We start from the raw sequence: 72,089 nt of genomic DNA, 5'->3' as shown, positions 1-72,089 counted from the left end.
TTAGTTTTTAAATAAATGATAATTACCCTTGATTTTTTTACTTTAGGAGAATTAACTATTTTCTTAATTCTAGTGTAAAAATTTTAAATAATTTATATTTTGAAATAGAGATAGTATTTCTAAAATAGCAGGTTAAATGATGAATAAAATAATAAATTTTAAATATTATTTACTCATAAAATAAAATTATAACAATAATCTGAGATACATTAAAAGGAAAATAGGATAAAAATTATGTAACCGAGTGAGGGCGTACGAATGGAAGAAAATGACCTGCTATGATATACAAATACAAAGTGACAAAAGCCTCATCTGTCGCTTACCTAGGAGGGAAAGACTTCGTAAGGTCTTTGGAGTAGACTTCCAAGTCCAATTGTCTATCAATAATCATACCAATTAACTATCATTTTCTTTTCATTTAAGTAATATTTTTTTTATTCATATTATTTTTAAAAATAATATTAATAATTATATTAATTTGTAAAGATGAAATCAGGTAAACAACGCGGAGTTTACCGTTGAATTGACAAACTTGGAAGGATCCATTATTAATCATGGACATTTTGGAATTTAAAGAAATTGACTTAATTTTTTTTTCTTCTTAATTATTAAAATATGGCAATAAATTTTAAACTTAAATAATTATGTGGGAGTGAGAGACTCTCTATCACAAATGAATAAAAAAATAGAGGATAAAAATGAACTATGTTTAGTAAAATATATAACAAATAAGATAATTGTGCTTTATCCTTGTGATAAAGACAAGTCTAATTTTTTTTAAAAAAAAAAAAAAAAACTCTTTTCAATATTTAAAAACATAAATTTAAAAAATAAAGGGACTAAATCAAAATTCATAATTCCTCTCTAAAATATATCTAGTTTTATCTATAGTCGTTAAACTTGTCCGTTCTGTTGAGTCAATCAAGAGAAACGTTAAACCAAATTTAAAAATCAACCGATCTTGGTTTTATGTCATTTAATCAACAGAATCGGATTGAATTTGGTAACTTATAGCTAAACCGATCAATCCGCATAAATCTAGTTGACTCAAACTGATATTTTGATATTTCTAATTATTTTTTATTATATTATAATTATTTACAATTTAACTATTTAATTAATATATATTATTACTATTTTTATTACCAATCAATTAAACAATTGACCTACCAATTCATTGAATGATTCATCTTTTCAGTTCTTCAACTAAGTCAATGTCGTAGCAGAGTTAATAACAACCGTTTTATCGTTGGACAAAGACTTCTTTAACTCGTCACTAATTTAGGGCACGTGGCAAGCGTATCAAATACTCATTCTTTTCTATTTTGTTTATTTATTATTTTTTTTGTGTATGTCCAAAACATTTATAAAATTTTTAAATTCATATATTTAAACAATATTTTTTTTCATAATAATATTTATAATTGTTTATTAATGAATGTCTTTTATTAATATCTTAATGAGTTAAGGGTAAAAAGAGTCAAAATAAATTTTATTGACTAATTTCTTAATATGCATGTTTTATCAAACCATGTAAACAAAATAGAACAGATAAAGTATTAAAATGAGAGTCGATTATTATATTACATTATATTATATTATTATATTTATAACTACAAAATTTTTGAAGTACTTTTTACTATTTCTTATATATTTAATTATAATAAATAAATAATATACCTTACTATATGAATATGTTAAAATATACTGGACCATTAATTTAATATTTCAGTTTTTCAATATGTTATTTATTATTTTTATGATTTTGAATTAGTGTGTATTTAACTGTATGAAATTTTATACTTTTTATTTTATTATTAGAGTAACGAAACATTTTTTACAAAAATTAGTTTTTAATCTAACCTTCAACCTTTGAACTATATTTAATTTTATTAGATTAAGTTTCGTTATCTTACATTTCATCAAACATAACCTTATAAAAGGTCTTTTAAGAAAAATGGTACCTCTTGTTATTTATTTGTTTATTTCTTAAATTTGTTTCTGTTTTATTTATTATAATATTTTTTTTAATTAGACCATATATCTTTCCACTATTATTTGTATCTTTATTAAAAATTTTAATATTAATGTTGAAGTAAATTATATTAATGGACATTTAATTATATACTTAGTTTCATTAAAGTCATACAATTTCAATTTTTCCTTTTTTAGTTATTAAAGTTTAATTGTTGTTTCACTCGGAAGTCACTCACCGAAATATGGTTATCAAAAACACTAACATAAGGCTAAAAATAAAATAAAAAATAAAAAATTCATTTGGAAAAAAAATTTCACTCTATCGTGCAATCATTTTCTAGTATAACCTTTCGCTATTAAGTATAAATGTTTTTGGCTCTTCTAATAAAGTGCATTTTTTGAGAATCGAACTTGTATTCTCATCCTTATACGAATTGAAGTCGCTAATCACCTAAACCAACACCTTATTAGTTCTCTGCAATCATTTTAATATGTGATTTTTAGATTTTACTATTTCGGTCAACATATTTCAATAAATAATCTCTCACTGAAGCAAAATCAAAATTTATTCATTAAAAAAATGATAAATTGAAGTTATGTGACATTGATGAAACTAAGTGAAAAATTAGGTGAGGATAAGTATAATTTATCAATCAACAGTATTTCAAGTTAAAGTTAAAAGAGCTTTTTTTTTTTTTTTTTTTCTTGTTAACTAACCCTTTGTTTGGAATAGTGAATTCCCATGAAATTTTGTGACCAAATTTTTGTGTTTGGTATGGAAAAAAAATGAAAAATGCAATTGTATGTATTCAATTATATATATATTTGAATATGTCTAAACTAAATTCTAAAAAAAAAAAAAGGAATTTTCAAATTAATTTTACAAACTTAAACAATCTAAAATTTTATGATAAAATTTTAAATCCTCTTGCCTTTTAAAATTATTATGCCAAAAAGAAAAACAAATGAATTTTTAATTTTTGAATTTATTAAAAATATGAAAAATTCATTTACAAATAAATTCTACATAAATTTTATTTATATATGATTTCCATATTTTGACTTTATTTATACCAGACAAAGCTTAAAATAACAAAAAGGTCAAGCTGATATCATTAGGCTTCTTATTTTGTAGTATTGGCTCTCTCATCCTATAGGCTTGGCGGTTTTAGTTCTAAGAACCCAGGAAACAAAACTAAAAGATATGTTTACTTACAGAAACTAATTTTTGTCTTCTACGAAAATAATTTTCTTAAAAAATAAAATTAAAAAAATTAAAAATGCATTCACTTGATAATAATAAAAAATTATATTTTAATTTAAAAACTTCACAAACATTATTCATAACTTTTATAATTAGAAGAAATAAAATATTACAAAATAAATTTACAAAATTATTAAAAGAAATAAATATATTGTAATGTTTTTAAATATTTTATAAAAAAAATGGCTATGGTTTGTAAAGTTAATGGATTACAAAAGAATAACTCTAATTGCGAATATTTTGCAATAATTTTTAATAATTTTGTAAAACTTTTTTTTTTTTAATTTTTGGATTAAAAAATAATAGCTCCGACTGCTAATATTTTGTAATACTTTCTAATAATTTATAAAAAGTAGTTAAAATAATAAGTCAAATTACTATAATATTTTATAATACTTTCTTATTCTTTCTAAAAAGTAATTTTTTCTTTAATAAAATTGTTTGATTATAAAATAATAATTTCAATTCTCAATATCTTCAAATACTTTCTAATATATTGTAAAAGATCGCCAATATTTTGTCATAATTCTAAGGAAATTTGTGAAACAATGTTCTTTTTTTAAAAATTTCCGGATTACACAATAACAATTTCGGTGACTTTTATTTTATAATATTTACTAATATTTTATAAAAAACAGTTGTTTCTTACAAAAGTGGGTGAATTATAAAATTATAGCTTTTCTTATCAATATTTTGTAACAACTGTTTTTTTTTTTTAAAATTACTAAATTATAAAATAATAAACTCAAATTTCAATATTTTGGCCAATTAGGTGTGGTCTATTTGATCTTTCTACCGACTATAAAAGTATCACCAATTTAGTGAATATTATTTAAAGGGAAATGTTGCTTCCTGTTGTGTAGTCTACAAAGTTATTTTTATCCATCACGCATCTTGTACATCCAAAAATTTCAATATTTTGTCAAAAGTAGTATTTCTTTTTAAACTCAAAGACGATACAGCAAGCCCCTTATAATATATCCCACCAATTCTTTTTCCTTTGATTTTGACCGTGAATTCTTTTTTCTTTTTTAATTTTAATTTTACTAAATCAAAACTGATTAATTTTTTGATTTAGAGTCAGTTGGGCGTGATATAATTAATCTTTTCATTTTCTATAATAATATGGAGAGTATGAGGTTTCAGGTAAGTACTTTAAACTATAAGAGTTTTCACTAATTTAATGAATTAAAAAGAAGGACTACTCTTATTTTGTAGCCTATTATATTATTTCAACCCATTGAGCTTCACTATAAAATAAAAGAAAAAACAGCTTTCGCGAGATATATATATATGTGTGTGTGTGTACCGCGTGAGAATATGAGAAAATAATGAGATTTTTGACGGCGTCCTCGATGAAGTTTAGAATATCCTAAAATAACATCAGTGATAGCCAATTGAAAAAATTACATTTTATTATTTGATTGGATATAATTTATAAAAATTATTTTCTAAATAAATACATATAGATAATTCAGGATTTCAAAATTTTAAGTTTTATTTTTTAAATTTTATTTTTTAATAAATATAGATGATAATGAGACATTTGAAAATTTTCATATTTTATTTTTTAAATTTATTTGATTCTATTTTGATTATACTTTAAAATATTTTATTTAGGGGAGAGATTAAAAACACATTATTTTTATTAATATCTTTTTCTTTATGTTTTTATGTTTGTAGTATTTTTTTTCTTTATTAATTTTTATTTAGGAGAGAAATAAAAAATATATTATTTTTATTAATTTTTTTTCTTTATATTTATATGATTTGATGGAATATATTATTTTAAAAATAAATTTTCATATAGAATATACATCATTTCTCTAATTCCTAAATAAATTAAAGCAAATTCTTCACGTCAAACACTTAGAATAAACCTTCCTACCAACAAATTTTTAATTAATGCCGATTACTAATCACTCATGTACAAGTGAAATTCAATATTCAATATGATAATAACTAATAACAATGTGAAATAAGTAAAAATCAAATGGGAATATTTTTTAATTAATTTATTTATTTATTTTAAATTTGCAACTTAGGAAAATTGAGAAATAAAACTAGATCCTAGCATGATTTGTTTTGTGATTTTATTAAATTACAACCTTTTCAATTAAAAATGGATTGATTTTTGAAATTTAAATATCCAGTTTTTGAAATTTAAATAAGTAATTTTTTAATATAATTTATTTGTTGTTATATGTTGAGTTCTGAAAAAAAATTCTATTTTTAATAACAATTTTAGGCTTCATTTGTTTTCGTAAAATAAATTGCAGAAAAATATTTTCCACAATTTTCTGTTGTTTGGGGCGTTCAGGAAAATAAGTCAATGGAAATTATTTTCCTATCAAAGGAAAATTAAGTCATTTTTTAAGAAAAACAACTTTCCATTTTCGAGAGAGTAAAACATTTTTCGAACATTAGCAAACCTTTTGATTTATTAATCATAGTCACTACCACCAGTCACTATTTGCCACCGACCACCACCACCGTCTACCACCACCGGCCACCGGCGGCTTTCATAATTTATAGGAGATATTTCAGTCACAGTCTGTCCATATTAAATATCACAGCACCATTGTCCAATAATCATCACAGCCCAGTATTCTTAGCCAAACCCATAGTTAGTTACTTGTACAATAGATCTTATATACTCTCTTGTACAGCAGATATTTGGAATAACAGAGAATTACAGTTTTAAGATGCAATAGAGAATCATAGATCTCTCTACTACTTCCATTCATTCTTTCTTTTATTTATTGATATTGTTCATTGTTCTCTCAAGCTTGCTTAATCCTGCTCATGGTATTAGAGCAGGTTAACTGATCTACTTCTTGGATTTCTGTAATTCAAGAGTAAAATTTGTTTTAGATCTAGTTGAACATCAAGATGATGACTCCAGAAGATGTGGCAAGGCTTATCGCCGCAGTTACTAGCAAAAATCATGATAATGATCCTTTACATGTGAATAACTCAAAATCTCCTGGATTTTGGTTGGTAAATTCTTCATTAAAAGGACCAGAGAACTATCTCTCATGGAGCAGATCTGTAATGGTAGCGCTCAGGGCGAAGAACAAGTTAGGGTTTATTAATGGAACCATAGCTCAACCTGAATCACAGTCAGAGGAATATGAGAGGTGGTTACAAGCAGATAGCATGGTAGCTTCGTGGATCATTAATGTTGTGTCCAAGGAGATATCAGATGCCTTTGTATTTTGCAAAACTGCAAAAATACTTTGGGATGAGCTAAAACAGAGGTATGGAGAGTGTAATAACCTAATGATTTATAAGATTGAGAGAGAAATTGCAAGTTACAAGCAAGGAAACGAGTCTGTCACAAGTTTTTATACAAATCTCAAAAGAAAATGGGATGAATTACTGTGTTTGGCACCTTTGCCTACATGTTGTGGTCAAAAAAACACAATTACGAAATATGACAACAATAGAAGGCTAACGCAGTTTCTAATGGGACTAGGTGATGAATATGACAATGTAAAGAATCAGATCCTTTTAATGGATACATTTCCTTCAATCAACAAAGCTTATTCCATGATTTTGAGTGTTGAGAAGTGAAACAACCCGAATTTTTATTTTCAAAGATTTTTCAATTAAATTTAATAAACCGACAGCCTAGAAATTTATTTCAATATTTTAATGCGAACACTGTGAGCAATTGAACCGAAAACCGATTGAAAAAGCCGAAAACCAATTGAAAATCAAAGATTTGGGTCGAATCGAACCGAATCGAATCGGTTCGACCCAAACCATCTAGAAAATTCCCTTTCTTTTTTTATCTCCAGCACTGCACCTCTACTCCTCACCCTCACCAGCGCCTCACCTCTACTCCACCGACACAGCCACCGCGCCTCCTCCTTCCTCTTCTTCTTCTTCTTCTTCTTCTTCTTCTTTCTTTCTTTCTTTCTTTCTTTCCCTTTTCTTCTTCCTCTCTTCTTCTTTCTTGCTGTGACTGCGCCTGCGTCGACCTCAGCCAGCAACAGCAGGGACGCGAACCACCGACACCTGCGCCACGCCGGTCGCAGCCGCACGCAGCACCAGCTCGAGTGGATCTCCATCACAGCAGCGCCTCCTCCATCTTGTCGCGCCATCGCCGGCCTGCAGCAGCTCCAGCAAGCCTCTGACCACCGGATCACGCCTCTGCCGCCGCTCCAGCGTGCCTCCGACCACCAACAGCTACTGCTCTCCGATCCGGCACGCGTGGAAATTTCCGATCTAGCAGAAATTCGACAAAAAAATTATATTGGGGTATAAATTAATTTAAATACATTTTAGTTAATTAATTTAATTTTATTAATGATAGTTAATTAAATTTAGTCATTTTAGTTAGTTTAATTTTAATAATTTTAGTTGATTAATTTAATTTTAGTAATATAAGTTAATGAACTTAATTGTATTATTTGTAGTTAATTAGTTTAGTTAAGTTAATGTTAGTAATGTAGTTAATTTAATTTGGTAAATATGAGTAGTTAATAGCTTTATAATTTTAGTGTTGATTTAATTAAGGTAGTTTAGATATAATGTTATTGTAATGTATAATTTGGATTATGTGGTGATGTTGAGATTGAAGGAGGATGGGAAAAATGTTGTTTGATTAATTGCCCGACGGATGGGCCGTATGGATTGAATATTTGTGAAATTGTTGATATTTTAACAGGTAGATAGTCCAATTTTTAGGGGAGATGCTGCCGAAATTTCGGTAGAAAAATAAAATAAATCTTGGTAGAAACTAAAATAAGAAATAAAATATATTTCAGACGAAAACAAATAAAATAGAGTTGGATAGAAAAATAAAAATTTTAGTACAGAAAAGAAATTAAATATCGAGATTTATTTACGTAGAAAAAAATGTAGAATATAAAATAAAATTCTTAGAGTGGTAAAGAAATATTGTCTGATAGAATTATTTTTTTTTGTGTCGTTCTAACTTTGCGTAGATCGCCCGGGTCCATCTAGTGCTCCTTCAGGACAGAATCAAAGCTAGAACTTCACTCTCCACCACTGTGAGTAATAATAAATAATGCATATCAACATTGCATTTGCATAACATTATATTTTTACATATTTATAACATAATTTAAATATTTTCTCACATATGATGTTATGATCACTATAATTATACTTATGCATAATTGTGCATTTGGATGAAATTGGTGTATTATGGTAAATGAATTGTTTGATTATTTGTGCTGTGTATATACTGCGCTCTGTTTGTGTGGAGTTGGGATGAAGTGGGTCACCATGGGTTTGTGAGGACGGTCGATAAATAAGGATCCTGATGAACTGATGAAATTGGACCGTCGGCCGGGTAAATGGGAAATCGACACCCCCGTGTGCACCTGATGAATTGATGAAATGATGTTGATGATATGGAAAAGAAAAGACAGAATGTAAAATAAAATATTGAGAGGACTGGTCAAGTGAGGATTAGACCGGTCGGCCAGATATGGGGGATTGGCTCTCCAAGTGCACATGTTTGAGAGGATGGGCTGTTTGAGAGGACGGCTCGTCGGGGGTTTAGGTGACGCCACTGACTAATTTCCACGTGATGTGATTATTGGAAGGTGATATTGTTTGTGGGTGCTGATGTAATGTCATATGATTGACTGTTGTGTGTTCATTAAGTATACTAGGGTGCATTTTGCTTGACTGTATGTGGTGTGTATTATTTATTATTATTCACTGAGTTGCAAAACTCACCCCCCCAACAAACCTCCCAGGTACTAGGAAGCAGCTGATTCGACTGAAGCTCTGCAATCTTCTCCGCAGAGTTACAAATGTAAACTTTATATTCATGTTATTTAATTTTGGATGTATAAATTATTCTGTTATCAGATTATTTTTGGACTCCGCAGTTATAGGGTTGTGTATTAATATTGGACTTATTGTTAGCACTACACTATAAATTAAATATTATGTAATTAGCTGCAGGTGAACCAGTAAGCCCATAACGTGATTATAATTTATTGTGAATAGGCCCTGGTTATACATTATGTGTTATTTGAGTTTGGGCCAGATGTTTGTATATGGGTTTACTGTTTTGATGAAATTGGAAAAGATAGGTAGACATATTGGATAATTTAGGCTTACTACGGGCTTCGGGGGCCTTAAGCTTACCTGGGCCCTAGTGCCGGTCCGGCCCATGGAAACGGGTCGTGACAAGAAGCAAAGAGAGGTAAATACATTGAATGTGGAATCTAGTGAAACTTCAACAGTACTGTAACATTGAATGAAATATCAATGCTTATATTCTAGGTAAATACATTGAATGCTTATATTTTTTTTCCATTCTTTTCATATTTAAGAATAAAATTTTTAAATTAGAAATTTTCTATTATTATTAATATTTCTCATAGTCTTATGAGATAAAGACTTTAATATTTTTTTAATTAATTTTCAATATTATAACCAAACAACGGAAAATAAGTCATTTGAAAAATATTTTTTAAGGAAAATGTTTTCCGTGAAAATATTTTTCGGCAAGTTATTTTTCTGTAAGTTGTTTTACGGAACAAATAGAGCCTTTTTTATTTTATTTTTCGTTAATGAATTAATTTGCAACCACTATCACTTTAATTTAGTAAGAGATTTATATATCCCTGGCAATAAATAGATGGCTTCTTAATGATTAAATATTTCTAATTTTCTTGATATTTTTTCTATTATATTCTAAATCTGTTTGACTTGAAAGAAAATAGTGTTTATGAAACTTGAAAAAAACTAGAACTGTATATTTCTGTTTGAGTCATTTTTTGGGGTTTCAAGAATTTGTGTACTTGCATATATTCTTTTTTCTAATGCACTAGGTAAGCAATATTGTCATTATAGCTAAAATAATTACCATTATTAATTTAGATCATCTTCTCATTTATTTTCTTTACCTAGAAGTAAAAAATAATTTATTATTATTTTTCATTATAGTTGCATATGGATATTAATTTGGGTTGAGGGCAGGAATTGAAGATTGAGTGATAACTTGATTTCTCTTTGGCTACTTATTAAGGTTTTAAGAATCTGCATTTATAAATTAGGAACTTAAGGATTAGATCTAGGGATTGGGTTAAATTTTATTTTGAGACAACTTCATTATAAACTAAAATAGAATTAAGTACATCAAAAGAGCATTATAAGTAGTTTATACAGCAAACTCTAATACAAATTAAACAATTGTACTTATTTTAATCTAAATAAAAACTTATATTTCAATATTATGTAGATAAAAAAAATAAAAGAGTACAAGTATATAACGAGAATAGTCAAGGTGCAAGGCACGTCATAAAAAAGACTAGTATACATAAAATGTGTTGATAATATTATTTATTTGTGTTGATTTGAATTTTATAAGATGAATATATATAAAAAAAAACTCATAGAAAAAAGATTTAAAAAAAATTAAAGAAAATAAAAAGGAGAAAACATAAAATGGTAAAAGATGGGCACTAAAATAATAAAAGATCATGCTGCTGTCATTAGGCTTCTGAATTTTGTATTATCCTTTAGCCTCTGAATTCTATTTCATTTTCCATTCCTACGATTTCCAGTTAGATTGTGACCGGTTTGGATGATACTTCTATTTTTCCAAAAATCTGATTCAAATCCATGGTTCTAGGCCTTCTGGTTCTGGCCACTTCGACTTGTTTCAAATCTGTCCAAAATCGAATTTTGACCAAGTCTATATAGTTCTAATGAATTTTTCTTAATCATTTTTTGCCTTTTGTTTTTAATTGGTTGGATAAAAATCTCACAACATATTCCGATTAGGGATAAAACATATTAATCATAATCTATGCAAATACTTCTTCAAAATCAATGTGGAATTCCGAAGGGTTAACCCACTGATTAGAAACTTTTTCTTTTTTGTTTTTTTTTCCCTCCCCAATAGTAATCTAATTTTAAAAATTTTAATTATATGAAAAATCAAAATTGAATTACTATTATTATTTTTGAGTATTGGGGAGTCGGGATCTGATTTTATTGTCATATCGCATATGTATTTACCATTAGGCTAATGCCATGGAGCCAAAATATCAATTTAACAATTTTAGTTTTTGAAAGTTGAATTCCAACTTTTAGTTGATACTTTTTCAAGAAGACTAAATTTCTGAATGTAAGCCGTACATACTTTCCATGTACATCTCTTTTTTCAAATAGTGGGAAAATCAGATTTCTATACAAAATAAGATTTTTTAAATTCTATAATAAAAAAAATTACTATTTGATTCTTGTATTTTATCAAAGTACATGGCTTCGCCCTTGCATTTTCGGAAATATATAGTTTTGTCTCTAATGTTTTACCTTCATTACATTGTTATACCTATGGATGATAGTTTTACTCAATCCCAGAATACCCAATTCGATTTTGGCGGATTCGAATAGTGACTAAACGAGTTTAAAACGAGTTCGAATGTATTTTTATTATCTGTATTGGATTTGGATTCAAGCACCAGGTATCCGCTATCCATCACCCATTTATTAATATTTCAAAAATATTTAAAATTAATTTTTTTGAAAAGACAATTGTGTATGTCTTTTTAATTATAATTAATGCTATACATATATTTAATATTTATATATATTATTTATTAAGTCAAAATAATAATTTTATAATTTTTACTTACTCTTTACTCGTGAAAATAAAATTAAAAAAATATTTTTAATGCTAAACAGATTTTTAAACCAGTTCAAATATTTAAATAGATAATTATAATCGTGTTTGGGATGAGTCCGAGTACTAAAGTTGAATTTCTAAACGGATTCAGGTCCCTAATTTATAATCAGGTTTAGATTTGGATAGTGCATTTTAAGCGGGTTCTGACCCATTGCATCCCTAGTTACACCATTCCGTTAATTTTTTTTTATACTTTTTACCGTTAAGTACAAGGACAAATTAGTTAATTTTGGCAAAATATAACAAAAAATAGTAAATAAATACATGGATAGATTAGTTAATTTTGAAAATATAGGAACAAAATAATAATTTATTCACAAAAAAAAGTATAAAAATTTGACATAGAGATGGAAAAACTTGTCTAGACTCGATCTATGCTCTTACTTCTGAACCAAAAAATGAAATTAAAGATTTTTTAAAAAGTTTTCCGACTTTATCCCTTTTTTTCTTAGTGTAGAGTCAGAAATATCCTCATTTCAATAAGAATACTGAATTTCATTGGTTTAGTCCATAGGTCGGGATATGGATCAAGTCTAGGTAAGTTTTTCCTATTGTAATATAAGAAAAAAAAAACATGGGGACAAAACTATGTATGTCTGAAGATATAAGGGGCAACGTTATATATTATGGTAAAATACAGGGATAAAATCATAATTTTTCCTAGAATTCATTAAGTTTTGAAATTATGTGTATGACTAAGACAATTAAGCATAATGATATCAGAAAAAGCAACCTTCAGTCAGGGATAAGTAGAAATTAGTTAATCTAAGGCTTAATACATAAGCTCACCCCTATACTTTATGTAAAAAATCTTGTGACACCCTAAACTTTTATATGATCTATTAAATGCTTCAATTTATAAAATTTTACCTATTATATACTTCATCTTGGAAACGTTATTCCGTTAAATATTCAACTTATAAAATTAGATCGATTAAACCAACTGATTTAGATAAATTTAATTGGGTTTTAAAAATATTTATTTCAGTTTTAGATTTAATTAAAAATAGGATAGAAAAATTTTCTATTCGATTCAATTTTCAATAAAGTTGGAAACAAAAGTAATTTTATTCAATTTGCTTTAGTTATATAAAGCAATTAGTATGGTTTGGTTAATTTTGACTGAATCGACAATTTACAAACCACTAACTCATCCCATGAGTTGTATAATTGGATCACATTGGGATGCAAGTTTTGTTTCCAATGCAACTCCTGGCATAGATAACGATGAACACAATCACTGGCGGGATATCATAGTAAGAGAGAGACAATAAGGTTCATCCAATAGTAGAAAAGTTTGTTTCAAGATCTAATATTCTGATGGGATTGCTTGAGTTTTAATTGGCAAAATTGAAAAGAAAGAAATAGGTAAGGACCAAAAGGTCCCTTATTTCTAGATTAATTTTATTCGCATGAAGTGCTAAAAACAACATTATTAGAATTTGGAAATGGGTGGATAGGTTTTCAACAACTCAACTAAGTAGATTTATATTTTTGTATTTCTATATTATAAGTCAAAGTTCATATCCTAATGATTCCAAAATTAATTTTAGATTAAATTGGATATCTAGTGAAAACTTGAGGACTATATTGCAGGGGTGTACAAAACTATCGAACCGAAAACCGAATCGATACATTTCAATTCGATCAGCTATTTAAAAGAGGCTCGATTTATCGGTTCATTCGGTTTGAACTAAATTTATATTCGATTTGAGTTGATCTCGCAGAAATTCATCGCCTGGATTTAAACTACACCGACATGGTAAAAATCGACAAAACTGACTGGTTCGGTTTGAATCGATTTAGTCTGTTGTCAGAAAAATTCAGTTTATATTATTTATCTTAACCGAACCGAACCAACGGTTTGCACCCGTACTATATTTTGTATTTTATCCTTTGTACTATAATCAAATAGTATCACAAACGAGCTATTATGCACTTAATGATTTCTTTAACCTTGATAAGATAGTAGTGTTGAGATAGTTTCCATTACTAGAATAAGGCTTTGTAAGTGGACAACTAAAAATTATTTTTAAACGTGTTATATCACTTTGGTATGCGCACACAGTATCCTCATTTAATGCTTTAAGAGTTTAGGGCTAATTTTCATCAGCCGTACTTCAAATGAGTACTAATATACCTTGTTGTTACTAAACTATGCTTTGCAACATAAAAATTGCCCAACGTCAATCTATATAATGCTAAAATTATCATATTTTTTAAAAAATCTCATGATCTACTAGAATGATATACAGTATTCTTAAATTTTTCACTTTTTGAATTTTTATAAGAATTAAAAGATGATTGATTTACCACAATTATATTTAAAAAAAAGTATAAATTAAACTTTTATTATTTAAGAGTAAAGAGATAGTTTCAGTATCAGATATAAATATTTCAATTAAAATTCTATTTAAACTTTATTATTATATTAATTTTTTTATTTTAGTTATGAATATCGAAGAATCTATGTTATTTTATATATAAAATTTTATTTTTAAATATAATTTGAGTTAAATATGTTAAAACTTAAAAATAATCATAAGCAAGTTAAGTGGGTCGTATATAGGTGGACAAGACCCACTTACCATGCTTATGATATTAAGCGGATTGCACGGATCGTATACGGGGTCAATATGACTCATTTAATCTGCTTATAATATTAGATGGGTTATACATATTGTCAAATTTCACATGATTATTAAATTGATTATGTTCGTATTGACCATTATCGTATCACGTGTTAGGTGAATTCGTGTCGAACTCGATATGCCAATCTGTTTTGACACCCCTAAATTTCATAGACAAATAAGTTGAAGAGTTCTCGAATATAATATAATTACTGAAGATAGAAATATATTTTCATATCTAATGTGTCATATTTGTTATTTTTTGGTAAAATTAAATCGGTGTTAGATATCTTTTACATCAAGTTTAGAAATAATAAAATGAATTAATGTTAACTCAAAACATTCAAAAACTGTTGTGGAATAAGGCCATAGTATAAAATTTAATAAGCACAAATCATTTAGTATATGATAGGAAAAAAAAATTCTAAAAGGCAGTTGATTAAGTATTTTATTTAAACCTGATTATTGGGTGCAAATCAATTACCAGATGCATGCATGATAATTAGTGAATCAAAAACTACGAAAAAAGAAACCTACGAGCTGTGACTCAGTTGACAATATAGGTTGTGACTAAATCTCATTAAATCTCGGGTTCAATCTCATTATATGCATTTGTGGGGAAGGGCGAAAAGTCTTAACTGTGATTAAATCCCTAGCTGAATTAGACGGTTCTAGTAATAGGGCTCGGATACCAGTGGTTTGCAAAAAAAAAAAAAAAAAAAAAAAAAAATACTACGAAGAAGAATAGAAAATTTCACAATAAGAAAGATAGCGTATATGTTTTTTCTCTTTTGATTTGAGAAAATAAAATTCAAATTTTATTATTCATCTAAATTAAGATAAGCATTTCTCGTTAAGATAACTTACATAATGCCTTATCAACGAATAACTCTTATGATAAATAAACCTAGTACCAGGAAGAGAAATAAAACAAATAACTCTAGGACAGTCATACATTCCCAAAGCAACACATAAATAATATTTTAATTTGCTTGGAACTTCAACACCAACAATCTAATAATAAGAAAGAAAGTTGAATTCAGATTAGAAGGAAATTACCTAAAATTTTCAACCTTAGAATCCTTCATTGAGAAGGGGAAAAACAGTTAGCATGACCAATTCAATATATATGTATAAAGAAGCATCAAGAAAGACCAGCTGACCGCAAATTGATATTTGAAACTCTAATTACTAATAATTAGACCAAAAATCAAAATCACAGCTAGATAAAGCTTGAATTGGAAAATTCTCCATATGCATGTAAATTTCCAAGTAAAAGTCCAAAATCAATAGAAAATAAAAACAAAAAAAAAGAAAAAGAAAAAAGGAGGTCACGTAAAGATTCCAAAAGACCTGTCAATGTCCATATGAGAAGTTAGTCTCTTGTGACTTTATGATAAACCGCGTGGGTTCCACCCATTCGATCGAGAGATATCTGAGCAGCGATTCTTTTCCAGGCCCCACCACAATTTTTAAGGGTGGTGACCAAGTCTTCCCTTCTGTTTTCTTCTTACATATCGTCAAGAAATCGAAGACACATATTATCCTCCTTAATTATAAATATCATTCTAAGAGTGTATGCAACTGCAAGGGCAATATTTTTATTTTCTTCATCAAAACATAAAATATCATAGCATTAACTTTCACACACACTAACTAGCTAGTTAGTGTATCCAAATATATATGGAGGAAATGGCATCAGAAATGGATCTTCCCGGATTTCGATTCCATCCCACTGAAGAAGAATTGCTCGATTTCTACCTCAAGAACATGATTTTTGGGAAAAAATTATGTTTCGACGTAATTGGATATCTCAACATTTATCATCATGATCCTTGGGAATTACCAGGTATAGCTGATCTCATTGAATTATACAATGAGATCAGAATTCATTTACTTCTGTGCCTAAAAATTCAATCTATTATCAAATTTCTGAAAGTTATTCCAATATAAATGAATCAGAATTCATTATTTATCTTATGTTTTATGTATAGGGTTGGCTAGGAATGGAGAGAGAGAATGGTACTTTTTTGTGCCAAGAGACAGGAGACATGGTAGCGGAGGAAGGCCTAACAGGACTACAGTAAACGGGTTTTGGAAAGCTACTGGTTCTGACCGGAAAATTGTGAGCTTATCGGACCCGAAAAGGATTATCGGTTTGAGAAAGACTCTTGTTTTCTATAAGGGAAGAGCACCAAGAGGCTCCAAGACTGATTGGGTCATGAATGAATATCGCCTGCCTGATTCTTGCCCTTCACCCAAGGTACTATATATTTATAATATATGGGCAATGTGTATATATTTATGCATGGAAATTATTAATAGCTATTTTAAAAAATATATATATTATTAACTGCAAGAAGATTTATAACTTAATAACCATAATTGAAACCATCAATTATTAACCTATAAATATTCAGACTAGATGTTAATGAGATGGTGCTCTGATTAGTCTTTTCACTTATGTGAAGAGTGAGTGGTCTCAAGTTCTAGTCTTTTCAATTACAGTTGATTTCACCAATTTAGTGAGCCAAGGGGAGGGCTACTCTCTATTGTATAGCCTATAATATTATTTCGGCTTATAAAAATCTATAATGAATTAAAAAAAAAAATTCAGTATAGATACATATTTATTTTTCACAAAAGAAAATTGTAGCTGAGGCGACGACTTTGGTTATGGAGTCAACTTTTGTCATATTTGGGAAACTGCCACGTAAAGAGTATTAATTAATTAGTATCTTTAATATTTTAATGCAGGACATAGTGCTTTGTAAAATATATAGAAAGGCAACTTCCTTGAAAGTGCTAGAGCAAAGGGCAGCAATGGAGGAAGAGATAAAAACAACGATCAATACATCTTCATCATCTTCATCACCATTATCCTCATTGGACATGGACACTATGTCCTTCTATAGTCAACAAGAAGATCCAATCTCTATGCAGCTTCTGGTTTTCAAGAAAGAAGAAGGAGAACATGTGGTTATGGTTGAAGATAGAAAAATTAGTGATAATGATAATTATAATAATGACAAAAACAATAGAGATGAAAAGCCTAATAAGGAGATAAAAGGGTCTTCTTCTTCTTCTTCTTCTCTACAATTACCAATGGGCAAGGACAAGCTACCAGAGCTGGAAGTGCCAAAATTAGGCATTGACTGGAGCCAAGACAACTTTTTGTTCAATAGTCCTTGGTTGCAAAGTCTAGCCCAAAATCTGACCCCTTATGCCAACATTTTGAATTTTTAGATCTAATTTATAATTATGTCTAAGTAATAAGCAAATATTTATATATTCTGATTTTTGTAGATATGATTTTCATTTACATCCCAAATATTAGGACTGAAGAAGAATCTTGAAGTTAAATGTGTTTAAGGTCAGAAGGGGTGTGGTGATAATTGCCAATGTATGGAAGCATTTTGTTTATCTTGTTAATTAATGAACAAGTTTTAATCTACTTTTACAACTTAATAACCAGTGTTTATAATGTGAAAGTGAGATGCCTTTTTGAGTTTTGACAGAATGCTTGTGTGATCACAGCCTATTCCTTTGATAATCATGGATTTGTAGACTGCTTTTGAGCAAACTTCAACCTCATATATGACTTAATTAAACACCTTGTTTTGTATAAACAAAGTTAGAATTTTACAAAGCTTAATCATCAAGGAAAAAAAAAAAACCAAACTTTAGAGTTTTTTTTTTTTTTTTTAAATTTGGCCAATACTTTTAATTTTGTAAATTAATACTATATATTTTTTTTTTTTTAGTCAACTATGGCTTCTCTCTACAGTTCAATTAGCTGTGGTTGAGTAATATAGTTCTCGAAGCGAATAAACCTATTATTTAGCGGACCTTGGAGTTGCTGACGATCCGAGTTGTTTACCGAGAGTCCATCAAGGGTCCATTAATTATATAAATGTACCAAATTCTTTCAAACTTGTGGTGGGATATGAAGGAGTTTGTTTCAATAATACATTCTTCCAATTTAGAGATTTTAAAAGAAAGGATGAACGACCAAAAATAGCCATATGGATTTGAGTTGGAGTGTTGTGCGACCAACTACAGCCAAATAAGCAACAAAATAACGGACTCTAGACGGAGGTTGTAACTGACAAGTAAAAATAAGTCAGAGACAATAATTGGAAAAATTAAAAGTATTGATTAAATTAAAAATGTTAAAATTTAAACTGTTTTTTAGTGATTTACTCAATTTAAAATATAAAATTAAATTAAATTTCATAATACTATTTTGAAATAAATTTATAATTTAAATTGTGATAGAAAAGGAGGAAGGGACAGTGGTGGACAAGGTTGACAATTTAATGGACTAAATAATTTAATGGATTCAAATGTTGGTAAAATTTATTGCACTTAACTGGAGAAGTACAACCTTCTAGCTATCCCTAAAAATGTTATTTCTCTTTTATAAAGGAAGTTGGATGATCTAGCATTTTGATTTGAGCTTGTTCGGCAATACTAGCCCTTTTTAGTAACTGTTAGTGATTTTACGAGCTCTTATCTGTTTTAATAGCTTTTAGTTGTTAGTTGTTTTTATAACTATTCAGAGTAAAAGTGTTTAGTAAAAATAACTGTTTGATTAGCTGTTGAATTTAAAATGACAAAAAAAAGACATTTAAATATTGATTGAGATATTTAACTTATCACTATACAAGTGAACTCATTATAAAAAAAGAGAGAATTTATATAATGTGTTATTATTTTTCTGTTAAAAGAATCTAAATTTATAGCGTGTAGTCCAATTATATAAATTGAAATCATTATCATTTCTAAAATGATTATAGAATCTCCTCTCATATTCCTCTATTAATTCATTATTAAATTATTTTGTTTAAATTTTTGTGTAAAATAATGTAATTTTTTTAACTTAATTGCAGACTTGCAGCACCATAACAACTATTGAAAAGAAAGACTTTAAACTAATGTTAATATAAATTAATTAAGGATAATATAAGTTAATTAAGGACAAAATTGTCAAAAAGATTTTAATCAAAAAATGGAAATGCTAAACATTAGGTGGATTAACGTTTTAATAAACGCTATCTTATCCACTAATAACTATTTTTCATACTACCTTATCGACTAACTTACAAAAATAGTTTTTTGACGTAGTCAAACTCTAAACCCTTCCTCAAACGTTATTGCTGAACAAAGTCTTTATGGGAAGTGAAAAATCTCAAATTTGAATTTTTTTTTTATTTTTTTTCACTAATTTGATTAGCGTTATTTAAAGGAGAGAGATAACCTATTGTTATAAAACTTACAAGGTTATTTCAACTTATTTGGCATTCAAGGAATAAAAATATCATAATAAACTAAAACATAGTTATGTTTTTAGGAAAAAAAAATATTTATTCAAACATAAAACGTTTATTTGAAGAATAGTGATTTGTTTTAAAACCATGTAAGATTGCTTAATGGTTTACTAGTTCCCATTAAATATTTATTTCTTTCAAAATAAAAAATGTTAATTAAAAGAAAATACTTTTGAATTTGACAAATAATTTATTTGGCGCTGAAAAAAATCCAAAAAAAAAAATGGTAAGTACATATATATATATTTTTAACTCACACTAGTCTTTTTATAAGGCGCGTTGTATATTGATTATGTTCGTTATTCATACTCGTTGAATTTTTTTATGTCATTGCTCCCTGTTATTTGTTATTTATACTCGTTTTTATTTTTTAATATTAAATATTGATTATAATTTTTATTTTATATTATTTAAATTTTTATAATGGTAAAAAATTTTTTCATATGAGATTAATGTGAATAGAATATTATAAAAAATAATTTTTTCTTTTGTTATCTCTTTTCTAAATAAAATATTATAATTTTTTGGATATTAATTAGATTTTTATAATGTTAAAATAAAATTTCATATGACGTTGATGTGAATATAAAGAATATTATAAAAAATTATTTTTTTCCTTTTTTATCTCTCTTCTAAATAAAATATTTTAAACTATAATAAAAACATATCAAATATTTAAAAAATAAATTTTGAAAAATAAAATATAAAAAATTTCAAATGTCTCCCTATCATAATATATTAAAAAATAAATTTTTTTAAAAAAGATAAAATTTAAATTTTGAAATGCTTAATTACCTATATATATTTATTTAAAAATAATTTTAATAAATTATATTTAGTCAACTAATAAATATAATTTTATAATTTATCATGATTAAGGTTATTTTAGAATATTTAAATTTTATTAAGAGTACGGTCAGAAATCTTATTATTCTCCTATATTCCTACATTTGTATATAGTATAAATAATAAAATTAATATGTCTGAAAAAAATTAAAATGATATTTTCTTTTAATTTTTGTTGAATAAATTATAAATCTAGTGTCTAAATTTTTTAAATTTTTACAATTTAATTGAGATGGAAAACTTTTATGATTGAGTATCTAATCTTTTTAAAAGTTTATTGTTGATTTGGACACCCAAAATGTGACTCAACTAACATTGGATCCCACTTGAACCTAGTTAGACGCCTACATAGTATGATATGTCATCATTAACTTGTGAAAAGTTGAAAAAATGACAAAATTACCGTTTTATCCTAAGCTTCTGCTTATCCTCTGTGGTTCTCAACTGTCCTTTCCTTCTCTGCAGAAAATTTTACCGCTGTTAGCCACAAACCTATTTATCTTTCTGCTTTGTGGTTGTCTCAATTTTTATTTAGAGCAACCACATAAATTGAGCGAGAGATTTATTGAACTCAAATCAAGTTCTGAGCCTTAACGGGAACTATGTATAAATTCACAATATTTTCTAAATGATTGGTTGATGTCTTTAGTTTATTTCTGTTCTTAAATTTTTAATGATTAAATAAAATATAATAAAAATATTATGATCCGATTTTGTACCAAAATTCATTATTCAACATCAAATACGCGGCATAAGTACTATAGCTAGGGATAGTCTAAAGTGTCTCTTGAATTAACTAATTTAACAATAATTGGCGCTAAATAATGTAAGGAGGTTTGCAACCGACTCTACAGTAACTAAAAAAATTATCACTGTAATAATAAAAGTGGTGCTAAAGGCAGCGCCAACTGCTGCTATAAGTAGTAGGAAAAATTATTGAGGCAGTTCCAACTGTCCCCATATTTGGTGGGAAAAATTATAGAGGTAGTTTTAGAGGCACAATCCACAGTACTAATAATTGATAGTTGAAATTTAAAATTACGGCAGGAATTTAATTAGGTGCGGTTGAAATTGCCGTTACATCTTACCAGAACAAGATGACGGGAAATATATGGCTATTTAAAGATAAATACGCAGAGACATTTATAACTGCATCTAACTTATTTGTTGCAGCAGGTGAAAACGCGGAAAAACAACTGCCCTACCATACGAACTACCCCGACGTTTGGAATAATCACCACTACATTGTAGAGATAGGGTTGTAGCGGCAGTTTTAATAACCGCCTCGTAGAGGCGTTTAGGACCGCCTATACAAAAGAAACCGCCTCCAAAACTCTGATTTCCTGTAGTGCATATAATTTACTTTTTTGTATTTTCATATTCACATTTTCTAATTTAATCTACAGATCATGCAAACTCACCTTGGTAGGGATGTTAGGGTCCAACTGACCGACTCGAGTCTACCTGAGTGATCCAATCCGAATACAGTATATATGGTATTTTCCTTGCATATTCAACAAGGTTTTAAAATGTTTCCTCATCCAAATGAATAAATTATTAATTTTGCATTATTGAAATGATTGTTGTGGGATTAGAAGGCAAGATCCACTTCTTTGGCTTAATTAACTAACAATCTCTTAATTTGTAGCATGTGGTATTATTGAGTCCGCCATGTGCTCTCTTCTTAATCTTTATCATTAAACTTCCATCTTCCTTTTAAAACAAAATATATATTATATGTGGCTGGTGAAATTGAAATCAAGTAAAATTATAAGTTTATTTGTACCATTAAATTTTATTTATAGAAATTTACAAATCTAATTAAATTTTAATGTTTAATTAGGATGAAAACCTTATTTAGAATAATTTTATGGAATTAATTATATATACTTGAATCAAATTTTATTGAATTTGTAAATAAATTCTAATCTTAAAAGATGTACAACTTATTAAAGCTAATGGATTCTTATATATAAGCTAGTCAAACTACATATCCAAATTAATTATATTTCCTAAAAAAATAAATTATATATCTACAAGAGCATTGGCGTTTATCCAAATATGAAAATTCATCTGTAAATTAAAAATTCCAAATAGTAACTAAAAACTGTATAAGAAAAAGACTGAGAAAGAATTTTGTGAATTTAGTATTTATAAAGTATGATTTATACAATATTTGATTGATATATACAATATTAATATATGGTATGATGACTAACTAATTGAAAATGTTGAGAAGGGAAACTCTAGTTTTGATCAATCTTCTAAAAAGACTATGAGTTCCTTCTTCAAGATCTTGAATACAAAGCTCCAAATTCTTTAGATGACTTTGAACATTCTCTGCATTATTATCATATTTGGATCCAACAAAGGATTCCAATGCAGAATCTGCCGTTGCAAATTCATTCACATCTAAAACTCCTTCTTCTTCTTCCTCATCAGAAGCTATTCTCTTATGAACCATAAGCTTTGAAACTAAAGCCCAATTACTTGACTTGGAAAACAGACCCTTTGGTGCTCCATACACAAATGACAGAAAGGATTTGAACACAGAAAGAGTAATCACTTCAACCTCTTTTAAAATACTAATTATCTTTCCAATATCATCACTTCCATTTGAAGACGAAAAGCATTTCTTCTCCAAACCTTTCAGATTACTCAAAGCCTTTTGAATGGACTTCTTAGCCATCTTTCTGGAAGTCAAATATTTCTTGACCTCAATTTCCACACCATTTTGCCTTCTACGGATAGTCGACTCAAGTTCCAGAGTATACTCCTTCGTTTGCAACAAAGCATCTTTAGCGGCGTTACAAACGTCGAGAAGTCGAAGAGATCCGTCAAGCAACTCATCAACGCATTTACGGTTCTGATGATGCGCTAATAACGCTTGTTGAGTTAACGGCAGAAGAAGCAATTTATCAACGCAGTCATGCAAATCTTGAAGATGGGTAAGCTTGTTGGCTATGGAAGTTGATGATGACGTGGAAGCAGCATCAGAAATCCTTAATCTGGATATATGGTCATCCAGTTGTGCAATAAGAGGGTGTGGTCTTGAAGGTAAGCTATCTGAGCGATTATGGAAAAAGGTAGTGTTGGCCATTTTTGTTTCTTGGTGAAGAGAAGAGAAGCTTTTGCTGTGATTTTTGGGTTTCAAATGGAGACTATATGTATATATATGTATGAAGGGGAAAAGGAGACAGGAGGAATCTCAAATCCTCGATAATCTTCATGGCATTGTGATTTCGATTTGGATCTAACACACAAATCTCAGCCATGTCTTCGCAATGTCTGTCGCCAACCATTTCTCCAGCTCATAAGTAAATTAAAAATGGGCAAATGGTTTCTGATAACAGAAATGGCATTCAATAATTGAAGCGCACGGGTTGCATTTGCCTGGAAAGAATAAGATGAAAGGTGTTATTTGCTTGCAATTTAGAAGCATTACTGTTTAGCCTTATATGTGAGACAAGACAATTTTCGTTTGTTCGATTTTTGAAGGTTGCTATTTTGCTAAGTGCAGTACCAGCATATGCTGTTATAAATGTGGTGCTCCTGTTCTTTTTTTTTTTTTTTTTCAAGCAAATGTGATGTCTCAATGTTAAGGATATATAAGCATATTTACATACTTGATGATTAATATATATTAACAATAAATGTATAAAGTAAATAGTAACGACTTCATATAAATACAAAAATATAATATATTTTTTAAAAAAAATTTAACTATTGAATTTCCAACAATTAATTTCTAATTTACTACTATTCTTTCAAAAACAAAAATTCTATTTTACAATTATGGATGTCAAGATGAGCTAGAACAGGTAAATACTATTTACCATGGTTTTGAAAATCGCATGGAATGGGTCAGTCTGACTGCTTTAATTGAAAATTGAACTATGGTCCAAATCTGAGTTGGATTAAAATCGGAAGGTCAAAAACTGCTAAGAACTGGTGAAATATTTGGATAAGAACCAGCACACTAGCAAAGTTCTAAAAAAAAAAAAAAAAGAAAGGAATAGATGAGAGAAAATTGGAGCGTGCGGGTTGATCTAGATTTGGATGGTGGCTGGATCACCTTCACCTAAAGCGGCTCGCCAAGTTGTTTGACTTGGTGCCAGCGGTTAGACTGACCAACCACCCTTGCTGTTGATTTTTCTCCTCACAAGTTTCTCGTTCTTCCTATTAACTAGTCCTATGAATCCTGCCATTCATCACAGTAGGAACCAAATCGCTTAACGAGGCAAGGCAGACATTTCGTCAATCATATGGAGTAGTTTAACATTCGGTGAAAACTTACCGCTAAAAACCAGTGAATTAATTGCATGAATTTCAAGGCCATATCTGATTTCTCTAAGTGCAAACATTTTCTTATCTAGCTTTGGATATTTTGTTTGTTTGGTTCCTCTCTCTTTTCTTTTATACTTGTTTATTTGTTGAGAAAAAATTGAGACTTCAATAAAAAAGAGGAATTTAAAGAGTTTGAATTCTTGCCGTGTTTAAGAAAAGAAGTATGATTCAAGTGGTATAATCCTCCTTTAGCCTTATCAATGGCAACAACAACATCAGTTAGCAAATCTAGCAAAACACAATGGTTAGATAAAGTTTTAATAGAAATGTGATTTGATTTGGCTAGGGTATATGCTGATATTAGGTTACATGTAAAACTAGGTATGTAGAGCATATTATATAAGTTTTGGCTTTCATTTAATGGTATAGTAACTGTGTGTGATCAATTTGGCCTCCCTTTGTTTCTCAACCTTAAGTACCATAGAGCATGCTTTATTTATGCTAGGAAAAGGATCCATGAGCAATATTTGATTTTTCACATGATCATAGTTATCATTCAGTCCCATTAAGAATTGCATAAGCCTATCTCCATTTCCAATGTATGCCATTCATCTGGTTGCTCCACAAGTAGGGATAGCAATTATACTCGACCCAGCACGTACTCGATCCAATTTAATCCGATTTTAGCAAGTTCAAATAGTGAATAAATGAGTTTTGGACGGATTCCGGTAATGTTTTTACTATTCGTATCTGATTCGGATTTGGTTCGGGTTCAAGGAATTGAGTAACCGCTACCCATTATCCGTTCAATAAATTTTCAAGAAATATTTAAAATAATTATTTTTTAAAAGAGAAAATTATATATATACATTTTTTAATTATAATTAATGCTATAATTATATTTAATGTTTATATTATATTTATTATTAAGTTAAAATAAATAATTTTATAATTTTTATTTGCCTTTTATTTTTTAAAAATTAAAATAAAAAATATTATTAATGTTAAATGGTTTGGATTTTAAACAGGTAATTACAATCGAATTTGGAATGAATTCAAATAATAAAAATGAATTTCTAAACCGGTGGAGGAGACGGGAGAGGGCATCTACATCAACAGAGGAGGATAGTTGGTGGCCGTTGTTACGATGACGGCGTTGGTGCCGGAACTGAGGTAGCGTTGTATATGTTTGGCAGATAGTGTCGCTTCTGAATTGAGAATAAAGAGAAGGTGAGATGTTTCAATGGGCAGAAGAGAGAGAGAGCATACGTGAGAGAGAAATCAATCAAATAAATTTGTGATGTGGAATTACTTAAATTCATTAGGATGCTGTCAAAGTAATACCATGTCAGCTTTTAACCGGCTCCTGAGTGAGAAATGGACTAATTAACTTTTTTGTTATTCTCATTAAAGTTTGTGTATTTTTTTTTTATTAACGTATTGAATTATAGGAACAATTAAGCAATATTTTTTTTACTTCAGGAATCACAAGTGAAAATAAGCCTTAGCCAACTCTTCTCATAGTTCCTAAGCACTATTTGTATATCGAATTTAAGATTCATGACTCAACCATATTATCATCCCTCAGCCATTTCTCATATAATGGGAGATCAAAATTAGGTTTAGAACATTGGCTATTGACCAAACCTATTTATCTTTGGACCTAAGAGCAATTAGCATAGATATGCTCTATAAAAGATAGTTAGTTCCAGTAAGGGGTACACTTCCCAGATTAGATGTTTATTTATCTGAATTCACCATTTTGTAGATTTCTAATTCTTCTTACTCTGTTCTTTGTGTTGTCTCTGTCGTCATGATGATGATGAGTTATATTCACTGAAGTGTCAGTTTCCGAGAAGAAGAATGGAGAGAAGTGAACAGTGAACTCTGTCAAAACAGCTTCATAGTACAAGCTCTAATACCATGATCAAATATTCAAGATGAAGAGAACTAACAGAGAAAGTGGAAAAATCTTTATATATATAGTATTGTGTATTGAAGAAGAAGATTAAAGATTCTTTATATGTATTATTGTGTATTGAAGAACAAGATTACAATATATTTAGTTGAGTTCCTTATATACAAGGTCACTATATTATAATTGCTCTGCAACCTCAGCAACGTGAGATAAATAGATTGTAACTAATGTCTAACAAACTTAACCTACAGTTTGTGATTCAGATGGCAATGCAAGCTGGGCATGTGTCAAGAACTTTCAGATTCAATCCTTATTAAACAAATCTGCAGGGAGTAGCGAAATACCTTAACTATAACTAAGCTTCCAGTCAGATTTTATGCGGTCCCTGGTAATAGGATCTGAATACTGGTGATTTACAAATAAAAAATAATAATTAAAAAAAACAACTAACAAACTTAACAAACTATATTGAGGCTTATCTAGATTTTGGGCCTGGTGATGGGTAAGTCATTTTTACATGTAGTCCCATTTACACCGGTTCAACTTTCCACTCCTAACATCTTTAAAAAGACATGACATGATTAGACCAATCAGATTCATGTCCAATCAGATTATACCAAATGCCTTTTATATATATATATATATTGTTAAGTTGAATTCAAATACATAGTTTATAGTTTGTAAATTCTTTTACTCATTGTAAAATTTTATGTTTGAGTTATTATTAACAAATAATTTATTTTCCAAGATGAGAGTTATTTCTTCCACCTTAATATGTGTGTGTATATATATTGTTATAAATAAATAAGTGGGATATCTCAAAAGATTCCTTTGTTTTTTATCCCACAATAATAGTTTTGTTGTTTTTTCTCTTTTCTTGAACAATCATTTGAGCGAAAAGAAGGAGCACACCAGTATTTATCCTAAAAAAAAAAAAAAAAAAAAAAATCAAAGGCTTATGCACACGAGTGCTCGAGATGAAATTAATTAAATTTAAAATTAAATTAAAATAACTTAATTAAATTTAAAATTAGATTAGGTTGTATCCATGTGCATGGAAGAATCGCACAATATTTGCATGCAGGAAATGAAAAAGAGTTGGCACAAATAAATAATGTAAGATGTCCATGTTACCATGTGCTTAATTATTTATATATTACACAAATCAAATCATCTAAAACACAATTGATGATTATGCACTAGTCATTGCTAAGGCAATTCTTATTAAGCTTTCTGATTCAAATCTGAAATACACGAATATACATATTTCTATATTAGATGACTTTTGTTAAAAAACAGTTTAGGCAGAGGATCAAAGTCAGGATTTCAATACAAGAAAAGTAAAATATTGAAAATAAATATTATGAAAAGCAATTAGTTAAAATTAGGAAGATTAAATCCCTGAATATACTCCCCTGATCCATTTCGTTTGCATAGTTTGACAAAATATGCATATTAAGAATTTAGTCAATAAAAATTATTTTGCCATTTTTTTTTACCCTTAATTCATTAAGATATTAATAAAAATATTTCATGTAATAAACAATCATAAAGGTTATCATAGGAAAAATAATTGTTTGCATACATAAATTTAGAAACATTCCAAATATTATGGAACATTCAAAAAATGAATAACAAACAAACAAAATAGGATAGAGGGAGTATATATTATTTAGTAATTAACCTGCACATATATATAATTTTGGAAGTGATTAGCACATTGCATCAAACTTAAATACAAGGGACGTAAAATATTGGAAGTAAATATTATGATGAATAATTAGTTAAAGATTAAGTAGATTACTCTATAAATTATGAATCTGCTCCTTGAATTTTTTTTTTTTTTTAATTTAGTAACCTGCAAATATAGTTTCTAAAGTGGTCTTATTGCATAAAAATTTCAAGCTGCATAACCATTCTAATTTAGCTATTAATTGCAAATGAAGCTTGCTTTATTGCCACAAGCTGATATCATGGATCTATTCAATCCTTTTTCCTGTTATACGTTTTTTTCCTTTTTTTTTTTTTTTTTTTTTTTGGTAAAGTTAATGAATGGAAAAAATATTGCAGTCTACATAACAGGATAGCCCTCCCTTTTACTCACCAAAGTGTTAAAAAGCTTTTCATTTCGAAAGAGAACGAAATTGAGATATCTTATTTTCTACACTAACAGAAAAATGAACCAAATTACACCTGATTGACTTTAAATAAGTTTCTTTTATCATTATTAGATTGAATTGTTTTAATTCGTAACATTGCAAATTTATAATTCTTTTTATATAAAACCTATATTATGGAAAAGAAAAAAATATTATTATTTATTAATGCACTCGTGTGGTGCAATTATTAGATGTTATGAGTTGGAGAAGTGGTAGGCAAGAGACACTCCGAAGACATTGCTGAGATTTGTGTGTTAGATCCAAATCCGAAAGATTATCGAGGACATCAGATTCCTCTTGTCTCCTCTTCCAATTCATACATATAACATTTCCATTTCAAACCCAAAAATCACTCTCAAAACTTCAATCTATCTGTAAGCTTCTCTTCGCTTCTCCAACAAATAGAAATGGCTAACACTACCTTATTCCATAATCGCTCCGATAGCTTACCTTCAAGACCACACCCTCTTATTTCACAGCTGGATGATCATATTTCTACATTAAGGATTTCTGATGCTGCTTCCACGTCATCAACTTCCATAACCAACAAGCTTACCCATCTTCAAGATTTGCATGACTGCGTCGATAAATTTCTTCTTCTGCCGTTAACTCAACAAGCCTTATTAGCGCATCATCAGAACCGTAAATGCGTTGATGAGTTGCTTGACGGATCTCTTCGACTTCTCGACGTTTGTAACGCCGCTAAAGATGCGTTGTTGCAAACTAAAGAGTACACTCTGGAACTTGAGTCGACCATCCGCAGAAGGCAAACCGGTGTCGAACTTGAGGTCAAGAAATATTTGACTTCCAGAAAGATGGCTAAGAAGTCAATTCAAAAGGCTTTGAGTAATCTGAAGGGTTTGGAGAAGAAATGCTTTTCGTCTTCAAATGGAAGTGATGAGATAGGGAAGATAATTAGCATTTTAAAAGAGGTTGAAGTAATTACTCTTTCTGTGTTCAAATCCTTTTTGTCATTTGTGTATGGAGCACCAAAGGGTTTGTTTTCCAAGTCGAGTCGTTGGGCTTTGGTTTCAAAGCTTATGATGCAGAAGAGAATAGCTTCTGATGAGGAAGAAGAAGAAGGAGTTGCAGATGGGAATGAATTTGCAATGGCAGATTCTGCATTGGAATCCTTTGTTGGATCCAAATATGATAATATAGAGAATGTTCAAAGCCATTTAAAGAATTTGGAGCTTTGCATTCAACATCTAGAAGAAGGAACTCATAGCCTCTTTAGACGATTGATCAAAACGAGAGTTTCCCTTCTCAACATTTTTAATTAGTTAGTCACAACATCATATATTATATTGTAAATCAATCAAATGTTGTATAAATCAAAAGTTAATCCAGAAGCAAAAGTTCACATAACTCTATCTAAATTTCCCTTTATATATGCCTAAGAAATCTCAAACTTTTTCTTGCATACTTGCGAATTAATGAATCAGTAGCTCAGTTCACGGTAAAATATGTTTGCACTTAATTTCTATCTTCTGCCAAAATTTCAATCCATAATCTTACAACCGCTTAACATTGTATTAAACTAGCAATATACCCGTGCTATGCACGGTTAAAAAAAATAAAATAAAGTAAATTGAGAATATATATATATATATATATATATAGATTTTTAACTAAAAAATATTATAAAGATATATCAATAGTAAAAAATATATATAGCGTGATTTTTTATCATTAAAGTAAAAATTAGCAAATGGGTATGTGTTCAAGAATATGGATTAAAAATATTGAAATGCTTAGAGATAAATTAAAAAAAAAAGTAAAATGAAAAGTGGTAAAATTCATTAATTTGATTTATTTTAAAATTAATGTGAAAAATTAACTTGTTATTTCATTAAAATCCATGAATAAATAATTTATTTTAATAATTAAGAGTTGTATAAATCTTCAACTTATCATATTATTAATACTATAATTAATCAATTATATTTAACATGGTTTAATTTGATACAAAAGTTTTTAATTTTTTAATATAAAATAATAACTGTCCATATCATTAAAATTTATAAATTATGTAATTTATTTATAACATTAAAAGTTATATAAATTGTTACTTAACACACTATTAATTCTCTAACGTTATATTAATCAATTACATTTAACACGGTTTGATTCAATCATAAATTAATTTATGTTCAAATAAATATAAAAACAAACAATTAAGTCATACATATGTCATTAATTTAAAATCCTACGTGGCAATACTAAGAAAAATTCTATCTGCCTTATATATATATGTTATGGTGGAGCCCACTCAAGTGGGACCCACACACAAATGAAGAGAAAAAAAAAAAAAGAAGAGAAAAACGTGTTATTTGAAACAGAAGAAAGGTTGGCAACCAACCATGACTAAATGGAAAGCCGTGTGTGACTCACACACGACTCTCACATCACCTCTCCTATAAATAGGAGATGGCTCAGCTCATCTCAATACACACAGAAGAAAGAAGAGAGAAAATGTAGCGAGCGAGTTTTCTAGTTTTAAGATGGGTTTTCTAAAATTAGGGGAGAGAAAAATAGTGAGGAAATATTATGGGGTGTTTTTGGGAAACACTTTGTGTGCCACTATTTTTGTATTACTCTCTTTGTGTACCTACTATTTTTTTTTTAATATTGGAAGAATGATTCGGAGTTTGTCCCATGGACGTAGCCCTAAACAGTTGAAGGTGAATCACGTAAATTTCTGTGTGTCCTATTTCTATTTTTCCGCTGTGTTAATTTTCTCTTAATTAGTTGAAAGGGCCCAACGAGTGGTATCAGAGCTGATGCCCAACGAGCGGTATCAGAGCTGATGCCCAACGAGCGGTATCAGAGCTGATTCCTAACAATATATATATATATTGATTTGATAGTTGACAGCTACAAAAACATGAAAAAACTCTTGAGTAAGAACGACTAACCCCATTAGTGAAAATAGTTGAAATGTAGAAAATTTTGTATTTTTTAAAAAAATGAATAATATATTTAAAAGCAGAAACCAGTATACCTTTACCAAGAATATAGAGAGATACAGTGATACAATTTATATTTAGTATTTCTAAAAAAGCTAAAGTGTTTCTTGAGGGTAAATATTTTAAAATTAAAAAAAAAAAAAGTGGATTACTATACTATTTAAAAAATAATAATAAATGAAAACATTTGGATAGGAAAAATTAAATATAAATTAACGGTTGTTAGAAGAAACGTTTGTTACTTCACAAATTTGAAACTAAAGATTTGTTGCAAAGCAATACATTAATACATTAATTGAATAATTCATTGTTATTAAACTTTATCATTTTTTAAAAATTAATAATTAATAATAATTACTTAAAGCCATTAATACATTAAATAACTAAATCAAACCAAACCAAAAACACTAATTTAAAATAAATCCAAACTAAATCAATACATTAATACATTAAATAATCAAATCAAACCAAATCAAAAACACTAGCTCAAAATAAATACAAACTAAACTAATACATTAATACATTGAATAATCAAATCAAACCAAACCAAAAATACTAATTCAAAATAAATCCATACTAAACCAAACCAAACAAGCCAATACATTAAATACATTAAATAATCAAATCAAATCATACCAAGTGGAAGTCTAATTGAAAAAATATGTTATATTTCAAATTAAAATGTCAAGTGGATTTGTCACATGTCAACTTTCTAGGGAAAAAATGTTTGTTTTATATATATACTAGCAGCATGCTTATGTTATGCATAGTAAATATCTTTATCAATAATCATAGAGATATTGTGATAATATTTTAAAATATATATTTTAATTAAGAAAAAAATTTATAATTTAAATTATTTATAATTTTAAATTTGTTAATTTTGTTGAAAATTATTTAAATTAAAGAACATTTATTTCAAATTCAAAACATTAGATTAATTATATAAAAATTAATGTTTATAATAAAATTGAAAAAAAAGGAAATATATATTAAAAATCATTGTTTTAATTTATTTTTGAATTAATAAATGTTCTTAGATGATATTAAAAATAACAAAATAAAATAAAATAAAATGGACAGTAAAAATTCAATTATAGACGTATAAATATAATTCTCAATGATAATTTTATACAAACTTTCTAATGATTTATTAAAATTTTCCTAATTTAATAGAGTAATAGAAATTTAGAAGAGAAAAAAATATATATCAATGTCGAAAAGAAATTGTATAAGAATTATTGAAATTACAAAAAAAAAAAAGACCTAACAAAACCTCAAAGAGCTCTCTCTATTTATATTCTAGTAATAAGTAATTAATTGTAATTCAATATAATATCATTAAAATTAATAAAGAAAACTATATATAGCATTTTTAAGACAAATAAATATTGAAACATTTGAATATTCATTGTTAATAAAACTATTAATAAATATTTTCATCATTAACCTTCTCTATCATTCTTTTAAATATAAAATTTTCATTCATAATAATAAATGATCATTATGATTGATTATAATGATATTTAGTATCAATATTATAATAATATTAATTTTAAAAAATAAGGAATACATATTAATATGATAATCAACATCAAATTTATGATAATTTTTTAATTAAAAAATACGTTATAATATTATAATAATTGTAATTATTTAATACATATTAATATGATAATTGAATGATAACTAATCCCAATATTATGTAATTTTAATTGAGAAAGATAATTATAATATTATAATAATTATAATTATTTTACTAATATATATTAATTATGATAATTGAATGATAATTAATATCAATATTTATATAACATTATAACTAATAATTAAATTTTATGTGGCACTATCAAAATTTAAAAGTCCTATGTATCGTCACCAAAATTTAAGAATCTTATATGGTAAGAGCAAGAAAAGAGCATTCATTTGAGAAATGTTACGTATCTAGCTTCTTGGAAAAAAATGTTTGCTATATATATATATATATATATATATTGATTTAAGTTTAATAGAATGAGATAGGTTGTGTAACGAAATTAGTAGAGCTATAACTTCCTTTCTAGGTCGTCATTTGAATTTTCTATTGCGTTAACGAAAATAGGTACTGGGAAAATAAGAGGAAAGTAATTCTGTTAATCACGTAAAATAAATTACCATCACTAACAATAACAATTCTAACCTCATCGAACGTGAAGGCTTCAATGTGATTAAATTATAAATGAACGTATATGATCAAACAACTAATAGTGTACTGTTGAAATCAATTTCAAAGCCGTGCTGAGATTCCTCTTGTCCCAATGAAGCTAATTAATTAAAACATAAAATTGGAATTTAATTAATAAATTAATGACATGCAATAGCACATGTAGACTTTGATATCACACGTTTCAATCAATGAAAAATGAGGTGATTGTCCCTTTGTTAGGGAATCATTTAATCAACATCATATGGATCTTGCCTTCCAATTGCTTTACAATCCTTTCAAATAATTTAGATTAACTCAATAATATTGTTGTACTATTAGCATCCACATACACGTTTAGATTAGAGAAAGTTGGAAAAACCCCAAATACAAATAGTAGAGAGGCAAGGAATGCAATTCTTAGATGCGGACCCAGCTCAAAGGGTTAGGAGGCCAAAAACTAATTTTTCTTAATTAGAGGGGTCAAACTAAAAATATTTTCTCAAAATTATTTTTACTATTAAAAATGGATAAATTATAGTACGATCTTTGAAGTTTGTGAAATATAATTAGTCCATCCTTGAATTTTTTTTTTTTTTTTAATATACTAATTTGTCCTTATGTTTTGCTTCCGTTACATTATTGGGTACTTTCATCTAATTTTTGTATATTTTTTGTTAAGTCAATAAGAAAACACAGAGGTCAAAAGAGAGGTACTAAAATATTATATCAGAAAAATTATAGTACAGTCCCTATAGTTTGAAAAATATAAGTAGTTTGTCCCTGTGTTTTTAAAAATAAAGAGTATTTTCGTCATTTCATGAGGTACTTAATATATTATAAAGTTTACTCAATATATTATTGGTTCCGTTTGATTTTTGGTTTTTTCAAAAGTTTACTCAATATATTATAAAGTAAACTGCATGAAAGGTAAATGACAATTCAAATGAAAAATAGTTCTCTATTGGTATTGATTAAAAAATCCTTGTGCAAGGTAAAATGAAATTAGTAAATTAGATTTGAAATTTCATTCAAATGATTAACGGCTAAAATTAAGAGAACTAACATGATTTAGTAAATCAGATATACTCCATACCTAATTACTAAATCATAACATTAATTATGAAGGGATATTAATTACACTGATAAATCATACACTGAAAGGTTAAGTCAAACCACTTTGATTTTTCAAATATTTGGATAGTATTGACAAGTTGTTAGACAATGTACTTGACCTTCAAATATTAATTAATTAATTTAATTTATATTTATTGCCAACATATTTGAAACCTAGAAGGTCACACACATAAAAATAGATATGAAAAAATGAGAACGAGAAATCGAATCAAGTATAACTTGATTACAAATTAATTTTGAGACATTAAGGGCAAAATTGTAATTTATATTTAATTACAATTTTACCTAAATTATTAAGTATTGACTTAATTGATTTATGTCTAAAATTTATTAAGATAAATTTTAGATTAAATAAACATAATATTTTAATTATGATTTATTTATTTAAATAGTTAAATAAATTATATAATTGATTAAATTGCTAGTACTATATGTATTATGATTTATTTATTTAAATTGTTTAAATAAATAAATTGGCACATATATATTTTAGTAATAATTTATTTATTTAAAAGGTTTAAATAAATAATTATAATTTATTTATTTATGACTTAAGGATTTATATATAAGGTTTAAGATATAGTCTAAAGATATGAGTTGTTGCTCATAGCCACAAAACTAAACATAGAGCGTATGATAGCTAGCACCATCATACACTCTAACCTCTCAACTCTCTAAAATAGTTTTACAGTTTTTCAATTGTCTATTCGTGTGGATACTATTAGATGCCGGACACTTAGATGGCTTGTGGTCTGTGACAACCTAGTCACGTAGATCGAAGTTTCGAAGAATCTGCAAAAGAGGTATTGTTTTAAACAATTTTTATTTTTTTAATTGTTTAAACAGATCCTTGTTGATATAATTATTTTGTTATATTTATATTATTCTGCTGCGTATTATTGATATTGAAACTCAACAGGATGTTCTAGACTACCAAAGCTAAGAGCATCAAGAGACTTGAGCTTTGAGACAGTCACAATCTGAGATTTTTAGAAGAGGAATTGTTGAAGGAGAAAGAGAGGGTAATTTGGAAAGAAACTGTTTTATTAAAACAGTGTTTTGATCCCTTGAATTAAATTAACCCAAGGTCAAGCTATAGTCTCAGAATAATATATTTTATTTCATTTTAGGTCTCAATTTAAAATATGGTGCTAATATATTTATGTTTCAAAACGAGGGTGTCTGGGATACAAAGCTAAAATTAGAGTAATTTTACAACAACTCATATAGTTGAGAGTATTTTTGTAGATTTATCCCTTTAAGAATTATCTTCAAGATATAAGAAGAGCTTAGTTAAAGAATTCATGTGGACCAACTGAAGGCTCCACATTTGATGGACTAAAAAGCTAAAGGTTCAAAAGACAAGCTTTTCAAGGTTTGCTATTAAATTGGAGATTACTTTACCTAACCTCACTTTGGGTTGCCCAAAGTGCTAGAGTTTGGGAAGTGAAAGTTTCTATGAGGCCACTCAAAATGCCAGAGAAAGGAGAAAAATGGTAACATCTTCCTCCTTCTTCATAGTTTAGGCTTGTATTTCAGGGCTTATTTGATTGATATTGTTAGGTACATGTGGGATTTTTTGGGCCTACAATGCGTATAAAGAGACTTTACCCATTGTAATTAATGGAGCGAAAGAATTTTTGAAAAGTTCATGATTCTAAGTTCCCTCTACACCAACTTAATTTTGTTGTGCCCTTTAATGCTCCCATCCATGAGGTCGAACTTAAGTTCCCCTAGCTCCTATAGCATACATTCACACTCCATGCAACACCTCCTAGACAACACTATTAATATTGGGAATTACTATTTTATCTCTGCATTTTGCTAGAATTTACTGGTCTGTCCCTTCATTTTGAAATTTCATTAGTTTGACATTAATTTCTCTTTTTCATGTTTCTGTCAATTTTGCAATATTATTTTGAAAAAATTCAATATTTGACCTTGTGTTTTACAAAATTAACTATATTGTTCCAACATATTTTGCAATGTTTCATACTTTTAACAAAAAAACAAAATACAAAAACTGACCCAAGGGGAAAGTAGTGTTATGGATTAAAATATATGGAAAAATTAGTATTTTTTAAAAAATGCTAGGACAGACTAGTGTATTATAATAAAGTAAAATGACAAAATAATAATTTTCTTTCAATATTAACACGTCATTCGATATCTCTAATAATTTCAATGATTTGTAGTAAAAGCCCAAAGAAATGCCAAAATGTGCTGAATTGAAATTTAAATCCTTTTTTTTTTTTTCCTCTTCATTAACCCAAGGCTATAGACTTATGCAGTTTTTTGTATTACTCCTCGATTATAGTTTTTTTAAACTTCTCAAATCTTACCACACGATGTTAGACTTGTTAACAAATTCAACCCAATAAGAATTATAATTATACACATATATTTTGTCCAAATTAATTACTCTATCCTTGTATTTTTTTCAAAATACGCTACTATACACTCATGTTTTATGTCTGTTACTGTCCATTTTTTGTACTTTCAAAGATCAATTCAAAGAAAAATCTAACTGTCTAAAGAGAGAATTTTTTTTTACCAAAATACCATCTTCTTCTTCCTCTCTTTCTCTTCCAACAAACAAGTCTAAAACTTTTTCTCTCTAATTTATCTCTCTAAAAGAAGAAGAAGAAGAGATGATGCCATTCGGTTGTAAAATTTGGAACACATATATTAATATCATTAGTAATTAATATAGTAATAGAAATCCTTCTTATTTTTTATTGTCATTGTTGAAATAATAATAAGATTATGATTTTCAATTTAGAGAGAAAATATCAACTAAGTTTTTCTCCCTGTAATAGCTCTCATTGTATTTTATTTTCTTTTTAAAATAATTAATTTATAAAAATTGAATATTCTGAAGAAAGTAAGAGAAGGTGATATTTTTTCTCTTAACAAATTTGAGTTTCATGGAAGATCGGTGAAATTTGGATTTAAAAGTTTTGGAATTTAGGAATTTCTTGAAATCAATTTTAATTGGTGATCAAAAAGGAAAATGGGTGTAAATTGAATTTCTCATAAGATTCTAATGATTTTGATGGTTAGGTTAAAAGATTTTGAAATAACTCAATTTTCCCGTTACCTTGGGCAAGCGCAACGACATTGCTGAAAACAGTAAGAAAATTGATCCTAACTCTTGGTTGGACCATATACTACATCATGAACTTTAAGTCATCTGTGGAATTTCTCTACTAAAAACAGTAAGAAAATCAGGACGGAAGATGTTCAAGAACTAATAGAGATCATATCTATCTCAATTGCTTCCCTTCAAAGAGGGAAAATTACACATGCATTAATGAAACTAAGTGTCTCGCTATATTACATTTTCTTTTATCAATAAAACAAATCAATTCAGAGCTCAAATTTTACACAAACTTGCGTGGCCTCAATAATACTCTGTGATCGAGATCTTTTATTGATGATATAGTTAAGTCTCATGATCCTTTCCCACCTCGTTGTTTCTTTTCTTCTAGTGCAGCAGCTTCATTCAACATGTCGGCGGCATCATTATGCATGTCTAGTTTGGCAAGGGCAACTGACTGCATGTAAAAGGCTGTTGGCCACTCCGGATATACACATTGTGCTTGCATTGCATCTCGAAGGGCGGCGTCTGGTTGATCGCATAAAAGATAACAAAGACTGCGCCGTGCAAAAACAGTTGGAGAAACCATTGTTCCTACGTCTATGAACTGCAAAAGTAACAAAGCAAATAGATTATATTCACTATTCCAAGTTGTTCTGGTGTAGCTCCTTGTCAGAATCTCATATTTCTGTCTTGCTAATGCACGTATGTCTGACAAACAAAGGAAGATACAAGAGGATGCTTATGATGGCAAAGAACTATTTGGAACTATAGAACATGAATGCAATTTCAGGCAAGAAACAATGAAGCTGTTAGAGACGCAATAATGATGTTTGCAGTTTTCTAAATTAAGAAATTCTACTATTTAGAAGTTCTATTGAGCAGTTTCCTATTTTATTTTTAGTAGGAGATCTATTAGTTAGTAGTGTCTTTCTATTTAGTAGTTTCCTATTTTTCTTTTTGGTAGATCTCCTATTTAGTAATTTTTCCATTTAGTAGTTTTCCTAATTTATTTATAGTAAGAAATCTCATTCTAGTAGAATTACTTTAATCAATACTTGTATACCTCCATAGATTGGAGAAGGTCTCCTATTTAGAAATCTTCATATTTAGTTGTCTTTCTATTTAGTACTCTTCCTATTTAATAGTTTCCTATTTTATTTTATGGTAGGAGATCCATTCTAGTAGAATTACTTGTATTCCTTTGTGAATTGGAGGCTTTGAGCATGAAATAAAACAAACAGAACTATTTTTAACTAAATTGAGTTCTAGACTCTCTAACGAGACTAAGGTTAGAGCTTTCTTTTAACTAGCCTAATGTTAGAGCTCCCTTTTAACGAGCCTAAGGTTAGAGCTCCCTTTTAATGAGCTTGCAATTTTCAGCAACAATAGGTCAAGGAAAGAATCGAGTTAAAACAAAAGCTTTAGCTTTTGAATTAGATTTTATTGTTAACAGGCCCATTACGAGATCATGGTTGAGTGATCATAACAACCTAGTATCAGGCCAAGTGTCATGGGAGATTCAATCAGTGAGATCAAATATCTTCCATAAGAACTATAGATGCAGAAAACGCTCAAGCTGCCCAATTTGAATTTTGATTTGTAACCTAGCTGCAGAACCTGACTCGTCAAATGCAGAAAGTCCTTAACATATTAAACAGAAATTGAAATTAAGGGAATTAATGGGGGCAAGCATCACAAGGATGCAATGAGTCAGGTACCCGCTTAAAATACACTACCCAAAATGCACTATCTGAACCCAAATCTAATTGTAAATTAGGTACCCGAACTCATCCCAAATCCATTTAGAAATTCACTTTAGGACCCGAACCTATTTAGAATTGAAAACATATATTTTTTTATTTTTGAAAATAAGAACTAAGCAAAAACTATAAAATTATTATTTTTACTTAATAAAAATATAAAAAATATAATTATATTTAAATATAATTATAGCATTAATTATAATTAAAAAGATGTATATATATAATTTTCTTTAAAAAAATAATTATTTTAAATATATTTGGAGTATTAATTAAACAGATAATTGGTAGTAGGTACCCGAATCCTTGAACCCGAAACCGATATGGGAAGTAAAAATACTACTCAAACCCGTCTCAAATCCATTTATTCATTACACAAATCAATCAAAATCGGATTGGATACCCGCCGCATGGGATAAAATTGTCGTCCCTAATCACACCCAACTTGGAAGCACTTTTGAAGCTTGAGGATAAGCTCTTTATTTGGGAGGGGAGTTAATATTAGAGATGCAATTATGATATTTGCAATTTTCTAAAATCAAGTTCTATTGTTTAGAAGTTTTTCTACTTAGTAGTTTCTTATTTATTTTTGGTGGGAGATCTGAAATTTAGTAGTCTTTCTATTTAGTATTCTTATTTAGTAGTTTCCTATTTTTCTTTTTGGTAGGAGATCTCCTATTTAGTTCTCTTTCTATTCAGTAGTTTTCCCATCTAGTAGTTCCTATTTTATTTATGGCAGGAGATCTCATTCTAGAAGAATTACTTTAATTACTTGTATTCCTCTATAAATTGGAGGCTTTAAACAAGAAATACAACAAGCAGAATTATTTTCAACTAACTTTAGATCTAAACTCTCTGTAAGGGGTCTAAGGTTAGCGCTCCCTTTTAACGAGCCTAAGGTTAGAGCTCCCATTTAATGAGCTTGCAATTTTCAACAACAATCGGTCAAGGGATGAATAGAGCTAAAAACAAAAGCTTTAGCTTTCGAATTAGATTGTCGTTAACAAGGTCGTGACGAGATCCTTGTCGTGATTATAACAGATGTCTTCTAAAAATTGTAGAATTTTGGACGGAAAAAGGACAGCTGAAACAAATAACATGAAGAGAAAGATGACAAAATGAAGCATTTGCCAACATCTGTTCTGAATATCCTTAAACCAACAAATAATCAATGGAGCTGCAATATAGAAAATAAAACAGCAGAACAGACATATACATGAATGTTTAGAGCAAAGAATTTCCATTATCTTTTATGTTCTGAAGCCACCTCGACAATAATCTATAGCATGAAATTAGGATTAATAGATGAGTGAACATCATATGCATACCTGGGAATAACAGTCAATGGCAGTTTTAAAATCTTTATCACGGAATGCAAAGTCCCCTCGTTTCCTTGACTCCAGCATATCTCTCATTTGTTGTGTCCATTCTTGGAAAGATAACTGGACCAAATCACATCAACTAAACCTCTCAACATACAATTCAAGAAAAGAAATATATGACATAAACTATATGAATTACCTCATTCGTTCCCTCATCATCTTTATAATGTGTCATAACCAAGATCTGATGAATTGCTGTGAGATCCATCCGTGAACAGGCCTCACCCATTGGTGAGAGAGGACGTGGAGGAGTTGGCGGTGCTTCCTCATGTTTTGCAATTCCAAGCATTACATATGATGGAACCTGCAAACACAGAATAATGGTAACTTAATTTGAAACAAGGTGCTGCTCAGTTGATCTTCATCAAACCAATCACTAATCCCTCACATGCACCCTATTTCTTGTGAGTTCATTTTGAAAATTGAATTTTAAAACTGTTAAGGATTAATTGTAAATAGAACTCTGTTAGGAGTTAGATTCCTAATAGGTTTATAGTATCTTGTATGTGTGTGTATATATATATATATATATATATATATATATATATATATATATATATATGTATGTCCCTATTGATGAATAAAAATAAGAAAATATTTTCCCACATTAAATTTACATGGTATCAGAGCCTGTGGCTCTTTCAACTTGATTTTTTTTTTCCGTTGCGTGGAAAATTCCGGTGGCCGTCAGTGTTTCCGGTGCCTGTCAGTGTTGGTGACCATTCTAGGGTCACTATTTTGTCTCACCGCCAAACTCCAGGAGCTGTACCAGCAACCGACCGGCGTTCCCTCAAAATCCGGTCAGTGCATTCCCTGCGCGTGGGCCTCAGGCGCCATTTCAGTTTTCCGCTACAGTACCACACGCCGGCGCGTCCAGCTGTTTCCGGCGATCGAAAATTGCTTTCTCGCTTCGATTCCAGGTCAGCAGTCTATTCAGGTGGTTGTTTCTCCGATCCGGCGAAGCTTTGGTAGGGGCATTCTCAGTTTTGTCAATTTGGCATTTCAGGTTACCTTTTTTGATTCTGTTTGCGTCGAAAGGATATATATATATATATATTTTTTTTTTTTTTTGGTGTCTGTTTCTGCATTGCTGGTAGGGTGTTTAGTTTCTATTAATGGATCTTGAACCTACAGATTCTAAAACTACCATTACTGAATTGATCCCAGCAAGGAATAAAATCACAGAATGTAAATTGAAAGAAACTAATTATTTAGATTGGAGTAGGACAATTCGAATTTATTTGCGGAGTGCTGAAAAATATGATTATCTAATTGATGATCCACCAACCGGTGAAACTAGGCAACGTTGGCTCAGGGAAGATGCTAAGTTATTTCTACTGATTCGCAATTCTATTGACAGTGAAGTGGTTGGGTTAATCAATCATTGTGAGTTTGTTAAAGAATTAATGAAATATCTTGAATTCTTGTACTCGGAAAAAGGTAATCTGTCTCGTATGTATCAGGTCTACAAAGGATTTTATCGGGTTGACCAGCAAGATAAGCCCCTTACAGCTTATTTCATGGAATTTAAGAAGATTTACGAGGAACTTAATGTTTTATTGCCTTTTAGTCCTGATGTTAAGGTTCAACAGATGCAGCGAGAACAAATGGTTGTGATGAGCTTTCTTGCAGGTCTTGCTCCAGTTTTTGAACCTGCCAAATCACAAGTTCTTTCAGGCAGTGATGTTGCCTCTCTTCAGGAGACTTTCGCTAGATTGCTACGTACTGAAGGTTCTCATACGCCTTCTCCTTCTAATGATAGTACTCTTGTGAGTCGTAATCAGGTAGCTAGGCAGCCAGAAAACAGAGGAAGAGAAGGAAATAACCGTGATAATGGAACAATTACTTGGGAGACAAGCATTCTTATCTGTCATTATTGCCATGAACCTAGTCACACTAAACGGTATTACAAGAAACTGATAAATAAACTACCAAGGGTAAATATGGCCACCCAAAATTGTGTAGTTACTTCTTCTGACAACAATGTAACAATTTTTGCTGCGGAGTATGCTGAGCTCTCTAGATACTGTTCTTCTAAGTCTACTGATTCCTCAATTGCTGCTGCTGCCAATTCAAGTACTCCTCCTTTATGTCTTATGTCTACCTCATCAGAGTGGGTCATTGATTCTGGTTGCACCAATCACATGACAAATAACCCAAGTCTCTTATACTCATTAAAAGGACCTGAACAATTTAATCGTCATGTTACTCTAGTTGATGGGTCCACATATTCTGTCAAGTGTATTGGCACCGCCAATCCCATCCCATCTCTTCCATTGTCTTCTGTTTTTTGTTTGCCTCGTTTTTCGCTTAACCTACTATCTGTTAGCAAAATTACTCGTATACTGAATTGTTGTGTTAAATTTTATCCTACATATTGTGTGTTTCAGGTTCTTTTGACGAAGCAGATTATTGGTAGAGGATGTGAGTCTAGTGGCCTTTATCTTCTGGATGAACACGTTTCGTTATCTCTGGATTGTGTTGGTGCTCTATCTCCTCTTGAGGTTCATTCGTTTCGGTCATCCTTCATTATCTACTTTAAAGAAGTTGTGTCCGCAATTTCAGTCTCTGTCAGTTTTAGAACACGAATCTTGTCAATTTGCAAAACATCATCGTTTACCTTTAGTTCCTCAAGTCAATAAACGAGTTACATCCCCTTTTGAGTTAGTTCATTCTGATGTTTAGGGTCCATGTTCTATTATTTCTAAAACTGGCTTTCGGTATTTTGTAACTTTTGTGGATGATTATTCTCGTGTTACTTGGTTATTTTTAATGAAAACTCGTTCTGAGATATTCTCTATTTTCTGTTCTTTTTGTGCTGAAATTAAAAATCAATTTAATACCTCTGTTCGCATATTGCACAGTGATAATGCTAAAGAATATCTATTTAGTTCCTTCCAATCTTATATGTCACAGAATGGTGTTCTCTATCAAACATCTTGTGTTGATACTCCTCAAAATGGGGTTGCAGAAAGAAATAATCGACATTTTCTGGAGGTTGCTAGGGCACTTCTATTCCAAATGAAGGTCCCTAAACATTTTCGGGCTGATGCTGTCTCTACTGCATGTTTTTTGATTAATCGCATGCCTTCTTCTGTGCTTAATGGTGCAATTCCTTATAATGTTTTGTTTCCTTCTAAGCTTCTATTCCCCATTGAACCTCGTATTTTTTGTTGTACTTGTTTTGTTCGTGATGTTCGTCCACAGGTTTCCAAATTAGATCCAAAGTCTCTTTGTTGTGTTTTCCTTAGGTATTCTTGGCATCAAAAAGGGTATCGTTGTTTCTCTTCCGATCCTGACCGTTATCTTATTTCTGCAGATGTCACATTTTCTGAGAATACTCCATTTTTTCGTCCTATATATAAGAGTGAAGGGGAGGATGATGAGCTTTTAGTCTATGCTATCTAGCAATTTCATAACTCTCCTGCTCCTATTCCTGAACTTGCACCTGCTCCTGCTCCAGCATCTACTGCTCCTATTCCCGCTCCTACACCAACACCTACTCTCCCTCATTTTGAACAGGTTTATTCCAGGAGATTAGGAACTCTTGACTCATTTCCTCCACTTGCCGCTTCAACAGAAGATCCGGTTCACCCCACTCAACTTGAGCCTATGCCATCCACTCCCCAGTCAGACCTTGACCTTCCCATTGCTCTTCGAAAAGGTAAACGCAAGTGTACCTGTCCTATTTCTTCTTTTATCAAGTATGATCATCTTTCTTCTTCACCTCGTTTTATAAGTAACCTAGACTCTGTCTCTACCCCTAAAACTGTTGTCCAAGCTTTGTCCCATCCTGGTTGGTGTGCAGCAATGAAAGAGGAGATGGCTGCCTTACATGCTAATGGTACTTGGGATCTTGTGCCTCTCCCGGCAGGTAAGAAAGATATTGGTTGTAAGTGGGTTGTCACCGTTAAAGTGAATCTTGATGGGCCTGTTGCTCATCTCAAGGCTCACCTAGTTGTTAAGGGCTATTCTCAGATTTATGGCCTTAATTATTCTGATGCTTTTTCTCTTGTCGCCAAATTGTCTTTTGTTCGTTTATTTATTTCTTTAGCAACTACTTTTGACTAGCCTTTACATTAGCTGGACGTTAAGAATGTCTTTCTTCATGGGGATCTTCAAGAGGAAGTTTACACGGAGCAACCACCAGGCTTTGTTGCTCAAGGGGAGTTGGATAAAGTGTGTAAACTTCGAAAATCTCTTTATGGTCTAAAACAGAGTCCTCGAGCTTGGTTTGGTAGATTTTGCAATGTGCTACATCAATTTGGCATGCAGAAGAGTACTTCTGATCATTCTGTATTTTTCAGAAGTGCTAAGACTGGTTTGATTCTACTTGTGGTTTATGTTGATGACATTGTTATTACAGGGAGTGATTCAGCCGGCATTACATCACTCAAGTCATTTCTCCAGACTCAGTTGCAGACAAAAGACTTAGGTTTGTTTAAGTATTTTTTGGGTTTTGAAAAGTCTAGGTGTAAGAGAGGCATCTTCTTATCTCAAAGGAAGTATGTCCTTGACTTACTGAAGGAAACTGGAAAGTTGGGTGCCAAGCCATGCAGTGCTCCAATGACTCCTAATTTGCAACTTTCAATTGGTGGTGAGCTATTTGATGATCCTGAGATGTATAGGAGGTTAGTGGGCAAACTAAATTATCTTATAATAAAACGTCCAGATATTGCTTACTCTGTGAGTATCTTAAGTCAGTTTATGTATTCTCCTACTGTTATCCATTGGGAAGCTTTATGACAAATTTTGTGCTACTTGAAAGGTAGTCCAGGTCGTGGCCTTCTTGACAGTAATCATGGGCATTTGGACATTGAGTGTTTGGGCAGGTTCGAAGGTTGATAAAAGATCAACTTCAGGATATTGTATTTTTGTGGGTGGAAACTTGATATCGTGGAGAAGCAAGAAATAAAATGTAGTCTCACGATCGAGTGCTGAATCAGAATATCGAGCTATGGCACAATCTCCTTGTGAATTAATTTGGATTCGTCAGTTGTTAGAGGAAATTGGCTTCAAGTCATCCTTGCTTGCAAAGTTATGGTGTGACAATCAAGCTGCTCTTTCACATTGCATCAAATCCAGTATTCCATGAACGAACAAAACATATCGAGATTGATTGTCATTTCATTCGTGAAAAGATACAGCAGGGTGTTATCTCTACAGGATACATTAAAACAAGTGAACAGTTAGGAGATATCTTTACAAAAGCTCTAAATGGACCTCAGGTTAACTATCTTTGTAACAAGTTGGTCATGATTAACATCTATGCTCCAACTTGAGGGGGAGTGTTAAGGATTAGTTGTAAATAGAACTCTGTTAGGAGTTGGATTCCTAATAGGTGTATCGTATCTTGTTGTGTGTATATATATATATATGTGTGTCCCTATTGATGAATAAAAATAAGAAAATATTTTCCCACATTAAATTTACAGATACCTTATAAAACAATATAAACTAAAAAAGAGTAGCTTGATCAATATAAGATGATGAAGGTGAAACTCTGAAGCAGAAGGATGGCACACTTGATCCTCTATGCAGCATAAAAAATTGTCCTAGCCACATAAGAACTAAAGAACAGCAGTTGGCTTGATCCTATATGATACAAATCATGGTAACTGGCACAGACTTCAATATGATGGTGGTGGTGCTAAATCCCATTTGACAAATGAAAGAATGGCCTCGATTAAATTTAAAGAGAAAAACAGTGAATTTAATGCTACACAAGGTTCAGAAAAGGAGAGGATATGATATTTTGATCATAAAAAGCATGAGAATAAACATAGTTCCATAATCCATATGAAACATCAAAAATAGAGGATGCTTTATTTATTTCCCTGAACAAGAAAGAGTAAAGCGCAGAAAAGGAACATAATCTATCCCCAACTAAACCCAAATGTAAAAAATACATGTGAAACAGAGACTTGATCCCCCGGATAATATGTGTACCTATATCATACTTTCACTAGAAATAATTGGTATATGCTAACATTTAAAAGCAAAAAAGTAGAGTACTTTGCAGAAGGGTATGTGAATTTCTCATTGGTAAAAAAATCTCAAAAAAGTAATCATTGAAAAGGCAATCAAGAATTCTGACGCAGCATTCAAGACTTTGAGTTTGCACAAATTATTTCTTAGTTCATGGATTTCCATCAATCTCAAATAAGATTATTAAGCACTTCTTATGTAATGATAAAAAATCTGCAGTTATTGCGTAGGCCAAATCTCGAATAGTGTGCTTCAACACCATTCATTAAAATTTAACATTTTATCTCTTTTATATTATGTATCTAATTAATGTTGACTTATGTCACCGTTACGGAATGGCTTTTCTTAGGGTTCTGTATTTCTTCTGTTCTTTAATGCAATCTTCAATTCAGTTCAGTAAAAAAAAAAACAACATTTCATCATAGAATCCAGGAAGAGGTAAAAGAATATTACTAGCTTATTATAAAGGAAAATAACAATATCTGAATAAATTACTACTAGAAAACTAAATGGTTGAGAAAGCTTGAATCCCCTTACATCAGGTTTCATTTGCAGGGGAGCCAGTGTTCCAACAAGATCCTTTGTGCTAGGCCGTTCTCTAGGTTCATATTGCAAACATTGAGAGGCAAGATCAACAACCACAGTTGCTTCTTCTGTGGAAAACTTTCCCTCCAAATGTGAGTCCATTAACAGATTGATATTTTTTCCCCTAATCATATCAAGAGCCTGTATACGTGCAAAGTTGTCAATTGAGATGCAAAACTGAAGAAATATCAAATATTGCTTGAACTCTAATGTCCAATGTACAAAAACTGCAAAAATAAGATCTTGGTTTCAGATGATCCTTTTGACAGCCTATGGAGGATGATCATCAACATGATGATGCAAAATAAGACCGAATGTCAAAGTTAATATATTTATCATTTGTCATTTATGCTGGAAGCATTTCATGAATATCATTAAAGATTATCGATGTAGATTCAACTAAGACTCACTTGCAATGTTAATGACCCATCTAACCTTGCTGTTTCACTTATCTTCACAGCCGTCCCATGAAATTACAAACATCCATTACAATCAAATCCAAAGTGAAGAACCATTATTATATTCCAGATACTCTTGATTGCATTAAAACTTCAAGCAAAATATTCAGTTTAAGCAAGCAAGATGGAAAGTATGCAGAACAAAGAACATTTACTTGTGAGACATTTCACTAAAAGGTTTTTATTTACTGTGTTATATTATTTCATAATCAGATTGCTTAAATAAATTATGGCCAATATAGATGTGATGAGCATGGCAGGTTGTTATCCTATATATTTGCATGAAACAAAGTACATGTTCAACATTGGCCATTTCTGGAAAACTCAGTTGGTTAAGAAAGAAGCCAAACTATTAGATTGCAAGCAGGTCAGAGGTCAAATAGAAAAAGGATCTACTATGGTTGCTCATTCATCAACGTACAGGAGCCAAACTTGAACCTTTTTGAGACTCATTTACTATAGGGGACAATCCTCAGCTAAGTTAAACTTGCCTCATGAACTACTCATATCTAGACAAATGAGTATGATCATTTATAGACCGAATAAACATTTGATTTCAGCTTCATATATTCATCTATTACATACATGACACAAGATTCAGCTGAGCTCAACTTAGCTGATGAAGAAGCCAAGTTTGAGTCTGATTAAAAAATAATAAAGGAGTCAATTACAACGATTGTCCTACTTTGTCAATCATAAATTTTGGTCTAAGATCATGGTTTCTTACTTCTACAACTTGCATGAAAGTACTATAAATATATGCCACTTACATGACTTGGAGGGATATGCTTTCCACTTAGCAAATCCAGAAGAACAGTACCAAAACTATACATAACACTTTCAGGGGTGACTCTTCCTACAAAAAATAAATAAATTTATGGCAACAGCAAATTTCGCGTCAAAACAAACAAGAAAATAATTAGAAACTTGGAAAAAGAAATGAGCATCCTTCAACATTAATATTCCATCAAAACTGCAAGTCATGCATTTTGATACTGTTAAATGCAATTTACTGTATACAAAATAAGAAAGACAGAAAAGACTCATTTCACATAAATGACACCATGCCACAATAAATCACATAAAATAATAAATAGGTTGTTGTAAATATTAATTTTTCCATTCACTTCGGAAATAAGCTTGTAATGTTAAGTATTTGTCAAAGCAGTTCAGCAAGTAAATCATGAACTAGAATTTGCAGAGTCATCATAATACCAAAGTGTCATAATATAGAGTTTGTCTATTTTCTGGGTGGATAAGAGTTTTCAAACTAATTAAAATTTTGAATGGCTTGATTGTCATTTTACACTGCAATCAGGCACATAAGTTATGCCAAACCTCAGCTCACAGTAATACCACAACACCAAGTAGGGATCTGAATGAGCCAACTAACATCAATTTTTTCTTTGTTCAAGCTTGGTAGTCCTCAACCTACTAGAAACTCAGCAAAGGTTTAAATGAGCTACAGCTATCTGGTCTGACCTTCAGAATGGTTATAGCTTGGTAGAGTTTAAATTGAGCTCAAAGTCCAAAAAAATTTTGAACAAACTGAATGCACGTTTCTATTTAAATTGAGTTCCAAGTGAAGGCATAGAGGTCTTGTTTCTATTTCCTGCTTTAAGAGAAGGACTTAATCTTGTATAAAGGAGACATCCCCATCACGAGTTTGTATAGAACAATGTAGAACCAAGTCCAAATCTGATTCTCTTCCTATTTTCCCTCTATTTTGTTTATCAGGACAGGGTCCTAAGTTTTATAGCTAAAAGTTTTCAATTCTGTAATTCCTTTTCAAATCTATGACCTACCATGGCAATGAATCGATGATTTGAAGTACACATTAATATATAATCAATTTAATTTTATCAAAATTATGACCAAACAGTCTAAACCGGTTAATGAAAAACAATTATCAAACTCTGGAAGACTAAATATACATAAATGAGCTCAAAACTAACATGTCCAAAATCATATTCAAGCAAAGGTCACTTATATTCATGTTCAGTTTGTTTATCAAATAAATAAACTTCAACTTTGTTTTCAAATGATTTTTTTTATCTCAATTAATCAAAATGAACAAGCTTTTACCCAAACTATTCCCAAGCAGTTTGCTAAGCATAGTGGTCTTTCTTACAGACCTAGTATCTACCACAACTTCACATAATTGTTTTCTTTCTACATATGCAGTTTTAGAGGCATCAGTTGCTTAGGTATTCCAGATTGTACAACAGAAAATTCCAATGTTAACGATTTGTATATTTTTCTACTTCTTTCAATAATATTCTGTCTATCATCTTTTTCTCTTTTCCATTTTGAGAAGAGGGCAATTTCCTTCCAGGTAGGATCCTAATCTAAGGAACAATTATCAAGAGTAAGTCAATGTTAAGGTTCCCAAAAAGAAAAAGATCTATTTACAATCCACAAAGGCACAGATTCCAGCATAATATTTATATTGAAATGAATGAATCATCCACAATGACAGCATCTTTATTCTTGTTTCCTTATGCTCTCTCTCTCTCCTTCCTTTTTTTTTTTTTTTCCTTCTTCTTCTTTGGTACACAATTTTCCATATATCCAACTTGATTGAAAACCTTAAAAGAAAAACATAAGGGTTGTCTATAACTGACAACTATCACAAGCAATAGTGTACAGCAATTAAATAGATGTATCTGATTCAGTCTATCAATTTTACATAATTTTCCAAGGTAACGGATGTATATAACTTCAAAAAAGAAAAGGTAGATTATAAATGAGATACATATAAAAAAATGGCAGTTGTTACCATTTCTTAGATACTCAGGAGGAGTGTAGGCAAGGTTTGTACTATAACTTTTCCCATCCCTGCTATTCTTCATCAAGCCAAAACATGATAGGCGTGGATCTCCATCCTATAGTATCCATTAATTAAAGTTGATAACCAAACCAGACATACAATAAATGCTCATGAAATAATATGAAGAATCACCATAGTTATAGATGTGTGTATTAAATTAAGGACAAGGAATACCTCGTCAAACAGAACCCTATATGCATTTAAATCATGGTATAATGGACGACCCTGAGAACTGCAATAATCTAATGCTTCAGCAATGTAGAAAGCTACTCTTAAACGCATTGCCCATTCAATTGTTTGATTTTCCCCTGTTAAGAATGAACCAAGGATCAAATTCAGACTACATAGATTCAATTTGAGAGAGTATATAGTAGAACAAGAAAGTTCAAATACATTTAAGGATCTCAAGAGTAACATTTCAGAAAAAAATATACATGTATACACTCTGAATTGCAAACTCTTTGCTAGATTGAAATCCATTCTGGATTTAATCTATACCTTCTTAGCAAAAGACCTTCTCAGAAATATATAAGTTCAACAAGCTAAGAGTTACCAAGATTTTCCATGTAAAAAAACATTAAAGTTTGTAGAACAATTAAGAATACAGGAACAGAAATCAGGCCATAAAATTAATCATAAAGCAAATAAAATCACTGCATTCATGACCAAATATATAGAGGCCAAGCAACAATAAAGGCTAAAATAATAAAATCAATAATTGAAATAAATTATTCTAATCAAATAAAAGAAAAACTAAAAAAAAAGCACAAACATACACACATACAGTGAAATAAATGCTTAGCTAAAGTATCATTGGGCATGTACTCAGCAACAAGCAGCCTTTCATCCCCATCACAGCAGTACCCAATCAAATTAGCAAGCCTTTTATGCCTCAGCTTTCCTACACCCCATGCCTCCTCCTATAAACCAAAAGGAGAAACAATTAAAAAATAAAAATAAAACCCAAAAAAAGAAAAACAATAAAAACCCAATGGTTAAATTATACCGCAAACTGCTTAGGATCAGGCCAAGCCATCTTAGTAAACTTTTTGACAGCGATCCAACGGCGGTTTTGAAGACGACCCTTATAGACAAGATTAGGTGCCTTTTCGCCGCTTTCAGAGACGATATTATCAGAACTGAAGTTATTGGTGGCTGCTTTAAGGTCAGAAAAGGAAAATTCGGAGAAAGAAGGGATTCCAGTAGAAGGGTCAAGAAGAGAAGAAGGTGATGGATGGCTTTGATTAGGTTGGGTTTGTTTGGTTATGGTATGGTCTTTCTCAGGATGAGTTTCAGCTAGAAATGAAGATCCACAGCAACCCATGATTCAAAGTTCCCTTTGTTTGGGTAAGAAAGATGATTGAGAAGGTTTAATTAAGCTTGAAGAAGCATGAGAGAGAGAAGCTTCTGAAAGGGAAGACGGTAATGGTGGAAATGGGTTTATGTTATGGCTTTGTGTTTATGTTCTCTTTGTTTTTCTTTTCTTTTCTTTCTTCTGTTGTAAGTTGGCTGCTGTAATAAAGCTTTCATAATTTTCAACAGCAATGGACTCCAAGTTCACTTTGTATTTAACTGCTAGTCTTTTATATATATATTAATTAATTAAAAATTTTCCTTTTTTGATAATTAAAAATTTACATATTTTCCTCATTTTATTATTGAAATTTGATTTTAGAACCAGCATTAAAAAAAATAATCCTTAAATTAATCCCTAAAATGCATAAACCAAGCATTGAAGCATATAAGATAGATGTTAGATTCATTTGTATAGAGAAATTTTAATTTTTATAAATATATATTGGTTGACCCAAAATAATTTTATTTTCCAAACAAAAAATCATATGTTGATGTCCATGCTTTATGGGACTGGCCAGAAGTACATGGAGCAAATTGGGAGGATAAAACTTCCATTCCGAGATTTTTTTAACATTAATTGAAATAAATTATCAAAAATTAAAAAAAAATTGCTGTGGTTTTATTTTTAGCAATCAAAAGAAAATTTAAAAATATTATATCTTAAGAAAAAATAAGTTTTAATATTTGGGTTTCTCAAACTTTCAAGTCTGGTTTTTTGTATATTGAAATTTTTTTTCTCTTTTTTTTAATCTGATTTTATTGTTTTTGTGTTTTTTGTTATTTCAAATCTCTCTCTTTCTCTATTATAATAAACATAGACGTTTTTCTTCATTCATCATTTTTACTAAACTCATCTTTTCTCTCACGATAAGTTTCTCACTCTTGTTTTTTTTTTTTATTTTAGATTATCATTTTTGTCTTCCTAACCTATGTCTCTTCTTCTATGACGGGTTAAGCAATTGTTGAGTGAAGAGGAAAATGAGTTCTGATAATTCTAGGGTTGCAAATGAGACAAGCCGCTCATAACCTCCTTGAGACTCAGCTAAATAAAAGTTTGCTCAAACTAGTTCGATAAGCTTATAGAGTCGAGCTATTGAGCTTGTTTAATAAATGAGTCAAGCTTGAGCTTGGGTCATTGCTCGCGAGCAGCTTTATCGAACTGAGCTCTCAAGTTACCTGATGAGCTAACCTTATCGAGCCGAGTCAAGCTCATGAGCTAGCTCAAACCAAAATCAATTAAACATTAAGTTTAAATGACACCGTTTTGCCTTAATAGATTTCAAGCTTGAGCTCGGCTCATTTATGTTATTAAGTCAAGCCCGAGTCTAGCTCGAGCTAGCTATTTTTAAATCAGCCAAGCTCAAAATGAGCTCAAGCTCAAGTATATCCTTATTGAATCGAGCTCAAGCTCACTAAAGTTCGACTTGGCTCAACTCATTTACAGCCCAAGATAATTCTAGTCGCCCAACTCATGCTGAAGCTGAGGTCATTAAGTTTGTTAAGGAGAATGTTCCTTCAGATGCAAGGAAGGAGAATTTCTGCTTAATTAGGAAGTTATGACCAACAAAAGTTTTAATAAATTTGCCTCATAGAAACTATAACCCAAGTTTGCAAGGCTAAAAATAGAGTGGTCGCTGGGAGTGGGAAGGAAGTATTCTTATTCAATTTTTCCACTAGAAGGACATGCAAAATGTGTTAGATAATGCATCTTGGCATTTTGAGAAAAATATTTTGAACCTAAAGGAAGTGCAAGGCGATGAGCAACCTTCCAATCTAGAATTTTTTGTTGCTCCCTTTGCATTAGAGTTACAATTTGTTATGAGACCTTAACCCATGCGTCAAGTTCAATCCGTCAAAAATTGAATCGAAATGCTCATTTAAGTAAGGTTCACAGAAGAGTTTTGTAGAGTCGCCACTTAAAATTTTATTATGAGGTAAACTTAAGAAAAATCTTATTTGACTCTTTTTAAGAAAAGTGCACTAATCGACAAAACCAAGGAGGATTTTGGGATTAGATTTTCAGTTTAAATGTTCAACTAATTAGCCTTAATTTAATGTTCAATCTAGAAAAAATTTTGAGATGAAGGAATATGATTTATATGAAAGTGGTAAAATGAAGTATGAAATAAAGCAGTAAAGTAAATAAAGTGATAAAAGAAAGCGTAAAGGTAAAATAAATTGCAAGAAATAAGGGAGTATTGTCTCTAGCCTCTTGGTAGAGATTCTAGGGCAATCAAATATCTCCCAATTCTAAGAATAAAGAAAAAGAGGGAAAAAAAAAAAAGAGATTTTGAGGGGATTTGGTCCGCAACTTGGTTTTAGATACTCGAGTCTGCCTACTTACCCCTTGGAATAAGAATCAGAACCAAGCTATTCTATTGTTGTAAAACGGTGGTTGGTTGATTTTGATTGGAAAAGGTTCATTGAATAGCTTAATTTATCATGTTTCTTAGGTGTTGGATTGCCATTTTATAAAAAGCATCTTAGTGTTGGATCGTCGGATTTGGAAAAAAGCAAGCTCTTTGGTGCTGTTTTTAGAAGCAGAGGCAATTGTATTTATGGAGGGGAGGTCATTAGAGTCTTACCTAGACTTGTGGCGAGATCGACTAAGCTGACTGGATGGCTGACCAGAGGGTGAGCCGAAAGGCTAGTTGGCTCGAACTCGAACTCTCCTTTTTTTGCAGAGGATTGGGGACGTTAAGATTTTCCTATCGTAGAGCTTTAGCTTGACTTTGATTTCAAGAGAGGAAACCTAAGCCAAGTGAGGTCTAGGGTACTAAGGAGGACCTAGACCCGTAAAGGGGTTTTAGTGACGACTTGGTGGGGCAAGGAGGCTCCAAGCCAAAGGGAGGAAAACCTAAAGCTAGGCTAAAAAATGAGATTAGGGGGGAACATTGAGCTTGAGGAATATCGCTCCACTTACGCTCAATAAGAGTGGAGGAGATGAGAAGAGAGCTAAAAAGTCGAAGAGATGTTTCAACTAAGGCCTATAGAATGTACTTTATAATGAGCAGTTAATTTAGAGTTTTTTGTGTGTTTTGGACTGAATGTTTGCTTGAATTTATAGGAATCCAGACCTGCGGGTGTGTGCATTTTTTCAATGTGGGATCACGAAAACGAGAAAATTTACAGGGCGATTGACCACCAATTGCTGGCGATTAACTGGGGCTGATTGCCAACAGTCGACCCGCTAACCTAGGGCAATCGAGGTTGGGCGGTCAGACCGATTTCTGTGCTCATCTAGTTTGATTCAACTGATTTCGACTGATTTGGCCAGTTCGAGGCCCATTTGACCTCCAATTTTAGCTCGTAAGATACTGTTGAAAAACTCTCAATGTTTAGTTTCTATTGATGTTAAGTTTGTGGGAAAACTCAGCCCAAGGAAAAATTTATTTTCAAATCAATACAGATAATTGTGTTTTTTACATTGATTTTGGTTTAACTGGTTTAGGTTCAGTTCGAAGGATTTTCAAAGCCAAATTTAATTTTCCAGGGTATGAAAATTAAGTGTTTACATATGGCACTACTTACATGACTATAAGTGTAATGAAATTGCTTAGTGCTAAATTAGGTCCTTCCTTAAATTTTTTTCATAATGATAAGGAAGTAGTGGGTCGTAAATATATTAGATTCATGGTGATCTTTGAAAATAACTTCTACGATGTACTATATTTAAATTTCTTGCTAATGTCATTTGGGTTCCATTCAAATACGAGAGTTTACAAACATTTTGTTACTTATATGGAAAGTGCGGGCATTCCTTCAAGCAACGTGACGAGGCTGATGGGTTGGAAGTTGTGGAGGAGGTATTGGGGCATGGTAAAGAAATCAAAGCCTCATTATTTCGCAGGAATAATAGTTTCAAGTTTGGTATCGAGGATAAAAGCTTGGTATCAATAACTATTCTTTAAACCAAAAATGGGTTTTGATATTGTACATCAAAATTTAGCTACTGGTCAGCATAAAGATGTTGAGAAAGAGGGAGGTAACAACATTGTCGGATGAAGGGGAACGGAGAAAGCTTCTATGGCGAATCAATCTCAAACAGATGACATTCTGAAGCAACTTTAATAAATGAATTTTCAAGTCAGTGCAAGAGCACCTGAATTTTCACCTTCAATGCTGATGCTGATACTTATGTCCCTTCTACCATCTATATCCCAAACAAAGAACCCTTCAATGGTAAATATACTTCCCCGATTTCACCTAATTTCCCCTTGCCAAACCAAAGTGCTGAAACCTCAATTATAGAACCACAACCCCAAAATCCTTTAAACACAAAACCAACGCCTGATAAAAATACTCTGCAGCTACCTTCTCCAAACATAAAGCTTATTAATGTACAACTTGTCACCTACACTTGCCTATTTATCCCTCACCTGATTAATCCACAGAACCAAAACTGAAATTTACTTCTTTTGTCAAACCTATTTAAACAATAAAGATGAAAACCTAATAGCCCACCCACTTACTTCAAAGTCACAAATAGATAGCCCTTATCAACCATACCAGCCCCTAGGCAACCAAATTAGTTACCCAATTTAAACCTAATGAGAATTTCCTGAAAAAGGCTAGCCCGTAAGAGCAGTGGAGTCACAATTCTTTAGAAAAGTTGCAGTTCTTTAAGAAACAAAAGGATGATCATAAAAAGGTGACCTTGATGGAGATCGATCACATTTTGAAATAGAAGCAAGTGGATTTCAGACAGCAGATGGAATTTGATTTTTATAGTGGTAGAGACTATTCTACAGTCCTAATGATAGCCATGAGTCTTCTAGCCTTGATTGCCAAGGGCTTGAGAACCCTTATTCAATTCGAAATTTAAAATAACTCCTGAAGCTACAAGCTTCCACAATAGTATTTCTTTCAAAAATTGAACTCTTAGATAGGGAAATGTCTGAGGTGAGTGAGAAGCTTGGCGATCATAATTATACTATTGTTTGTTATGTTAGAATTGTTGGAAGAAAGGAAGGTTTGTGTTTAATGTGGAATAATCATATAATCAGACCAAATTTTATCCTCTTCTCCTAACCATGTTGATATTATTTTTAATGGTTACTAAAGATTTTCAGGGATCTATGGATGGCTAGAAGAAAGTAAAAAAATTGCTAACTTGGGAGCTTATTACTAAATTGTCATATGATTCAGATTGTGTCATGGTTATGTGGTGGAGATTTTAATGAGGTAATGTATTTGAATGAGAAATCAAGTGGAAATCTCAAAGATCCTAGAAAGCTCTAACAATTCCATTCGTGCTGAAATAATAGTCAGTTGATGGATTTAGGTTTTAAAGGCTTCCAATTCATTTGGAATAATGGTTAAGAGGGTTCTTAAAATATTTAAGAAAAAATTGGTAGGTTTACCCCTACTTTTTCATGAATAGCTATATTTCCTTCATTTTCTTTTGATAATTTATTGAGAATAGGTTTGGATCATTGTCCATTTAAATTATTTTGGCATGATATTTTAGCTAAGAAAAGGAGGAGGTCTTTCCAGTTTGAACTTATGTGTTACGTGATGATTCTTGCAAGGAGGTTATGAAAGAGAGTTAGGAGACACCTTTAGAAGCATGGAGAGTGAAAATTATTGCAGAAAAAAAATTAAAGATTGTGAAGTACCATTGAAGAAATGGGAAAGAGCTCATTTTGGTTTTGTTAATCATCACATTGCTATATGTTAAAAGGCTCTTTTTAAGTTATAGTCTTAGACCACCTGCGATTAGTAATTTGGAGCAATAGAAAAAAATTGAGTATAAGATGAAAAAATTGTTACTTTGAGAACATATTGTGTGGCGTCAAAGGTCTAGGGCACAATGGTTAAAAGGAAGGAGATATGAATACATCCATTTTCCATTGAAAAGCCAAAATAGAGAAAAGAAAATTTATTAGCCATATTAAAGTTGATTTAGGGAGGTGGTATCAAGATGAGAATGATATTGCTCGAGTTATGATGACATATTACAAGGACTTATTTTCCTCCTCTACTCTATCTGCTTATGATGATGTCATGGATGCCGTAGAGACTAGAGTTAAAGATGAGATGAACACCCATCTTTCTAAACCATTTTACTAGAGTTGAAATTCAATTTGTTTTAAAACTAGTGCACACCATAAAAGCTCCTAGCCTAGATGATATGCGCCCTTTCTTTTTCCAAATATTTTGGCATATGGTTGGGACTCAGTTGAGTAAAAGATTCTCTTGATCCTCAATAATAATGATTCTCCTACATCTCTCAATCATACATTCATTAGCTTGATCCCGAAAATTAATAATCATGTGTAGACAAAAGATTTTTTAGATCTATCAGTCTTTGCAATGTTGTTTTTAAAATTATCACTAAAGTCATTGCTAATAAGCTTAAAGATCAATTTTTTATCATATTATTCATTCCTCTCATTTTGATTTCATTCCAAATTGGCTTATTACTGATAATGCAATTTTAACTTTAAAATTTTTCATTACATGAAAAACCATACTCAAGGTAATAGCGGACTCAAATGGGCTTTAATTTGTAATGGGTGGATTTAATTATGAAGTGTATTTCATATGTATCATATCTTTTGCTAAAAAATGGGGAACCCCAAGAAGTCTTTTTTTTCTATAAAGAGGCCTTTGTCAAGGTGACCTTCTATCGCACTTATTTGTTTTTGCTTTGTGTAGAGGTTTTGTCGAGCGTAATACAGAGAGCAGAAAGAAACCGAAGTCTGCATGGGATACAAATTTATAGGAGAGCATCATTTATTACTTACTTTTTTTTTTTTTTTTGGTAGATGATAGTATTATTTTTGAGAGAGTAAAAAAAAGAAAGGCAGATACCATTGGTAAAATCCTTAATTATGAATGAGCTTCAGGCCAAAAAATCAAATTTAAGGAGTTCTGAAATTTCTTTCAGTCCAAATGTTAATGATAATGTGCAAGGTTCAATTAGAGCTAGATTGGGGGAGAGTGGAGTGCAACAATTTGCAAAATATTTGGATTAGTGTTGCACCCCCTTGAAATGAGTGCATGTACATCACACCTCCTACGGTGGTTGCCAAAGCTCCGAGTGAACCCGAAATAGGCCATTTACCTGTTATCATTGGAAGAAAATAGAAGTAAATGTTTAGCAACATTGTTGATAGAATTGTAAAAATATTGAAAGGCTGAAAAGCAAGAACCTTTTTGAAAGCAAGTAAGGAGATTTTACTCAAAGTTATTATTCAGGAAATCCCGACTTATTATATGAGTTATTTTTATTACTTAAACATATTTGTAAGTAAATTGAGAATTTAATGGTGAAATTTTGATGGGCAAAAAAATAATAAAAGGAAAATTCATTGGACAAAATGGCAAAAATTATGTCGCTCAAAATATGATGACGAAATGGCTTTAAAGACTTTCATAGTTTTAACTTTGTCATACTTACTGAGCAAGGATGAAGATTGTGTAAAGATGAGAACTCACTTTTGGCTAGAACCTTAAAAGCTAGGTTTTGACAAACAATAATATACGAGCGTAACACTCCAATTTTCTCTTGCTCTTACTTAATTTAACATGGTTTAAGAGTCACTCTCCTAAATGCAAAATTCTCAATGGCCCTTGTTCTCATTTGTTTTTCAATCGCCACCCTTATTCTTACCTCTTCTCATTCTTTCTCTATTAAATTAATCTCCAAAAACTATCTTTTATGGAGAACTCAATTTACACCCACTCTTAATTATCAAAGTTTACATAGCTTCATTGAGGACACTTTTGTCCCCCCTCCCAAAACTATACCATCCTCATCCTCATCCTCCCTCTCAGAAGAAGTATTTTCATTGGTTATTGGTCTTAGAATCCTCCTTTCTGTTTGGAAGGCATTAGCAAATGTGTTTCAGTTTACATTCCTTTTTTTCCTTTGTAGCAGATCAACTAGGTGGTCATATCACATTAACACTTACAAATGGACAATTAGTACTAACTTTCCATTTTCCTAAATCTATTAGTGTTGTGTGAACACCTATTTTTTTCACCTGGATATTCAAGGAAAAGTCTGAAAATCAACCAAACCGGACTTGAATCGGACAAATCAAAAATCAGTGCAAAAAAAAAATAAAGTTACTTTGATTCAGCCATAATTCTCTCTAAACTGCAGTTTTTGAGACAAGATTAGCACTAGTTGAAACTAGACTAAAACAGCTTTCAATGGTACCTTACAGACCAAAATCAGAGCTGAAATGGGCTTTGAACCAATCAAACCAACCAAAAGATCAAACTAAACCAAAATTGCAGTGTTGGCTGCGCCAGCTTAGCCTAGCCGTCGGCCAACTGAGCCTGGCCTCTGGCTAGCTCCTGCTAGCTAGGCCAGCCCCTGGCAGTGCAATTTTGGCCCTCTCCAATCCCACATTGCTCATTTAAAATGGCCAAACACCCCTCATAACATGTAAATACTTCCCCCAAAAACCTCATCTACACACAACAACTTGCAAAAAAGACTTAGAGCAATATAAGCGACCTATTTAAAGGCCTTCACTCCTACAAGTCTTTTAGCTAAGTGTGGGTTTTCACTTAAGTGAAAAACCGCAATAGTTTAAGGGTTTTGATACCCATTTTTGGAGTCCATTAATGATTGCCCGAGTTGAAATTTTGTTCCTCTGTTGGTGCTCAAAACTAAAGAGAAACTAAAGAAATATTTAATAGTTTCAATAGTAATAAAGAGAAACTTTTCCCTTCTTTAGCTGACTTACAAGGAGAAATTAAGACAGCTAAAATGAAATAAAAGAATTAAAATAAGAACATAATAAAATTAAACAAGATATCATTTCATTACAAGTTAATAAAATTATAGATGTACAGGCGAAACCCTCATAAAATAGGAAAACTAATAATTTAGATGAAATATTATCTTATGATGAGTTTCTTAATGTGATATTTAGAGTAAGCTTTCAGAAATGGATAGTTTTAGTTAAAATAGTAGTTAATAATGATTTTCATTTAAGTACAACTACATTAGTTAACTCTAGTGCAAATCAAAATTATTTACAAGAAGGATATATTCCAACTATATATTATGAAAAAACTAAAGAAATGTTATACATAGCTGATGGTAATAAGTTAAGAGTAGAATGGATATAAGTTAACAAAAGCAAAAATATTTAGTGATGGTTTTTGTTTTAAAACATTTATTTTAGTTAAAAATCTTATTACATGAGTCATAATAGGATCATCCTTTTTAACTACTATTTATCTCTTTAAAGTAGATTGTGAAGGATTGAAAAAAATATATCTTAAATAATCAAATGTATTTTAGATTTATGCAGCCAATTAGACAAAAGGATTTAAGTGCTATACAAGATATTTCTGTATCTTTAGCTACTATTTATCTCTTTAAAGTAGATAATGAAGGATTGAAAAAAAAAATCTTAAATCATCAAATATATTTTAGATTCATGCAGCCAATTAGACAAAAAGATTTAAGTGCGATATAAGATATTTCTGTACATAAAGAAATAAATCTTATTGAACAAAAACAGAAGCATATTAGCTATTTGAAACAAAAAATTAATATTATTAGGATTTAAATTTAATTACAACAAATCCATATACAACAAAAAGATTAAAGATTTTGAAGAACTTTTAAATAAGAAAGTATGTTCAAATATTTTGAATGCCTTTTGGTCTAGAAAATAACATTTAGTTCATTTACCATATATAAAAGATTTTGATGAGAAAAATATCTCAACTAGATCTAGAGCTATACAGATGAATAAAACAATTACAAAAATATTATTACAAAGAGATAAATGATTTATTAGATAAAGGATTGATTAGAAAATCTAAGTCCCCTTGGAGTTGTTCAGCTTTCTATATCCAGAATATTGAAGAAATAGAAAGAGGAACACCCAGGTTAGTTATTAATTATAAATCTTTAAATAAAGAATTACAACGGATTAGGTATCTTATACAGAATAAAAGAGATTTGTTAAAAAAGTTAAATAGTGCAAACATATTTTCTAAATTTGATATGAAATCAGGATTTTGGCAAATACAAATACATGAATCTGATAGGTACAAGACTGATTCTACTGTTCCCTTTGGTTACTATGAGTGGAATATTATGCCATTTAGTTTGAAAGATACCCCTTCTGAATTTCAAAATATTATGAATGATATTTTTAACAATTATCATGAGTTTTTAATAGTTTACATCAATGATGTGCTTATTTATTCAAAGTTATTGATCAACACTTTTCTCATTTGAAAAAGTTTTATAGTATAGTTAAGCAAAATGGTTTAGTTGTTTCTTCTCCAAAAGTTAAATTATTTCAAACTAAAATAAGATTTCTAAGACATGATATTTTTCAAGGAACTAGTAAACCGATTGATAGATCAATTAATTTTGCTGAAAAATTTTCAGATGAAATTACTGATAAAAATTAATTACAAAGATTTTTAGAATGTCTGAACTATAAGAAAAATCCTACATTAAAAGATATTAAAAATGTTTAATTTCAAAACAATTATACAAATCAAATACTCAACACAATAGTGTTACAATTAGATAGTTTAGAAATTCAAACTCCGGTATCTTATGCTTCTCCTGTACAAATACCCTTGCCAATTACTAAATTAGAAATTTCAATATTTAAGCCCCACGAAATACTTGCAAAATAAATAGTTAAGTTAGATAAAACATAAGATATAGAAAAGATGCAAAATAGTTTAAATTATTCCAATATTTCCTCTTCTTTTAGTATTAAAGTATTAAGTAAAGACAAACAATTTGAAGAAGAAGAATCAAATACAAATCTATTAGTCAATTGGAAGAACAATTTATGTCTATCTTATTACCTTGCCCGGACTCTATTTTCCCTTACATTTCAGCCTAACAATTACTATTACTCCACAATTAAAACTAAACATACAATCTCTTCCTTTGTCCCTCCACACTTCTAGTCAACTCCCTTCAGATTAATTTAGCACTTAACTTAAATAAATTGCATGATCACTTAGAATTAATTAATTAATTACATAGCTAATTTTAATAAATTTCATCTGATTAATTAGATTAATTTAGCACTTGAATTATGTCATCACTTAGAACCAGTCAATTTGCATAGAATTAATTAGTTAGACTCAATTGAATGCTTAATTAGTTTAGAAATAATTAGATGCATGATTAGGATTAAATTAAAGCATGATTAGTATAGGACTTAATTAATTACATTATTAACTTAAATTTAATTGAAATGCATGTCCCTTTAGCTTAGAATTAATTAATTATTTTCTTAACTTAGGAAATAAATAATGGCATGAACAATTAGGCTTTCTTGAATTAAAATTAAATGCATGTCTAGCTTAAATATTTTAATACTTAGAATGTTTAAGCTAGCCTTTTTAATCACATACTTTAGGTTAGAGACTTTAAATTATTTTCTTGAATTTAAGCATCTTTTTCTCCACACTATTTCTCCACACTAAGCAAATAAATTAGGAACCACACTTATGCCTTAACACTTAATTGAGCATGACCTTAAGAACTTCATATTTATTTCTTTTTATTGTAATTGCCTTCAATGTGAAACTCTAAGCTTTTAAATGACATGAATATGACTTAGATAAATGCATAGGATTGCTTGTTTTCTTTGCTTTGTTATGCGCACGACTTTATCACTTTCTTCTTGAAACTCTTGGTAACAAAACGCCAAATGAACCATTTTCTATATAATTAGGCGACTAAAGCCTCTTTTTCTCAAACCTTTGGCGACTACACCTAAATGAATCATATTTCAAACGAATTGGCGACTAAAGCTACTTTTCAATCAACTTGGTTATAAAGCCACTTTTTCAATCAATTGACACTTTTCCAATTAAATGGTGACTAAAGTCAACTTTTGACAATACACAAACACACAGACACTCTTTTTCACAATTAAAATCCTCGTTTCACAATAGGAAGAACCACTTGGTTCTAATTCTTATTTAATGGGATAAGCAGGTAGACTCGACTACTAAAACTCGAGTTGTGAACCAAAAAAATTCACAAAACCGTTTTACCCTTTTTCCTTTCATGCTTCATTCAGATTTATTTGCTTCTTTCGATTAGGAGACTTGTGATTATCCTAGAATCCCCATAAGGGGCTAGAGGCAATACTCCTTTCCACGTCTGGCTTTTTCTTTATTTGCTTTTAAGAATGTTTGCTTTACTTTTAATTTGGAAAAACGTGTGGTCATCCTAGAATCCCCTTAAAAGGACTATAGATGACATTCCCTTTTAATTAGCTCTATTCATTTAAATATTGCATTTTAATCTTTTATTGGGAGATGTGTGGCCATTCTATAATCCTCTGAACCAAGCTAGAAATGATAATTCCTTTTTATTCTTTCATTGCTTTATTTATCACTTTATTTGTTGTTTACTTTAAATTGCTCTCTTATTATTGCCATGAATTTATTCATCTTTAAATTGTTTTTCATTCGATGAAGCATTAATACTTAGGTAACTTAATTGATTATTTTAAAATTGAAAACCTAGTCCCCGAATCCTCGTCAGTTTCGATGATTATTGCATTTTATCTATTTGCACCAATGTCCAGCGTCAAACTTAGGATTTTCCTTAGATATTTACCTTGAAAATAAAAAATGTAAAATGGTGGCTCCTTTTTAAAGAAAGCAATCAAATTAAATAGGTTTTTGATACCATGAACTCAACTCAAAATGAGCATTGCGATTCCACATTTAGTAGATTGGACCAGGCGCTCAGGTCGAGGCCTTACATGTTGTTATTGTTGTTGAATAATTGTTTCCAAAAAAGGCTAGTAAAGGTTTTGTCTCTATTAGAAAGTATGGTTTGTGGCATGCCATGTAATTTGAGAACATTTTCTAAAAATAAGCTGGCTACCTTAGAAGCTGTGTATGGGTGAGAAAGTGATAAGAAGTGAGCATGTTTGGTGAATCTATCAACAACCACTAAAATAACTGAGTTGTTATATGATTTAGGTAATGGAATAGCTAAAACCTACTTGTTTTTATATTTAAGACACCCTCAGAAAAAGAATATAGCAGTTTGGAATTAGGTGAAAGTGTGATTGGAGGAATTTAAGTCTTTGGCAGTAGTATTGTGACATCCTACTCCGAGTCGAGTCTTAGCATAGAGTTGAGTAGTCGAGTTGAGTCGAGTTGAACCAAACCCGGTTGGGGTAGAATGGGTTATTAAGTGGAGTTACTTGATTGAGAGAAAAGATTAAAGCACATGGGTGAGGAGTGATTTGCATTAAAAGATTGAGCTTGGGTATTAAGTTGTAGCCTGTTTACAATTGAGGTACCATTTAGGAAGTTTTACATAAAATCCCTTGATTTTTGATGGCCTACCCGTAATACTCATTTTCACTTTCCCATTTTCATCTTTATCTTCATCTTCTTCATTTTCTTCCTTTCCTCTTCCACCTTACTTTCAATTTTAATGGTAGTTAAGCCTTAACTTCAATTTTTCTTCTATCCAAGTAAGTAAACCTTCTTGAAGTTCATAAGTGAAACATTTGGTGCTATTGTTTTAGAATTCATAAGAATTCTTATTTATAGGTGAAGGGGGTTCAAAGAGTGTAGAAAAAAGAAGCTAAAGAGGAGCTCAAGCTTTTGGAGTAAAGGTTTGATATCTCTTGTTATTTTTCATTTTCTTTGCATGAGAATTATGTGGTGTGTTGCTAGTGAGACAATATATTGCTTCATGTTGAGTGGGAGGACTGGTAATGCTGAGAAACAGGGGAGAACAGGGGAGGTATTGAATAAATGAAGTGAATATTGAGTTTATGTTGAAACAGGTTTTGCTGGAAATTTTACCAGTAACTTCATCTTGATTTTGACCCCATTTAATGATGGAATTAGGAAGTGTCATAGAAGAGTTATTTGTTCCTCTGTGTGTTAGCTTTACATGGGTTTTTAAATCATCCAAATCGGAGTTGTATATTGAGAGATATGACCAAACGAGTACAGACAGTGCAGGCAGGAAGCGCGCGCGCGAATTGCATGACGAGTTCGCGTTGCCTTCTCGCGCTCGCGAATTTGAACTACGCGCTCGCGACTTTCACCTGAAACTCTCTGACTCTCATTTGGCACATCTCGCGCTCGCGACCTTCAAGTACGCGCTCGCGACTTGTGCACGCAAACTCTCTGACTTTCATTGGGCACATCTCGCGCTCGCGACTTTGAAGTGCGCGCTCGCGTACTTGGCCCTTGGCCTGTAAGCACTCGCGACCTTCATCGCGCGCTCGCGAATTTAGCCTGAGAACTCACTGTCTCTCATTTGGCACTTCTCGCGCTCGCGACTTTCAAGTACGCGCTCACGACTTGTGCCCGATAACTCACTGTCTCTCATCTAGTGCATTACGCGCTCGCGACCTTGCAAGGCGCGCTCGCGACTTGTGTTTTCATGCATTTTTGGACTTCTTTTTCAATGCAATTGTATTCCTTTACTTCACTTATATGCCTCCAATCATTTTAACATCAAATACAACATTAGAACATGTATCAAAACAACATGCAAGCATGCAAATGATATGAAATCAAATAAACATTATGAATTATGAAGTTATGAACTATGACTATGATGTTGTGTGATATTATTGACATACCAACATTATGCTCCATTGAGGTTAGGTAGAAACCATGTAGATAAAGCTATGTCGCGACATAGGATAACAGATCTGCACCTCATACAGTTTGATACTCCGGCTACAGGCCGTTGAGTGGATATGATTATATATGGGCCATAGCAGCCAAGCATACAGTATTCATCCAGTTTCATACAGTTTTTCTTATCACTTCGGTTTCACTATAACCTTATGGAGCCATACAGATATCTTGACATAACATTTCATGAATTATACAGTATTATAAACAGTACAAAAGATAATCAAGGTATCATGAAAATATCATGATGTGTGTGCTTATATGTGCCATATGTGTTTACATGGTTCCTTCTATACATGTATGTGTTTAATTGTTTCTTTATCTGTTGAGATATCCACTGAGCTTTATTTGCTCAGCGAGTTACCTGTTTAACTCGCAGGTTTTGAGATTGGACCATAGAGAGTCGGCTTACAACTGCTGCAGTTCATCTGTAGAAGACTCAGTCTTCAGGGTAGCTACTCATTTGGATGTGTATCTTTGTCTACCCTTTTTATGGCATGTACAGGGCACTCAGTTGGGCCCATTTCATTTTGTAAACTAGTATCATGTTTTGTAAATATAAATTACATTATTTTTGTATACTACACCAGCATGCTATTATATTCAATACATATTATGATTTCAGCATGTCAGGTCATACAGTCAACCAGTTTGTAGCGTCTCGGTCCGATTCATTCGGGTTTACGAGTGCACCGGGAAGGGGTGTTACAAGTATCATCAACATAACTACTAGACAGCTCATGTAGCCAAAGGGGCTGAATAGGAGAGATATTGTGAAAGGATGAAGTTGGTGAATCATTTGAAAAAGTTTGGATTCTAGAAAGAGCATCAGCAGCCTTATTTTTAAATCCCTTTATATGTTGGATGGTATAGGAGAGCCCTAGTAGTTTAGGAACACCCTTTTATTGCACATAATATACAGTCCTTGATGCAATAAATATGTCAAGCTAGAATTGTTAATTTTAATAATATGTATCAAGCTCAAGATAATGCCTCCAAAGAGACACAGCTAGTATTACTACAGATAGCTCTTTTTCATAGATTAATAACCCCAAATCTCTTAGGCTCAAGGGTTTACTTATAAAGGCTAGGGTCTCCCATTTTGCATCAATATAGCCCCTAACCCAAAGTGACTTGCATTAGTCTCAACAAAAAAAAGAAGGGCGAAGTCAGGCAGGCAAGGATTGGTGGGTTGGTGAGTACTTGTTTAGGGTTTTTGAAAGTAGTTTGGGCTAAATTTGTCCAATGAAATGCATCCTTCTTAAGTAAGTCAATCAAGGGCTTCCTAAGTAGACCATAACCCTTAATGAACTTCCTATAATACCCTATGAGTCCTAGGAAACCTCTTAGAGATTTTAAATTTGTAAGCGTAGTCCAATTAAGCATTGCTTCAATTTTCCTAGGATCTATTCTTAGCCCCTTCTCACTAATTATAAGTCCTAGGTACTCAACTGGATTATACTGCTTAAGCCAATTTACCCTAGGGACCACTTGACACTCAACTAGCGCTAGAACTCTATGACTGTAAGTAAAACCAGTACCCCGTATTTCCCATTCTATTCTTGACATTTAGTTTTACTAACTAACGTCTGACCATTTACAACCTTTACATATAGGCAAAATGTCTTAACTAGCTTAAGGTGAAGTTGTTTACCAGCGTAGAGTCAATAAAACTATGGGTACTACCACTATCCACTAAGATCACTATTGTTTGATTTTGAAGTTTGCGCTTAATCCTAATGGTGTTTGGTGACACACTACCTTTTAAAGCACTGAATGAGATGGCGTTGTCTCAATAATTTCATTTATTCCCTTCTCACAGTCTATTATCTGACTGTCTAACTCAAGATTAGATGCATCCATTGTCAAAAGGGTTTTGGATTACACACATGACCAGGAAAATATTTGTCCCCACATTTGAAATAGGGTTTGGGCCCACTGGGGGTTAGAGGGTTTTAAGTTAGATAACTCTAAAAGTTTTGGTAGAAGAGATGAAGGCTTAGAAGTAATGCTAAGAGAGGTAGTTTTAGGTGGAAATGGTTTGAAGGAAATTCTATGGCTTTTGAACATGGCATTGATAAGGCACATTCACAAGTGTACGAAATCGAAATAAGTAATAAAGAATGAGTAGAGTATCATTCCCACAAGGATTGTATACTAAGCACCAAAATTATGTTACCCTACCATTTTCTAAAGGACAATAAGAAGAATAATTGTAGAAATGAAAGAAATAAAATAAAGCAATGAATAAGAAATCAAACAAGAATATTTGATGAAAAGAAATCAAGGATTAAAAGCTACTAGGGATTTTGACTTCACTTAATTCTATCCAATTTATTTTATTAGTTTGATAATCAATTTTTATTGTTCAAGTAGAGAAAACAACCCTAAAATCGTTAACAAGCTCTCCTGATTTATTATTAGTTATTTTGACTTGGTCTAATCACCTATATTTTAATAGCGCAATCAAACATGAATTAAATAATTAAGTTTTATGATTTGTTTATGAATTCATAACTTAAGGTCGTTAACTTTTGAAACCCCCCATGGGTCAAACCATATAGCTTCCACATTAAGTTATTATTCTCATGTAATTTATTACCTTTTACATATCAAAAACCCTTCTCCCGATAGCGATTAATGAAATAAATCAATTCAGGGGAGAAACTCTGCCTAGAAGAATTAAGTTTAATAATAAATTATATCTTGAACAAGGAAAAACAATTCTAATATTATAAATTGGAATAGAAATTAAGCTACATCAAATTCCTAGTATATGAATTTAGTTCAATAAATAAATTAAACTCAATTAAACTTGTAAAATAATCTCATAATGAATAATAAACAAGAAAACAGTTTAGAAATAAAAACTAGTTGACGATTTGCTTGAGCGGTTTTCTTGAATCTTGGCACCAACTTGGATATTTGAAGTCTTAGAGAGAGAGAGAAACTACGTAGAGTGAACAACAATAGAACAAAAGATGGAATATACAATGGATGTCTCTAGATTATGGCTAGTCTCTCTCTTTATATAGACTTTCTGGAATATTTTCATATTCGTTTAGGAAAGTGAATCTCTATTGAGGAAGAAATCTTTTGGGGATAGGAAACTGTTTATGCTTTGTATTTCTCCCAATTAGGACTCCCACAGTGTCTAAATAGGAATTCAACCTTAATAAGGCACGTCCCATAGTATCTTTATACAGGCGGCACGAGGTTAATCCAAAATTTCAGCCCAAGTTGAACTCTACAAGTAACACGAGGGTGCTGGGTAGCATGCCTGGGCATGCTTCTTACTGGATGTCATGGCCAATTTTTTGCTTTTAATCCTCTTTTGCATTTTTTGCTGGTTTCCAATAAAAATCCTATAAAATTCATCAAGATCAAGTGAAATATGATCCAAGGAAGCTTTAAACAAAAACATAAATAAAACTAATTGAAGTAATTAAAAATACTAAAAATCATAATAAAACTATATTAGAAATACTATAAAAATAACACCTATCGGGCAGCAATTGATTGTTCTTGCAATTTAGCTTGTTCAAAAGCCTCAATGAAGGTAGTTGGGTGTAAAAGCTTGACAATAGATCTAAGTTGAGAATTAAGCACATTTATAAAACTAGAAATAAAATAAGACTCAAACAGTCTAAGATTGTGTTTTTTCATTAAAGATTTAGGTACTCAAATCTTTCCTGGTTTTAATGGAACTGTCTTGTCTTGGTGGAGCTTATTGAACTTCTCCACAATATCAGTTAGGGTTAGTTCCCCAAATCTACGACACAAATCATCAACAAACTGAGTGCAAGTAGCATTGGCATTATGAATTTGCCAACCCTGTAACCAAGCATCAGGTGCATTTGCTGAGAAAAGACTGGCTAATTCAATCATTTGAGGTTCTTGGATACCATAAATAAGGAAATATTTGTGAAATTTCCTTATCCACCCTCGTGGGTTGGTCCCATCAAAAAAGGAAGGTCCATTTTAAGGTTTAGTGTGCTATTCTAAAGGTTTCTTTGGGCTAGTTGGGTCATATTAAAAAAATGATTGGTATAACCTATTCTAGGAGGGGACTGTCTAGGGAAATACATAGAATGCCCACCAACGTCCATTAAGAATACTATGACTAATAAATTGGGAATTTGAAAATTTAGGGTTGGGAGGGACACGAGACAATCCAATCCCAAAATTAGGGAATTTGAAAATTTAGGGTTAGGAGGGACATATGATTCCCCAATTCCCAATTGTTAGGTGTTTGCAAAATACCCTTATCCTCATTCACACCCTTAGTGTTCTCCACATCTATCAAAGGAGATATTTGAGTCTTACCTTTTTGTGCGATCTTTAATAAGTCGATCAACTACATCACTTGCTGGGAAAGATCCTCCAACATTTTTGTTTGATTTGCATGAAGGGTATTCACTACTAATCTTAGTTCTAGTAGCTCAGATTGAGAATTGGCGATACTCCAATTGACCGTCTCCTCCAATCGTAGAATTAGTCACTCAAATCGTCAATTGATTTTTCATGGACCAAGGATCGCTTCTGTAGGTTTTGCATCCGCGCACGTTGCATTCATCATTACAGTCTTTTGGTTTA

The 72,089-nt window shown here is 30.9% G+C and overlaps 4 protein-coding genes across 4 annotated transcripts; 2 read left to right on the top strand and 2 right to left on the bottom strand.

The window, feature by feature from the left end:
* The first annotated feature begins 16,113 nt into the window (after positions 1-16,113).
* NAC036 (NAC domain containing protein 36) lies at positions 16,114-18,028 on the top strand. The gene is made up of 3 exons (XM_012232289.4): positions 16,114-16,406; positions 16,552-16,820; positions 17,315-18,028. Exons 1-3 carry the CDS (start codon positions 16,241-16,243, stop codon positions 17,801-17,803), a joined length of 924 nt encoding a protein of 307 aa, XP_012087679.1. The 5' UTR covers positions 16,114-16,240; the 3' UTR covers positions 17,804-18,028.
* Positions 18,029-22,857: 4,829 nt separating this feature from the next.
* LOC105646433 (uncharacterized) lies at positions 22,858-24,310 on the bottom strand. Its single transcript, XM_012232288.4, has one exon. It carries the CDS (start codon positions 23,831-23,833, stop codon positions 22,952-22,954), a length of 882 nt encoding a protein of 293 aa, XP_012087678.1. The 5' UTR covers positions 23,834-24,310; the 3' UTR covers positions 22,858-22,951.
* A 5,194-nt stretch (positions 24,311-29,504) lies between these two features.
* LOC105646439 (uncharacterized) lies at positions 29,505-30,380 on the top strand. The gene has a single exon (XM_012232292.3). It carries the CDS (start codon positions 29,505-29,507, stop codon positions 30,378-30,380), a length of 876 nt encoding a protein of 291 aa, XP_012087682.1.
* An 8,245-nt stretch (positions 30,381-38,625) lies between these two features.
* BSK1 (BR-signaling kinase 1) lies at positions 38,626-53,041 on the bottom strand. The gene is made up of 9 exons (XM_012232287.4): positions 52,498-53,041; positions 52,276-52,411; positions 51,666-51,799; positions 51,441-51,546; positions 49,432-49,517; positions 48,156-48,344; positions 41,770-41,934; positions 41,577-41,690; positions 38,626-39,092 (listed from the first exon to the last, which is right to left on the bottom strand). Exons 1-9 carry the CDS (start codon positions 52,813-52,815, stop codon positions 38,838-38,840), a joined length of 1,503 nt encoding a protein of 500 aa, XP_012087677.1. The 5' UTR covers positions 52,816-53,041; the 3' UTR covers positions 38,626-38,837.
* Between the last annotated feature and the right edge of the window lie 19,048 nt (positions 53,042-72,089).

The sequence above is a fragment of the Jatropha curcas genome, chromosome 1 (genome assembly GCF_041381405.1).
Source record: "Jatropha curcas cultivar XTBG-Jc1 chromosome 1, XTBG_Jcur_1.0, whole genome shotgun sequence".
Classification (NCBI taxonomy): Eukaryota; Viridiplantae; Streptophyta; class Magnoliopsida; order Malpighiales; family Euphorbiaceae; genus Jatropha; species Jatropha curcas.
This window is presented reverse-complemented; position numbering and strand designations above follow the sequence as displayed.

What these genes read in the sequence shown, in the direction of transcription:
- NAC036 (XM_012232289.4), top strand. Translation starts at nt 16,241, where the DNA reads ATGGAGGAAATGGCATCAGAAATGGATCTTCCCGGATTTCGATTCCAT. An exon ending in TGATCCTTGGGAATTACCAG is followed by an intron (nt 16,407 to 16,551) that starts GTATAGCTGATC and finishes TTTTATGTATAG; the next exon opens with GGTTGGCTAGGAATGGAGAG. An exon ending in ATTCTTGCCCTTCACCCAAG is followed by an intron (nt 16,821 to 17,314) that starts GTACTATATATT and finishes ATTTTAATGCAG; the next exon opens with GACATAGTGCTTTGTAAAAT.
- LOC105646433 (XM_012232288.4), bottom strand. Translation starts at nt 23,833, where the DNA reads ATGGCCAACACTACCTTTTTCCATAATCGCTCAGATAGCTTACCTTCA.
- LOC105646439 (XM_012232292.3), top strand. Translation starts at nt 29,505, where the DNA reads ATGGCTAACACTACCTTATTCCATAATCGCTCCGATAGCTTACCTTCA.
- BSK1 (XM_012232287.4), bottom strand. Translation starts at nt 52,815, where the DNA reads ATGGGTTGCTGTGGATCTTCATTTCTAGCTGAAACTCATCCTGAGAAA. An exon ending in TCCTGAGTATCTAAGAAATG is followed by an intron (nt 49,518 to 51,440) that starts GTAACAACTGCC and finishes TATTTTTTGTAG; the next exon opens with GAAGAGTCACCCCTGAAAGT. An exon ending in CCCTGCAAATGAAACCTGAT is followed by an intron (nt 41,935 to 48,155) that starts GTAAGGGGATTC and finishes CTGTGTTTGCAG; the next exon opens with GTTCCATCATATGTAATGCT.